Source organism: Artemia sp. Qi Xiang Cuo, chromosome 8, assembly GCF_049724085.1.
Source record: "Artemia sp. Qi Xiang Cuo chromosome 8, ASM4972408v1, whole genome shotgun sequence".
Taxonomy (NCBI): domain Eukaryota; kingdom Metazoa; phylum Arthropoda; class Branchiopoda; order Anostraca; family Artemiidae; genus Artemia; species Artemia sp. Qi Xiang Cuo.
The window spans coordinates 59,245,544-59,317,632 of record NC_142801.1 but is presented as its reverse complement, the minus strand read 5'-3'; the positions used below and the strand labels follow the sequence as shown (position 1 = coordinate 59,317,632).

At 34.5% G+C, this 72,089-nt stretch overlaps 1 protein-coding gene across 1 annotated transcript; it reads right to left on the bottom strand.

Moving 5' to 3' along the window:
- Nucleotides 1-22,120: 22,120 nt before the first annotated feature.
- On the bottom strand, nucleotides 22,121-44,607 carry LOC148949628 (chymotrypsin-2-like). Its single transcript, XM_089092743.1, has 3 exons — nucleotides 44,494-44,607; nucleotides 41,844-41,997; nucleotides 22,121-22,487 (listed from the first exon to the last, which is right to left on the bottom strand). The coding sequence occupies exons 1-3, from the start codon at nucleotides 44,605-44,607 to the stop codon at nucleotides 22,483-22,485; spliced, it is 273 nt and encodes a 90-aa protein (XP_088948869.1). The 3' UTR covers nucleotides 22,121-22,482.
- Nucleotides 44,608-72,089: the final 27,482 nt, after the last annotated feature.

Below are 72,089 nucleotides of genomic sequence, written 5' to 3'. Positions count from 1 at the left end.
GCATTAGCCAGAAAACACACAAGAAATTGTATAGCGAACATGATACAACAAACTAGTTAAGCAGCTTCTTTATCAAAAGAATTCCTTGGGCGCTCTAGGCAAAAAAGGGTTTTTCACTCCGTGAACAATATTTAAACTTTAGTTTGTTGGGGTTGTGGGGCAAAAAAAAAAAGGTACCTAGGTTAGGTTATGTATTTGATTTATACTATGCTTTACCCCCAGCCCCACCCCTCCTATGTGCAAATATATAGCCCAAATTTGTTTCTAAGCTATTGTATTTTCATCATATTTTGATTTACTTCATTAGCATTAACCAAACTTCACCTCTCGCGTGTTTTCTGGCTAATACGTAAGTACTGGTTGTATTTAGGGAGAGTTATTAAGAAGAAATTCAATTATAAAACATTTTTAAATTCTATTCTTTCCATCTCAAGAGCCTTCATACAGGGTTACTAATTGTTAAAGCATTAGAAGTTGTAAAGATATGCCTGAATATTTAAACAAAATTTACTAGGCTATCCCTAATTTGAGCAAAATATCTTTTCCATTAAATTTTCTTCGCCTACCTAACAGCTTCGCAAGACTGTAAAAAGATCCTAAACTGCAATTTAAAATATTAAGCCTACCGAAAATATTACACGGGTGAAGAACCAGAATAATAATTGTAAGGGAAGGGGAATACGTTTGAGGGAAGAAGGTGGCATGACAAGTACAATTCTCAGATAATAAAGAACTTAATTTTTACACACCAAATGAAACAAAATTTAAACGGTAAGAATTCGTGGAAAAAGATCGGTGCTTTCCGATTATGTCGGCCTTTCTAAAAAGTCCAGTTTGGTTAATGCTAATGAAACAAAATAGGATTAATATATAATTGTTTATAAACAAATTTGGGCTATATATTTGCACATTTGGAGGTTTGGGGCTGGGGGTAGATAATAGCATATATTGACTACTTCACCTCCCGTCCCCTAGGTACCTCCCCCCCCCCCAAAAAAAAATACAGCTTAATATCGTATACACAATGAAAAACACTTTATCATTGCCTACTTTATAGTGTTTAACACGTCAAAAACGGGTTTTATCATGGTCTGCTCTTTAGCGGTTAACCCGAAAAGCCCACACAATGGGAAAGTACCAAAAGATCAATTCCTTCAATATATCATGAGTTCACTCATTAGGTATTAAATAATAATACAGTATGTCCAAAACCAAAGTAGCAAAAAAAAATAAACTTACAATTCGGCTTTCTAAAGAATTCTCCTCTAGATATTCAATTTCAGAACTCGAAATACAACTGAAGAATCCAACTTAATATAAAATTCTTCAATAGTTTTCACCACGACCACAAATGATGTAAAGTCTTATAGCATTAGGAATATAGCATTTGAATAGAAATGGTCTAGTCTCATTTCAGAAAGAGAATACTTTTGTAAAAACCTGTTTGAAGAAAAAGAACCGTCTATCATTTTTATGCATAGTAAAACAACAGACAAAAATTAACGAGCAAGAGAGTAAGGCAGTGAAAAAATGTATGGCAAGTAAAGTAATAATCGCTAGGGATGGATAGTTATTAGTGATAGATCACTGGGGGTGGTAACGTGAATGGGTGATTTTCGGGGAACAATATTTTTTTCGGGGAGCCACAGAGATTTCGGGGAAATCCCCAAAAATGCGGGGATATTAGAAGCCCTGAACGCCACGCAACCTTATTTCTGTAAATTTAAACGGGAATATAGGCCTATATACCTAAAATGAAGATTAATAACTAAAAAAATTAAGAACATTTCGCGCATTTTTTGACCTTTAAAACTTTAGCAGAAGTCAGAATTTGCCTCAAACTTACAGGGCTCTTATTTGAAATCCACAAACCTTATTTAAACTTTTTCAGCTTTTGACGATCTCTTGGGAAGCAAATGTCTTATTTACCTGGTCTAATCGGCACTTTCAATGCTATATATAATAGAAATCTCAAAACAAAAATGAAAGGCAACGTAATTCAGCCAGGGGGGGTGACCGCCCCCCTGCCCCCCCCTTATGGGTGCCCATGTATATATATATATATATATATATATATATATATATATATATATATATATATATATATATATATATATATATATATATATACACTACAAAAAAAGAATGGAAGGATTAGGAATTCTGCTTTTTAATGAAAAAACGTCACTGCGCAATTACACAGTTTTTAGTAGTAGCGGGCACAAAATTAAGAAAAGAAGGGGGAAAATAAGCAGGAAAATTCTAAGTACATATGGCGTCAAACAGCTTAAGAGGGTGTACTTTCCTTTAGGGTGTAGCTGTCTTTGGGAATCAACAGATTGTTAATGTTTGAATTTTTACCAACAAAAAGTGCTGCCAAATTTAATCATTTGGTTGTGTGTACTTGTTTTCACATTCAACGAGGCAACACTGTTTAAAATGAGGCATTACCCAAAAGCACCATAAGTCTTAAACACAAAAGGAAAGTCTTTAAAAAATTGAAGTTTTCAGGAATACTGAAAATTGAGGTTTTTTATGAATAGACTCAAGACGGGTTCAGAGATGTATATTTAAGAAAATTTTGTCTTAAGCACAAATACTCAATGAAAAAATTAAAATTTGAATTTTAATGTAATAAAAGTGGTAGTGAGAATGTAACTCAGTATTGAAAATAAGCAGCCTCTCCTAAATAAAGATAACTCGTAAACAATCAAAAATAATTTTTATTTAAAGCGCTCAAATTATGCAAAAGTAAAACGGCCAATAAATTTCAGCAACAACAAACGCAAAAACTGTGGGATTGAAAAATTATGATTGCATTTTCGAATAATGTGTAACAATTTGCTTTAGAAATGTGCTTGTTGAAACACAGACACTTTTTTTGTATGTTAACATAATTCATTTTGCATACAATAACGATGTAAGCTACCAAGAATTCCTTTAAATATTATAGACTTCAAGAAAATACCAGAATCAAATATTACCAAAAAAATTAGGAATAGTTTGAATTAAATTTGTGGTTTCATGAAATACACTTCGTCATGGGCGTTATCTTTCCAGGCTTAATTTCATAATGACTCTTAATCTTAGAGGTGTTTGCCAATGTTTAAGCACTGTATATCAATTATGCAGGTGTATCCTATAATTTAAAATCAATGTAAAATCCCTTGGATATTTAATTTTTCATATTAGCATAAACGCCTACACTGAGGGTATGTTATTATACTTGCATCAGTAATGCATGTACTGTTGAAACCAAATCGGGTTACGTCCATCTTTGAAATTTTCTTAGGTGGAACTGGCAAAGTAATTGATTGAGCGTACTCCGATGGTCCTAATGAAATCAACTAATTATGAATGAAGGAATCAAATTTATTTCCCGTTTTGAAACAGCAGTTAACAAATTGAGCATTCCAGATGAAGGGCTTTCGACGGTACTAAAGTATTAAACGTACTCTTTTATATCTAGTCACGAAACCAGTCTCAAAAAACCCGCCAGACGGGTCTATCTAGACAATAGACAGCTATAGAGTAATGCAATGCAAAGCATGGTTTTCATTGTGATTACGATATTTAAACTGTTGTTTTTTGGGGGTTTAGGGGGGGGGGGAGGTACCTAGGTTAGGTTACGTATTAAATTTATGGCACGCTTTACCCCCACTCCCCTAATGTGCAAATATTATAGCCCAAATTTGTTTCTAAACTATTATATATTCATCCTATTTTATTTCATTAGCATTAACCAAACTTGACTTCTTTAGCAGTATATAAAAGAGTACGTTTAATACATAAGTAACCTTTCGACTATCTTGGAAAATAATTGAGTTAGGTAAATGAAACTTTCAGGTTTGGATTTAGAACCCCGATTCTCATTTATTATGTGATAATTTATTTTTGCAGAAAACTTAAGGCCGGGGGAGGGGTACCTACTTGACCGCATGGACCATGAAATTTTGGGAATTATTTATGATACAGAGAAACGACAAAATAATCTAATTTGAATTCAGGAGGTAGTGAAATTTCTGAAAATATATAGGTACCTGTCAAGAATCCGGTAGTCACGCGAGAAAGACTGCATCGAGAAAGACGTGTAGTTTCATGTAGCATCGAGATGCTACATGAAAAACAGGTTTTCTCTGCCTTTTGAGATGCTGCTCACTCGGTAACAAAGATTTAAAATTTAGTTTTTTGGGGTTGAAGGGGCAAAAAAAAGGTACCTAGGTTAGGTTAGGTTACGTATTTATTATATGTTATGCTTTACCCCCACCTCCCCCTAACGTGCAAAAATATAGCCCAAATTTGTTTCCGAACTATTATATTTCATCCTATTTTGTTTTATTTCATTAGCATAAACGAAACTTCACTTCTCGCGTGACTACCGGATTCTTGACAAGCACCATTATATAATACAAAACGAGAATTTAATGATAAGCATTTTTTGTTTTGCTATTTCAAATCCGAAAGGACCGTTTCCATTATTTTAATTGTAAAATTCTTCAAATTAGTTTTTAATTGAAACAACACACAAAAATCAACAACAATCATAATGTAATCATTGGATAAAACCCCTTCCCCTCCAAAGAGCACTAACCTTTAATGACCTTCAAAAATATTGGGGTTAAAAAAGTAAAACCTTCCGAAACTTCAAATGAGGCATTAGGAAAGTGTTGTGAGCCTCATTCCTTCACTCAATCCTGACTTAAAAGGTTTTATAGATTTCTAAAATTATAAGTTAAAACTATAAGTTAATTTCTAAAACTATAAGTAAATCTTAAAAAAAAACCTGCTATGACTTAAGATCTTAAATGATCTTAAAATCTTAAGCTGAGATCATAGGAACTATGATTTAGAAGCTTAACGCCCAATAAAGTAGGGCATTTTTTGTTCAAGTCTGGATTGGTATAGACCCAGTGGCGTAAACTCGGGAAAATTTAGGAGGAGTCAACGTATTCCCTGAAATCTATGGGATGGGGCAAATTTTGGAATTTTTTCAATCTCTCCAATAAAAATACAAAAAAAAGCACTTTCCAATGAAAATACCCCTTTTTCAAAATCTGGGGAGCAAATACCCCCCAACACCACAAGTCACGCCACTATATATTGCTGTACTCTATGCAATCTTCCAAGCCCTAGAAATAAGGAAAGAGATAGTACCTTTACAACACCTTCCAATATAAAATTTTCGGCCCTGGATTCACTTCTTAAAGTCTCCTTTGCCTAACTCGAGTACTTTCCGAGATAACAAAACGCCCCTCATCTTGAAAATATCCAGGGCTTCTAATATCCCCGCAAAAATTGAAGTCAATCAGATCCTGAGGCCCTTAAAACAAGATTTTCCAACCGAGTCCCCAGGTGGAGCTATATGAGGCCTTTGTATCCCAAAAAAAACAAGAGATCTACTCTCTGATGCAGGTCTACAACAACACGACGTAGTTTTCTAGATTTTTTTTTTTTTTGGGGGGGGGGGAGCGCACTATAACTCCCGGATTATTAGAACAAGCTGAACAACTTTATACAATTAGTCAGGTCAAGAAAGATCTAAGGAGAAATTCAAACTAATCGTGTGAGACATAAAGCCTCAACCCTATTTGACATACTTAATTGTCCTGTTGGCGTTTTAGGGTGGGAACATCCAATTCTTAAGTCAACAGTCCTAGGTTATTAACTTATCCTTTTTGTTCGCGAACGATACTTCAGTAGAACATAGGGCTAACCCTCCTTCTGAGGTGAACCCTTCCACAAAGGTACTTCCAGGATTGTCTTGAGAGATCAAGTAAACAAAAATAGTGGCGGGTGTTTCTGCTGGAGTCTGAACCAGGCAACCAAAAGATGAATGTGAGATGTTGTGTTGTTACAAATTGCATTCTTAATTTTTCAACTGCTGCCTGGCTTCGTTCTGACAGAACAACCTAGTCATATTAAAACTGATACAACTTAGGCGAAGTGCATGAACAGCTACTATAGACGCAAACTTGATGCATGATTTAAAAACTTTGGCCCGAAATGTTTTAAAAGTTGGTTCAGCAGTAGGACATAACATATCAATTACTATTATAATCATGGTCTTATCACATTTAATGTCCATTGGTTAGAACAAAAAAACAGGTGAATGATATGAAGATACTGGACCATAGGGGGGATGCTCCACATTTTGAGCGGAGAGGATCGGACCCGAAACTCCCTCTATACTACCGATATTTCGAAACTGCCTACTTTTTTTTACCAGCTTATATTAAAGATTTATTTTCAGGTACATACTAGTAGAAAGCTATCTTATACTCGTGACAGCACACCAAATATGGGCATAGCCTCCCTAGGGAGAACACGTGGTTAATCAAAGTGGGTCAATGACCTGAATTTCCAAAGGTCGATTTATTTGCTGTTGCTGTTGTTGTTTTGGGCAAGTGCATGCTCGAGGCGAATGTTACGCCGTCCAGGAATCCTGGAAACAGTTAGATCACGTGTTTCCTTCTCAGCCAATCAGCGAGTCGGATACATCCCCTTTCTCAGCCAATCAGAGGCCTGCTTACATATGATTTTCCACGTTACATAAAAAAAATAAAAAATCATTCTTTTAAATATTTTTATTCATTTACCAAATCAACGTTTATAACGCTTTTTAAATATAAAACATCATTATCATCATCAACCTCCTCCATAATTTCCTCCTCAATTTGAGGATGAGGTAATCTATTTATTTCATTGTTGCCATATACAATCAATACATCATTATCATCATCAACTTCCTCCTCCACAATGATAATTTCCTCCTCAATTTGAGGATGAGGTAATCTATTTATTTGATTGTTGTCATCTACAATCAATACATCATTATCATCATCAACCTCCTCCATAATGATAATTTCCTCCTCAATTTGAGGATGAGGTAATCTATTTATTTGATTGTTGTCATCTACAATCAATATATCATTATCATCATCAACCTCCTCCATAATGATAATTTCCTCCTCAATTTGAGGATGAGGTAATCTATTTATTTGATTGTTGTCATCTACAATCAATACATCATTATCATTATCAACCTCCTCAATTTGAGGATGAGGTAATCTATTTATTTGATTATTATCATCCTCATCTACAATCACTATATTCACCAGAGGGGGAGGAATATCCAGCAAACGATCATCATCTTCAATATACCTTCTTCCGGAAGGCCCCCTCCTCACTAGATCATCTGATGTGTATGGTAGTCCTTCAGACGTATAGTGAACTTCCATTACTTCATCAATGCTTATGGTACAAAAAAGAATTTCCTCATCATGAGTGAGGTCCCACTCGCTCCATACATCCTAAAAGATTGAGAACACTATGATCAAAAACTAGAGTTTAAGTGCATTAGTGAAACATATCGAAGACAATAAACTCTATCGCTAATTGTACATGCTTAGTATTATTGTTGTTGTTGTAATTATTCAATAAAACTGTTTTGAAATCGAAAATGTTCTCTTTCTTTTCGGGTCAGGTTAGGTTAGGGGTAACGAATCAGGGTTAGTCAAATGTCAGCAGTCAGAAGATTATTTGGGTGAAACATTTTTATTTTCAAAAATACTATAATATTAATAACATGGTTTCCGCACAATTTTTTTTACATAATGTTCTCTATTATCTCTATTATATCTCACTGTTTCCTTTAAAAGTTCTTGTAGCGTACGTATATCCGTATTCACACAAAAACTCTTTATATTATCTCTTATATACGTGTAAAATTCCATGTAGCGAAGGGGGAAAGACAAATTCCTCTCTGTGTATGAAGGTTCACCAAATTCTAACCAAAATGCAGGACTGTTTTCTTCCTGAAATAAAGATTAAACCATTATTTCCATTAACTTTATTAATGTTTGTTCCTTCAATGACTGATATTCATGATGCTTACAATGTGTTCCCATATTCATCGAAATCCAGGTTACCACGTTCCTTATTAAAATATTGGCCTTAATCATGAAAAGTATTAGCCTATTTTTCTATAAAGTCTAAATCTAGTTAGACAAGTCTAGGCCATCAAGCCAATTAGTTCAGACTAATCAGGTGTAATCAGGTGTGCTATAAAAGAAGAAGCAAATTATGATGAACAGATAGTGGTTATGCATAGAATTCAATGTCTAGCTAAGCATACATGTGAATTGGACGGGAGTTGACAGTCACAAGTCAAGTGACCAATTCTGTGGGGGTGTACTAGCTACCACAGACCCAAATGGGCTGAATTCACATTTTAGAGTTAAAAAGTGCACACAAAAAAAGCAAATATAATAGTCATTTAAAATCTCCCTTCCCCCCAAACTCATAATTTCTCTTTCTAGTCTTTAGACTTTTCAAGCACAATAAACTTGATTACGATATGTAATTTGTAGGGCCGGTGGTGTTTTCCTTCAAAAAACTTTCTCGTAGAGCTAACCGTTGATGTGAAACTATAAAACTAATTCATTTTAAATATTTGCAATTAGAATAAAAAGCAAATTCTGTGGGAGCGTACTAGCTACCACAGACCTAGATGGGCTGAATTCACATTTTAGAGACAAAAAGTACACACAAAAAAAGCAAATATAATAGTCATTTAAAATCTCCCTTCCCCCCCAAACTCAAAATTTCTCTTCCTATTCTTTAGACTTTTCAAGCACAGTAAACATGATTACGATATGTAATTTGTAGGGCCGGTGGTGTTTTCCTTCAAAAAACTTTCTCGTACAGCTAACCGTTGATGTGAAACTATAAAACTAATTCATTTTAAATATTTGCAATTGGAATAAAAAGCGAATTCTGTGGGAACGTACTAGCTACCACAGACCCAAATGGGCTGAATTCACATTTTAGATTCAAAAAGTGCACACAAAAAAAGCAAATATAATAGTCATTTAAAATCTTCCTTTCCCCCAAACTCAAAAATTTCTGGGGGAACGTATTTTCATGGTTTTATTCTAAGTGAACGGTATTGCCTTTCAGGAGTGAGGAGTCGTTCTCATAGGAGTGGGAATAAAAGTCAAACTTAAGCGCAAAGAGCGAGGGTTGAGGTGAGGGGCAGCCCCATTCATATACAGAATAATTTTTTGTTCGTCTTAAGTTTTAGTGTTGCTTCTTACTTCCAACTGAAAACTTATTTTTTAATTTAATATTTTACCTTTTTTTCAAATCATGCCATAAATATCCGTTTAAATAGACCCTCTCTTATCAGTTTAATTCGATTTGAGTACTGATTCGATTCGAACAGCAAACATTCTTTCTAATCTTTAGACTTTTCAAGCACAATAAACTTGATTACGATATGTAATTTGTAGGGCCGGTGGTGTTTTCCTTCAAAAAACTTTATCGTACAGCTAACCGTTGATGTGAAACTATAAAACTAATTCATTTTAAATATTTGCAATTAGAATAAAAAGCAAATTCTGTGGGAGCGTACTAGCTACCACAGACCTAGATGGGCTGAATTCACATTTTAGAGACAAAAAGTGCACACAAAAAAAAACAAATATAATAGCAATTTAAAATCTCCCTTCCCCCCAAACTCAAAATTTCTCTTTCTAGTCTTTAGACTTTTTAAGCACAGTAAACTTGATTACGATATGTAATTTGTAGGGCCGGTGGTGTTTTCCTTCAAAAAACATTCTCGTACAGCTAACCGTTGATGTGAAACTATAAAACTAATTCATTTTAAATATTTGCAATTGGAATAAAAAGCAAATTCTGTGGGAGCGTACTAGCTACCACAGACCCAGATGGGCTGAATTCACAGTTTAGAGACAAAAAGGGCACACAAAAAAAGAAATATAATAGCAATTTAAAATCTCCCTTCCCCCCAAAACTCAAAAATTTCTGGGGGACATATTTTCATTGTATTTCGAATATTTTCTTTGAAAAAACACACTGAAAAGCCATATTAAGAGCTAAATTTATGAGTTTTTCACTGACAATTCCTTTTTTAGCCAAGCCTTCACCTTCCTAATTGAAGGATATGAATTATAATCAAGGGTACATAGTTCATCGTATTTTACATATTTTTGGCTGGAAAACACATCGAAAGATCATATTATTTGAACTTACATCAAACGTTGGAGAGCATACATTTAAAGAACTATCCATTATTTTTATATATTGTTCTATATTTCAGCTTATACTGATTTCTAAAACTTCAAAACCCTGAAATATACTGACCTAACGGTTATTTATTTACGAAAATCGTGTTAGGTGACGATTTTAGAACAATAATTACCTTCTATTTATCACTTAACACTCGCGGGAATTATCACATAACACTCACGGGGAAAGGATTCAAAACAAAACTTCTTACATCATATAGTGTAATTGCATCAAACGAGACATGTTCAATGTAGATTAAAACCAGAAAAGAACAGAAACGCATAAAAATAAGAAAAAAAGGAATTGCAAATTTCCCTTCCCCCCAAACTCAAAATTTCTCTTTCTAGTCTTTAGACTTTTCAAGCACACTAAACTTGATTACGATATGTAACTTGTAGGACCGGTGGTGTTTTCCTTCAAAAAACTTTCTCGTACAGCTAACCGTTGATGTGGAACTATAAAACTAATTCATTTTAAATATTTGCAATTGGAATAAAAAGCAAATTCTGTGGGAGCGTACTAGCTACCACAGACCCAGATGGGCTGAATTCACATTTTAGAGACAAAAAGTGCACACAAAAAAAAAGCAAATATAATAGCAATTTAAAATCTCCCTCCTCCCCAAAACTCAAAAATTTCTGAGGGGACATATTTTCATCGTATTTTGAGTATTTTCTTTGAAAAAAAAAAATGAAAAGCCATATTAAGAGCTATATTTATGAGTTTTTAACTGACAATTACCTTTTTAGCCAAGCCTTAACCTCCCTAATTGAAGGATATGAATTATAATCAAGGGAACACAGTTCATCGTATTTTACACATTTTTGGCTGGAAAACACACCGAAAGATCATATTATTTGAACTTACATCAAACGTTGGAGAGCATACATTTGAAGAACTATCCATTATTTTTATATATTGTTCTATATTTCAGCTTATACTGATTTCTAAAACTTCAAAACCCTGAAATATACTGACTTAACGGTTATTTATTTACGAAAATCGTGCTAGGTGACGATTTTAGAACAATAATTACCTTCTATTTATCACTTAACACTCGCGGGAATTATCACATAACACTCACGAGGAAAGGATTCAAAACAAAACTTCTTACATCATATAGTGTAATTGCGTCAAACGAAGCATGTTCAATGTAGATTAAAACCAGAAAAGAACAGAAACACATAAAAATAAGAAAAAAAGGAATTGTAACTAATAATATGCAGAGCGCTAGTGCTGCCTAAGTAAAGAACGATGTGGGCACAATATGTTGTTTTTGGTTTTTCTTCTTCATTTTTTTCATTTTCACTTCGTATAGAAGGATTCGTCACAGAAACTTTGAAAAGGGTTCATTTGATTGTAAATTAAAGTGGCTAGTGTCCCAATTCACAGGAGGGAGCATGAAAACTATGGTTTTTAACTTTGACATGCAAGACTAGAAAGAAAAGTCTTTAGGAGTGGGGCTGCTCCCCCCCCGCCTCAACCATTGCTCTTGAAATCCCCCACCCCCTTCCCCCAAACTCAAATTTTCCAGGTTAGGTTAGGTCTAGGAATAGCAGGTTAGGTTACCCTCGCTCTTGAAATCCCCTCACCCCCTTCCCCCAAACTCAAATTTTCCAGGTTAGGTTAGGTCTAGGAATAGCAGGTAAGGTTAGGTTACCCTCGCTCTTGAAATCACCCCACCCCCCTTCCCCCAAACTCAAATTTTCCAGAGGATTTTAAAATCCTCCACTGAAAAGCCATATTAAGAGCTATATTTGTGAGGTTAGGTTAGGTTAGGTTAGGTATAGGAATAGCAGGTTAGGTTAGATTATGTTAAGTGGCCGGCCACTTAACCTAATTCAACCTAACCTAACCTGCTATTCCTAGACCTAACCTAACCTCACAAATATAGCGCTTAATATGGCTTTTCAGTGGAGGATTTTAAAATCCTCTGGAAAATTTGAGTTTGGGGGAAGGGGTGGGGGATTTCAAGAGCGAGGGTAACCTAACCTAACTTGCTATTCCTAGACCTAACCTAACCTTGAAAATTTGAGTTTGGGGGAAGCGGGGTGAGGGGATTTCAAGAGCGAGGGTAACCTAACCTAACCTAACTTAACCCTCTATTCCTAAACCTAACCTAACCTGGAAAATTTGAGTTTGGGGGAAGGGGGTGGGGGATTTCAAGAGCGATGGTTGAGGCGGGGAGGCAGCCCCACTCCTAAAGACTTTTCTTTCTAGTCTTGCATATCAAAGTTAAAAACCATAGTTTTTATGCTCCCTCCTGTGAATTGGGACACTAGCCACTTTAATTTCCAATCAAATGAACCCTTTTCAAAGTTTCTGTGACGACTCCTTGTATACGAAGTGCCCCGGCTATGAAGAAAAAAACAAAAACAACATATTGTGCCCACATCGTTCTTTACTTAGGTAGCACTAGCGCTTCGGCATATGATTGGTTGCAATCCTCTTTTTTTCTTATTTTTATGCGTTTCTGTTCTTTTCTGGTTTTAATCTTCATTGAACATGCCTCGTTTGATGCAATTACACTATATGATGTAAGAAGTTTTGTTTTGAATCCTTTCCTCGTGAGTGTTATGTGATAATTCCCGCGAGTGTTAAGTGATAAATAGAAGGTAAGTATTGCTCTAAAATCGTCACCTAGCACGATTTTCGTAAATAAATAACCGTTAGGTCAGTATATTTCAGGGTTTTGAAGTTTTATAAATCAGTATAAGCTGAAATATAGAACAATATATAAAAAAATGGATAGTTCTTCAAATGTATGCTCTCCAACGTTTGATGTAAGTTCAAATAATATGATCTTTCAGTGTGTTTTCCAACCAAAAATATGTAAAATACGATGAACTATGTTCCCTTGATTATAATTCATATCCTTCTATTAGGGGGATTAAGGCTTGGCTAAAAAAGGAATTGTCAGTGAAAACTCATAAATTTAGCTCTTAATATGGCTTTTCAGTGTGTTTTTCCAAAGAAAATATTCAAAATTCAATGAAAATATGTCCCCCCAGAAAGTTTTGAGTTTTGCATATCAAAGTTAAAAACCATAGTTTTCATGCTCCCTCCTGTGAATGGGGACACTAGCCACTTTAATTTCCAATCAAATGAACCCTTTTCAAAGTTTCTGTGATGACTCCTTCTATACAAAGTGCCCCGGCTATGAAGAAAAAAAAACAAAAACAACATATTGTGCCCACATCGTTCTTTACTTAGGCAGCACTAGCGCTCTGCATATTATTAGTTACAATTCCTTTTTTTCTTATTTTTATGCGTTTCTGTTCTTTTCTGGTTTTAATCTACATTGAACATGCCTCGTTTGACGCAATTACACTATATGATGTAAGAAGTTTTGTTTTGAATCCTTTCCTCGTGAGTGTTATGTGATAATTCCCGCGAGTGTTAAGTGATAAATAGAAGGTAATTATTGTTCTAAAATCGTCACCTAGCACGATTTTCGTAAATAAATAACCGTTAGGTCAGTATATTTCAGGGTTTTAAAGTTTTAGAAATCAGTATAAGCTGAAATATAGAACAATATATAAAAATAATGGATAGTTCTTCAAATGTATGCTCTCCAACGTTTGATGTAAGTTCAAATAATATGATCTTTCAGTGTGTTTTCCAACCAAAAATATGTAAAATACGATGAACTATGTTCCCTTGATTATAATTCATATCCTTCAATTAGGGAGGTTAAGGCTTGGCTAAAAAAGGAATTGTCAGTGAAAACTCATAAATAAAAGCTCTTAATATGGCTTTTCAGTGTTTTTCTAAAGAAAATATTCAAAATACAATGAAAATATGTGCCCCCAGAAATTTTTGAGTTTTGGGGGGAAGGGAGATTTTAAATTGCTATTATATTTGCTTTTTTTGTGTGCACTTTTTGTCTCTAAAATAAGAATTCAGCCCATCTGGGTCTGTGGTAGCTAGTACGCTCCCACAGAATTTGCTTTTTATTCCAATTGCAAATATTTAAAATGAATTAGTTTTATAGTTTCACATCAACGGTTAGCTGTACGAGAAAGTTTTTTGAAGGAAAACACCACCGGTCCTACAAGTTACATATCGTAATCAAGTTTACTGTGCTTTAAAAGTCTAAAGACTAGAAAGAGAAATTTTGAGTTTGGGGGTAGGGAGATTTGCAATTCCTTTTTTCTAAATTTTTATGCGTTTCTGTTCTTTTCTGGTTTTAATCTACATTGAACATGCCTCGTCTGACGCAATTACACTATATGATGTAAGAGTTTTGTTTTGAATCCTTTCCTCGTGAGTGTTATGTGATAATTCCCGCGAGTGTTAAGTGATAAATAGAAGGTAATTATTGTTCTAAAATCGTCACCTAGCACGATTTTCGTAAATAAATAACCGTTAGGTCAGTATATTTCAGGGTTTTGAAGTTTTAGAAATCAGTATGAGCTGAAATATAGAACAATATATAAAAATAATGGATAGTTCTTCAAATGTATAATCTCCAACGTTTGATGTAAGTTCAAATAATATGATCTTTCAGTGTGTTTTCCAACCAAAAATATGTAAAATACGATGAACTATGTTCCCTTGATTATAATTCATATCCTTCAATTAGGGAGGTTAAGGCTTGGCTAAAAAAGGAATTGTCAGTGAAAAACTCATAAATATAGCTCTTAATATGGCTTTTCAGTGTGTTTTTTCAAAGAAAATATTCAAAATACAATGAAAATATGTACCCCCAGAAATTTTTGAGTTTTGGGGGGAAGGGAGATTTTAAATTGCTATTATATTTGCTTTTTTTTTGTGTGCACTTTTTGTCTCTAAAATGTGAATTCAGCCCATCTGGGTCTGTGGTAGCTAGTACGCTCCCACAGAATTTGCTTTTTATTCCAATTGCAAATATTTAAAATGAATTAGTTTTATAGTTCCACATCAACGGTTAGCTGTACGAGAAAGTTTTTTGAAGGAAAACACCTACGGCCCTACAAATTACATATCGTAATCAAGTTTACTGTGCTTGAAAAGTCTAAAGACTAGAAAGAGAAATTTTGAGTTTGGGGGGGGGGGGAAGGGAGATTTTAAATTGCTATTATGTTTGCTTTTTTTGTGTGCACTTTTTGTCTCTAAAATGTGAATTCAGCCCATCTAGGGCTGTGGTAGCTAGTACGCTCCCACAGAATTTTCTTTTCATTCCAATTGCAAATATTTAAAATGAATTAGTTTTATAGTTTCACATCAACGGTTAGCTGTACGAGAAAGTTTTTTGAAGGAAAACACCACCGGCCCTACAAATACATATCGTAATCAAGTTTATTGTGCTTGAAAAGTCTAAAGACTAGAAAGAATGTTTGCTGTTCGAATCGAACCAGTACTCAAATCGAATTAAACTGATAAGAGAGGGTCTATTCAAACGGATATTTATGGCATGATTTGAAAAAAAGGTAAAACATCAAATTAAAAAATAAGTTTTCAGTTGGAAGTAAGAAGCAACACTAAAACTTAAGACGAACAAAAAATTATTCTGTATATGATTGGGGCTGCCCCTCACCTCAACCCTCGCTCTTTGCGCTTAAGTTTGACTTTTAGTCCCACTCGTATGAGAACGACTCCTCACTCCTGAAAGGCAAGACCGTTCACTTAGAATAAAATCATGAAAATACGTTCCCCCAGAAATTTTTGAGTTTGGGGGGGAGGGAGATTTTAAATGACTATTATATTTGCCTTTTTTTTGTGTGCACTTTTTGAATCTAAAATGTGAATTCAGCCCATTTGGGTCTGTGGTAGCTAGTACGCTCCCACAGAATTTGCTTTTTATTCCAATTGCAAATATTTAAAATGAACTAGTTTTATAGTTTCACATCAACGGTTAGCTGTACGAGAGTCTTTTGAAGGAAAACACCACCGGTCCTACAAATTACATATCGTAATCAAGTTTACTGTGCTTGAAAAGTCTAAAGACTAGAAAGAGAAATTTTGAGTTTGGGGGGAAGGGAGATTTGCAATTCCTTTTTTTCTTATTTTTATGCGTTTCTGTTCTTTTCTGGTTTTAATCTACATTGAACATGCCTCTTTTGACGCAATTACGCTATATGATGTAAGAAGTTTTGTTTTGAATCCTTTCCTCGTGAGTGTTATGTGATAATTCCCGCGAGTGTTAAGTGATAAATAGAAGGTAATTATTGTTCTAAAATCGTCACCTAGCACGATTTTCGTAAATAAATAACCGTTAGGTCAGTATATTTCAGGGTTTTGAAGTTTTAGAAATCAGTATGAGCTGAAATATAGAACAATATATAAAAATAATGGATAGTTCTTCAAATGTATGCTCTTCAACGTTTGATGTAAGTTCAAATAATATGATCTTTCATTGTGTTTTCCAACCAAAAATATGTAAAATACGATGAGCTATGTTCCCTTGATTATAATTCATATCCTTCAATTAGGGAGGTTAAGGCTTGGCTAAAAAAGGAATTGTCAGTGAAAAACTCATGAATTTAGCTCTTAATATGGCTTTTCAGTGTGTTTTTCCAAAGAAAATATTCAAAATACAATGAAAATATGTCCCCCCAGAAATTTTTGAGTTTTGGGGGGAAGGGAGATTTTAAATTGCTATTATATTTGCATTTTTTTGTGTGCACTTTTTGTCTCTAAAATGTGAATTCAGCCCATCTGGGTCTGTGGTAGCTAGTAAGCTCCCACAGAATTTGCTTTTTATTCCAACTGCAAATATTTAAAATGAATTAGTTTTATAGTTTCGCATCAACGGTTAGCTGTACGAGAAAGTTTTTTGAAGGAAAACACCACCGGCCCTACAAATTACATATCGTAATCAAGTTTACTATGCTTGAAAAGTCTAAAGACTAGAAAGAGAAATTTTAAGTTTGGGGGGGGGGAAGGGAGATTTTAAATTGCTATTATATTTGCTTTTTTTTTGTGTGCACTTTGTCTCTAAAATGTGAATTCAGCCCATCTGGGTCTGTGGTAGCTAGTACGCTCCCACAGAATTTGCTTTTTATTCCAATTGCAAATATTTAAAATGAATTAGTTTTATAGTTTCACATCAACGGTTAGCTGTACGAGAAAGTTTTTTGAAGGAAAACACCAACGACCCTACAAATTACATATCGTAATCAAGTTTACTGTGCTTGAAAAGTCTAAGGACTAGAAAGAGAAATGTTGAGTTTGGGGGGAAGGGATATTTTAAATTGCTATTATATTTGCTTTTTTTTTGTGTGTGCACTTTTTGTCTCTAAAATGTGAATTCAGCCCATCTGGGTCTGTGGTAGCTAGTACGCTCCCACAGAATTTGCTTTTCATTCCAATTGCAAATATTTAAAATGAATTAGTTTTATAGTTTCACATCAACGGTTAGCTGTACGAGAAAGTTTTTTGAAGGAAAACACCACCGGCCCTACAAATACATATCGTAATCAAGTTTATTGTGCTTGAAAAGTCTAAAGATTAGAAAGAATGTTTGCTGTTCGAATCGAATCAGTACTCAAATCGAATTAAACTGATAAGAGAGGGTCTATTCAAACGGATATTTATGGCATGATTTGAAAAAAAGGTAAAACATCAAATTAAAAAATAAGTTTTCAGTTGGAAATAAGAAGCAACATTAAAACTTAAGACGAACAAAAATTATTCTGTATATGAATGGGGCTGCCCCTCACCTCAACCCTCGCTCTTTGCGCTTAAGTTTGACTTTTATTCCCAATCCTATGAGAACGACTCCTCACTCCTGAAAGGCAATACCGTTCACTTAGAATAAAATCATGAAAATACGTTCCCCCAGAAATTTTTGAGTTTGGGGGGAAGGGAGATTTTAAATGACTATTATATTTGCCTTTTTTTTGTGTGCACTTTTTGAATCTAAAATGTGAATTCAGCCCATTTGGGTCTGTGGTAGCTATTACGCTCCCACAGAATTTGCTTTTTATTCCAATTGCAAATATTTAAAATGAATTAGTTTTATAGTTTCACATCAACGGTTAGCTGTACGAGAAATTTTTTTGAGGGAAAACACCACCGGCCCTACAAATTACATGTCGTAATCATGTTTACTGTGCTTGAAAAGTCTAAAGACTAGAAAGAGAAATTTTGAGTTTGGGGGAAGGGAGATTTTAAATGACTATTATATTTGCTTTTTTTGTGTGTACTTTTTGTCTCTAAAATGTGAATTCAGCCCATCTAGGTCTGTGGTAGCTAGTACGCTCCCCCAGAATTTGCTTTTTATTCTAATTGCAAATATTTAAAATGAATTAGTTTTATAGTTTCACATCAACGGTTAGCTGTACGAGAAAGGTTTTTGAAGGAAAACACCACCGGCCCTACAAATTACATATCGTAATCAAGTTTATTGTGCTTGAAAAGTCTAAAGACTAGAAAGAGAAATTTTGAGTTTGGGGGGAAGGGAGATTTTAAATGACTATTATATTTGCTTTTTTTGTGTGCACTTTTTGACTTTAAAATGTGAATTCAGCCCAATTGGGTCTGTGGTAGCTAGTACATCCCCACAGAATTGGTCACTTGACTCTTGACTGTCAACTCCCGTCCAATTCACATATATGCTTAGCTAGACATTGATTTCTATGCATAACCACTATCTGTTCATCATAATTTGCTTCTTCTTTTATAGCACACCTGATTACACCTGATTAGTCTGAACTAATTGGCTTGATGGCCTAGACTTGTCTAACTAGATTTAGACTTTATAGAAAAGTAGGCTAATACTTTTCATGATTAGGGCCAATATTTTACTAACGAACATGGTAACCCGGATTTCGATGAATAAAGGAACACATTGTAAGCATCATGAATATCAGTCATTGAAGGAACAAACATTAATAAAGTTAATGGAAATAATGGTTATATCTTTATTCCAGGAAGAAAACAGTCCTGCATTTTGGTTAGAATTTGGTGAACCTTCATACACAGAGAGGAATTTGTCTTTCCCCCTTCGCTACATGGAATTTTACACGTATATAAGAGATAATATAAAGAGTTTTTGTGTGAATACGGATATACGTACGCTACAAGAACTTTTAAAGGAAACAGTGAGATATAATAGAGATAATAGAGAATAAAAAAATTGTGCGGAAACCATGTTATTAATATTATAGTATTTTTGAAAATAAAAATGTTTCACCCAAATAATCTTCTGACTGCTGACATTTGACTAACCCTGATTCGTTAGTCCTAACCTAATCTGACCCGAAAAGAAAGAGAACATTTTCGATTTCAAAACAGTTTTATTGAATAATTACAACAACAACAATAATACTAAGCATGTACAATTAGCGATAGAGTTTATTGTCTTCGATATGTTTCACTAATGCACTTAAACTCTAGTTTTTGATCATAGTGTTCTCAATCTTTTAGGATGTATGGAGCGAGTGGGACCTCACTCATGATGAGGAAATTCTTTTTTGTACCATAAGCATTGATGAAGTAATGGAAGTTCACTATACGTCTGAAGGATTATCATACACATCAGATGATCTAGTGAGGAGGGGGCCTTCCGGAAGAAGGTATATTGAAGATGATGATCGTTTGCTGGATATTCCTCCCCCTCTGGTGAATATAGTGATTGTAGATGAGGATGATAATAATCAAATAAATAGATTACCTCATCCTCAAATTGAGGAGGTTGATGATGATAATGATGTATTGATTGTAGATGACAACAATGAAATAAATAGATTACCTCATCCTCAAATTGAGGAGGAAATTATCATTATGGAGGAGGTTGATGATGATAATGATGTATTGATTGTAGATGACAACAATGAAATAAATAGATTACCTCATCCTCAAATTGAGGAGGAAATTATCATTATGGAGGAGGTTGATGATGATAATGATGTATTGATTGTAGATGACAACAATCAAATAAATAGATTACCTCATCCTCAAATTGAGGAGGAAATTATCATTGTGAAGGGGGAGGTTGATGATGATAATGATGTATTGATTGTATATGACAACAATCAAATAAATAGATTACCTCATCCTCAAATTGAGGAGGAAATTATAGAGGAGGTTGATGATGATAATGATGTTTTATATTTAAAAAGCGTTATAAACGTTGATTTGGTAAATGAATAAAAATATTTAAAAGAATGATTTTTTTATTTTTTTTTATGTAACGTGGAAAATCATATGTAAGCAGGCCTCTGATTGGCTGAGAAAGGGGATGTATCCGACTCGCTGATTGGCTGAGAAGGAAACACGTGATCTAACTGTTTCCAGGAATCCTGGACGGTGTAACATTCGCCTCGAGCATGCACGTAGCCAAAACAACAACAGTAACAACAAATAAATCAACCTTTGGAAATTCAAGTTATTAACCCACTTTGATTAACCCCGTGTTCTCCCTAGGGAGGCTATGCCTTTATTTGGTGTGCTGTCACGAGTATAAGATAGCTTTCTACTCATACTTCCAAATGAGAGAATCCTCTTTTTGAGATTAGTTAGTTCATTCCAAGCACTCACTAGAACAGAGGAGTATGAAGAGTATGTTACTATTAAACAGACGACATTATACACTTTTTCAGGTTAGGTTTGTGATTACCTAACCTCACTAGCACAGATGAGTATGAAGAGTACGTTACTATTAAACAGACAACATTATACACTTTTTCAGTTTAGGTTTGTGATTACCTAACCTCACTAGCACAGAGGAGTATGAAGAGTACGTTACTATTAAACAGACAACATTATACACTTTTTCATTCCATTTGACGCATTATTAGCGAGGTTTCAGGCCAGGTTTAGTTAATATGGCCCATGGTTAGTCCTGAACTAAGCTTTGCATTTTTGCAGCATGGAGGGGTTCTATCTGGCTAACATCAAGTGGAATTCACCTATTTTTCTTATCCCATCCCAAAGTCCCTAGAGGACGATCCAAAAAACGCAAAATTGTTGAAAATGATGAGTTGTTTCAACAACAACAATCTGGACAATCAAATATCCAGAATTCAACAGAATTTCAACGCCAAAATGTCTTAATTCAATTGAAATTGCTGATTTGACACCAACCCCTATAATAATGAAGTCAAGATGATTAGTCAGAAAGATATTGAAAGACAAAACTAGCAGCTGGAAGCCCCTAGCATAGAATAATAAAAAGCATAGAAACTGAATATTAACTATCTAGTTAATGTTACAACCAAGTTACCAATTTCCTTTATATTCCCAAAAATAATATTTGACATCTTTACTGCTATTTGGTAAAGCAAATGATTTATATCATAAATTTTTGTTTGACTCTATTTTTAGTCATTAAATGGTCTTAAGGAAACCCTAGACGGTCAACCATTTTGATCAAAAGCTTCCATCAATCAACTGATTAAATCATTATTGACCGTCAAGGAATTTGTTTGAAGCTTGAGTCAAGCGTTGATGGTGATTGATAGAAAGTTTGAATGACTCAATCAGTTCCTAGACAGTCAATCTTGCTGTAATCAATTGATTGACGGAAGCTTTTGATCGAAATGATTGACCGTCTAGGGTGTCCTTTATTCCTTTGATGCCAGACTTTTAACAATACCCTGTTTACAATAGTTTCTTTTTAGTAATGCTCAAGAGTACATAGCAGGACATTCCTAGCGTTGGGTTTTCCAGTGTTGAGTTTTTAAGGAAAGTTCTTAAGCTATCAAACTCTAGACTGAAAGTATTACTTTGCCAATTGATTGCTCTAAAATGATATTCGACGTATTGGTCTATTTTATGTATATTATAATTATTATATTAATTTTGTAGCATAGATTAATTATCGTAAACATACGGTACTTCTTTTTCTAACAAAAAAAAAAAAACAATAATAGGATTCCAGGTCCATGATTTTGAGCAAGGTCACCTCCCCAACTGACTCAATCTTTTTATAATGGTTCCTTAAATAATTCCTGAGTCTAGGATCAGGGAAGTAGAAAGTATATGATAAGCTGTAAGAATACAAATTATAAAGTTGTACTTGAACATTCTTTTAAATATTTATTTAGATAAAGAGAAAATAAAATGTTTCAAATTTTTTTCCTGTTTACTTGATTGTTAACTCAGGATACTATTTCTTGGCTGAGGAGCAGAAGCTGTACAAGGAATAGAAGAGCTTTAATGAGCAGTAAATTCGTTTAGCAAGAGATGAGCAAAAAAGATAATTTATTGGAAAAAAGTAAAGGGTTCAATTTCTTTTAAAATGTAAAAATGGGAAGAAAAAAAAAATGCATAAATAACAATTATACGGAGAATGAAACAAACTTAAGGTTGAGAACCCTTGATTTTTATTTTAACTATCGAATTACAAAAAGCCACGTCTGTCGCAACGACTTTTTATGTAAAAATACACGCCATTACACAAAAAGACGGCAACAGTATACAGACTACACAGAATTAAGTTCAAAATTTACTGCTCAGCTCTAATTTTCAACCTAGAAAAGAAAAAGGACATTAATCGATTGGAGATAAGACATTTAAAGAAGTAAATATAAAAATAAATAAACAAAGAACTGGGCTAAAACTTAAAAACAACCCTAAAACAGAGTGAACCAAATTAACATTCGATCCTTCATGAAGGATGGGAGTTAAAATGCCCAAATGGATGCCGGTTTCATTCGAACGTGAAAGATTATTACGAAAAAAAAAGAACAAGCTAGGAGGAACAGAAAGGGACATTTAGCAAATAATTATGGCAAGGCGTCATTCTATGAGTTAAAAGAATAAATAATAGTTTTAAAATAGTATATTTATTCGATAATTAGGGTTAGCGGCTTCCAAAGGGTGTTTAGTTGAATCACAATACAAATGTGCTTCCAAATGGTCAAAAGAACGTACATGCAAGTCTCAGGAATGGATAGTTATTCAGTCAAGATTTTTATGGCACAGCCAATCTGTGAGGTGTGTCTCAATATGTCTCTCCAGAGTGTACCCGATGGTTGCCGGAGACGCACTGCATTCGGTAGCCAGGGATTGTCCATACGTAGTGCGTGGTCAAAGCATCTCCACCGGCGACCTTTTATTACATCTAGCATATGAGGGTAACCCTTGTCACGGATGTCACTCTTTTTATTCCCTCCCCCTTAATAGAATAAAATTTCACTGTGCATAATCCTCTTTGAATAACCTGCTCTATTATTATTACACTGTCTACTTTTCAAGCTTACCCCCCACAAATAACATAGTCGCACAAGTTTTTGCGGAAAGACACATTTGCTTATCAGTGCCTCCTAATGAAAGGCAGCGAAACCTAAGAATGGTTGCTGCTAGATTGGATCAATTTATTTCTTTTGATCGATTGAAAATAATTGCATCAGCAGAACATTAATTATCCATGTAAAATTGTTTAGCCTTTGCAGAAATATGCATTTTTTACGAGGTTTAGGGAAAAACAGTATACAGAATATAGCTGACTGAAGGAAATTTAAGCGAAACAGAGTTGACGATAGTTTTTTTTCTAACGGTTTTTTTTTCGAGAGGAAGAAATGCCATTTCTTCAGTGAACCAAAATGAATGTAATGAATGTACAATGGTTTACATTTTTCACTAATAGGGGGGAAATTGCCACCGGATAACTAACTCATTGTGAAGAGTGTCAGAAGTAACAGTACGGTCTCGAGGAAGTGTGTTCATAATACTGGCTATACCCTCTACAACATATTCGCATGGAGTCTTGCAAATACAGCACAATAATAAGTGAAGACATTTGGGAATGCCATCATACAGGGCTGGCGGCTCACACAATAATTAAATCTTCAGTAATACTCTAATAGGGGAATGCTTAGGATCTGTATTTACGTTAAAAAAAATGATCTAATCAAATATGCCCAGGTCGAGAACTCCGCCCCGTGGCAAATTTTGAAAACAGCCCGAATTTGCAAGATCAGCCAAGTGTATTAAATTTTCCGATCGTCAATTCAACCGAGCTGGTATCAAATATATTTCCCATAAAGGCAGTCCCTTCATCAACTGAGTTTGACCTATTTGTAGCAACAAAAAGCGTGAGTTGACATTGTTCAATAGTTTGTCTAAAAAGCTGCAGTCTCCGGCAAGTTGCAACAACTGCCCCTTTAGCCATTCCTGCAGAACCCCCTCTAAATCAGACACCACATTATCACCGAACGTGTCCCTCGTGACATCAGGGGTTTCAAGCGTAAATCTAAGAGAACTTCATGGTATAAAAGACCCGGTAGGCGTTAGGGATGACGCCTTGCGAGAAGCAACAAAGTAGCTGAGAATCAACTGGATCATCTGCTGACAGTTGTAACTTCATTCTGGTGAAGTCATCAATTTATTTAATCAGTAAATTCCTGATTTTCGACGTTAAGAGCTCTACCTTTTGGAATGAAAGGGAAAGGCTAGAAATAGTTTCATAAATATCAATAATAGTAGTACAGAAGTAGAGATGCATTATTGAGTCGTGACCCCACACCATATATGGGCATAGCCTCCCTAGGGAGACAGATTACGTAATGGTGTCAATGACCTCTTTTTCCAAGGTCGATTTATTTGATGTTTCTATGTGTAATAGCTCCGGGGCGAAGGTTGCACATGCGCATTGAATTCTAACGGGAACAATGTTATTGATGTAGGACTCGAGGGGGAAGTGAATTTCCGAGAATTTGATTGCATAATCGCTAGGGGAAATTATTGATTCACGAAGAGGGAATTAAGAAACATTAAGGCTTCTTTAATCTGTGATTTACATAATCGCTAGGGGAAATTATTGATTCACGAGCGTGGGGAATTATGAAACAATATGGTCATAGAGTCCCTAGGGAGAACACGTGGTTAATGGGGTCAATGACCTCTTTTTCCAACATCGATTTATTTGTTGTTTCTATGTTGTTGTTTGGCCACGTGCGAATGACACGAGGGGTGATTTACATAATCGATGGGGACATAATTTATTCAAGGATTATCGATCGAGTCTATTGTGGGTGTGTCAAGGTCAATCGATCTGTTGTTGTTGTTGTTTGGCCACGTGCGAATGACATGAGGGGTGATTTACATAATCGATGGGGGAATTATTGATTCACGAGAATAGCACCTGTGAACTTGATTTACATAATCGCTAGGGGAAATTGTTGATTCACGAAGAGGGAATTAAGAAACATTAAGGCTTCTTTAATCTTAGGTCTGAGGAAGGGGGGAATTAAGAAACAAACATGGCTTCATTGTTGTTTGGTTAGCTTAACCTGAGAAATAGTACCTGTGAACTTGATTTACATAATCGCTAGGGGAAATTATTGATTCACGAAGGGGAGAATTAAGAAACATTAAGGCTTCTTTAATCTTAGGTCTGAGAGATAAACATTCTTTAGGACAGAGAGAAAAATTAATATTCTATTTTTAAATAGGGCTTCATTGATCTTTAGTGTCAGGAATCATAATTGACATCACATGTTATCTTGGAATTATGCGGGAGTCTAAAGAGATAGAAATTCTATTTTTAAATACGGCTTCACGGAGCTTTAAGTCGGAGAGATAAATTGATATTCCAACGAAACCCTAATAGTTTAGCTAGGAAAATTTATGAGATGAAGAGATTAACGTAGGAAAGGGTTTCCTAGAAATTTGAAATGCGTTAGCGTAGAGATGCCAAACAAAAGGAACACGCTGAAATTACGTTTATGGATTATTTGGTTAAAACCGTTTTATCTATTTTATGGGATTATTTTGGCGAAACAGTTTGAGCCATTTGAAAGAAGATTTTAAGAAAGGTTTTAGAAGAGAATTTGAGGGTGAAACTCTGTGGTCGTTATAATACACAAGTTTCATTTGAACAGTGTTGTGAGGTCCTCTACCCCAACCCCAAAGGGGTCTGATCCCACCACCACAACCCCGAAGGAAGCCCCCCCGGTACTCAAAGGCCCCCCAATCTCCCAAAGAGCTCCAGCCCCCCAAACACCCTCCTCAGACCCTCAAAGGCCTTTCCCTGGTCCTCAAAGGGCCCCCCCGCCCCCCCAAGGGCCCCCCGGCCCCCAAAGGCCCTCCCCCCGGTCCTCAAAGGTCCCCCGGGCTCCCAAAGAGCCACCGGCGCCCCCAAAGATCCACCCAGACCCCCAAAGGCCATCCCCGGGCCCCCCAAAGGCCCATCGAGCTCCCAAAGGACCAACGGGGTCCCAAAGGCCCTACACCGGTCCCCAAATGTCTCCCAGGCCCCCCACTGCCCCCCCGGACCCCCCAAGGCCCTCCCCTGGCTCCCAAAGGGCCAACCGGCTCCCAAAGGACCAATCGGTCCTCAAGTGTCCCCCAGACTCCCAACGGCCCCCCTGTGCCCCAAAGGCCCTCCCCCGGTCCCCAACGGTCCCCCGGGCCAGAGACGCGCCTCCGGGATGCGCTGTGGGCCAGGACAGCGCCGCAGGAGGTGCCGCAGGGATGCACCGCGGGTCAGGAAAGCGTCGCGGGGGATGTGGCACAGGGAAACACCGCAGGACAGTGCCACAGGATGCACCGCAGGGATGCGCCGCAAAAAAAAGTAACCTAACAATTAAAAATTTCGAACTGTTCTCGCCCCCACGCCATCCGCCGACCCCCCCCGGCCATCCCCTGGGCCGCCCAGGGGCCTCGGGCCCCCCCCGGGACCCCCCGCCCTCCCCCGGTCACCCCCACCCCCTCCCTGGGCCCCCCCCCGAGCCCCCGCGCCATTTTTTTTATTAATTTGTTATGGCTGTATTATATCGTTTCTGAACAAGTTACATTCATAATGTCATTCCTAAGCCCATTGTCCAACCTCAAAGAGTCCCCCCCCTAATTCGTTAATACTTTCTTGAATTTTTAAACATGGTATTTTTTAACTTTTTTGTGTATCCTAAAATGACATGAAATATGCTTACGGCTCTACCAATCATACTCTGTGTTTGTTTGTCGACACGACATGTCTTTCCCACAGGTACTCTATGACAGGTTAATGACACTGCCTAGTTTATTGCATTCAATAAATCAGCATTTTTTACGTAGTGAAAGGATAAACACACAATTCATATGAGTAAAAAAGTGATGATGAATTATTCGACGAATGTGTGTGCACATAATAAAATCATTGTTGTATTGAATGCTGACAAGGAGAAATACCTGAACTATGAAACGAGTGCAAGCGGTAACACTATTGGAAATGTATGCATGCGTTGTCATGACAGCGAGTAGTTAGATTTCTTTGGAGTACCCAAGAATTTCAATCGTGTAAACGGTGGATATTCAAGAGTATCATTACCAGAGAAACTAGTGTTCACAGAGAATGCAAACTTAAAAATTAGTTTCGATGATCGGGGACAACTCCTTGATAGGGTTTCTGGTAACACATTAACTGTTGATAAATCCTATCATCATCTTTCCGGTATTAGCATTTTAAAGAGAACAAGAAGGAGAAGACAAGCATACTCCTGCAATAATGTCATTAATAATATCTTGTCAATATGCCAAAACTGCCATCTTTTCAAAAATGATTTGACAGTAGACCGTGAAATAACAGGCAGAATAAAAAGGACATTAGCAGACAATATCATCAATGAACATAAGGATGAATTGACGGAAAGTGACGCGCAAGTTTACTAATAATGTTTAATAATGTATTTAGATTATTTTTATATTAATATTATAAATCTAATTATTTCATTAAAAATATTTTATGCGTTATTTTGTTAAGTTTTCATTATTTTAGGGTATGATAGAAAGTCAAACGTTCAGAATATCTATTAAAAAGGTCAGAGATTAAATAAAAAGAATTTTTAGAGATAAAGAGACTACTAGAAGGCTCAATGTTTCATAGAATATATAATATTTAAAGATCTATTCTTAATTTTAACAATGAAAAAAAGTAAATTCAAATTTAATAAGATAAAAAAATAATCTGCAACTTAATGTAACAATTTAACACCTAAATAACTAAATTTATATTTAAATTCTAATTTGTTCGCGTAAGATATGAAATGTTCTGCGATGAGTGTTATTATTTTCCATGGAGATAAAAAGTATCAAATCAATTATAAAATTTCTTGAATACAATTAAAACCTTTTCTAAAAAATTCAAATTTAAAGTTCTCTTACAAAACTTTACCCTAAAGGGTTAAAAAAATAATCTTACATTATCTTAATCCTGAGACGTTTTTATTATTTGTAATTTTACTAAACCCTCGAAAATAGAATTTAAGAATAAAAAATTCCGTGCCCACACATTATATTTAAAAAATTTTGAGAAACCAAAAAATTAATAAAAAAAAATGTAAGTTAAACCAAAAATTTTAAAGAATTTTTCTGAAATTACAAAGTCAGATCCAATATGTCAGGAAACTCACTGTCTGAGTCAGCAGGTAGGAAAACCATAAACGCTCATCCCTAAAAAGGGAAGTTACCCCTAATGGAAAAAGAATTCATATATGTATGTAAAGTTTCAACCAGCTACTGATATTTTTGCTATAGACAAACAATATTCTTGCGAAAACAAATACACTAGTAAAATAGGTCAATGTTCCATGAGTACCTACGCAATGAGTGTAAAATTTACGATATCTATGAATAGTTTCAAATAGATATGTTGAAGTTTGTTAGAGACAAGCTATTTTCTTGTGAAAACACACAAACTCAGAAAAAATGTTCAATGTTAAGTTAGTACCTATTAACTTGTTATTAAATGAAGATAATTAAGCATAGTTTCAACTAGCTATGGCTAAGTTTGATAAAGAAAAGCTATTTTCTTAGGAAAACACACACAATCAGAAAAAAATGTTCAATGGTCCTGTATTACCTATGAAATTAGGCTTAAATGAAGATATTTATGCAGAGTTTCAACTAGCTATGGATAAGTTTGATAAAAACAATCTATTTTATTGTGAAAACACACAAACTCAGAAAAAATGTTAAATGTTGATTTAGTACCTATACAATTAGACTAAAATGAACATATCTATGAAGAATTTCAAACATCTATGGCTAAGTTTTATAAAGACAAGCTATTTTATTGTGAAAACACAAAAAATAAGAAAAAATTTTCAATGTTCATTTATTAACTAAACAAATATACTATATAAGAAGATACTTCTGCATAGTGTCAAATATCTATGGATAAGTTTACTAAAGACAAGCTATTTTCTTGCGAAAACACACAAAATCAGAAAAATTTTCAATGTTAATTTAGTACATAAGCACTTAGTCTAAAATGAATATATGTATGAAGAATTTCAACAAGCTATGGCTAAGTTTGCTAAAGACAAGCTATTTTCTTGTGAAAACACACAAAATAAGAAAAAATTTTCAATTTTACTTTAGTACCTACGCTTATTTACTAAAATATAAGTTATTTATGCATAGTTTATCCTATATAAGTCATAGATTTATACCGTACATCTGTTTCATTTTGAAAACACACAACCTCAGAAAAAAATGTTCTCTGTAACTAGAGTTCATTAGCTTTGATACTAAATCAGAAATTATTTATTCAGATTTTCGACTAGCTATGACGGTATTTAATAAAGACATGCTATTTTCCTGCTACAAAACACAAAATCAGAAAAAATGATCAATGTTCCTTTAGTACCTACGCAATTAGACTAAAAATGAACATATTTATGCAGAGTTTCAACTAGCTATGGCTAAGTTTGCTAAAGACTAACTATTTTGTTGTGAAAACAAACAAACTCAGAAAAAATTATCAATGTTCCTTTAGTACATACGCAAATAGACTAAAAATTAAGATATTGATGCATAGTTCCAACTAGCTATGGTTATGTTTGATAAAGACATTCTATTTTCTTTCAAAAACCCGCAAACACAGAAATAATGATAAATTTTCCTGTATTAAATACGAACTGGTGATTAAAATTATATATTTATTCTTATTTTAATAGATCTACGTATATTATTGATAAATAACATATATATTAATAGTAACAAAAACACCCTCAGAAAAAAAAATTTTAAAAGTTCCTTTATTAAAGAATAACATATTCAGACCTGAATTAAATTATTAAGTTTTTCAAAAATATAATTATCATTTTTCTAATGACAATCTATTTTATTTTGAAAAAAAACAAAAAACGAAACTTTGTTACATTTTCTTTTTGGAACATTGCACATATTCTAAAAATGACGAAATATATGAAGAATTTCAACAATCTATGGATAATTGTTATTAAGACAAGCTATTTTGTTGTGAAAACACACAAAATCAGAAAAAATTTTCAATGTTCCTTTATTAACTAATCAAGTAAACTAAAACTGTATAGACGTCTGAAGAGTTTAAACTAACTCTGGATAATTTTAATAAAGACAAGCTATTTTCTGTCGAATACACACAAACTCAGAAAAATGTTCAATGTTCCTTTAGTAAATACGCACTTCGTCTAACATGAATATATGTATGCACTGGTTCAACAAGCTATTGCGAAGTTTTATAAAGACAAGCTATTTACTTGTGAAAACACACAAAATCAGAAAAAATAATCAATGTTCCTTTACTACCTACGCCATTAGACTAAAAATGAAGATATTTATGCAGAGTTTCAACTAGCTATGGCTAAGTTTGCTATAGACAAGCTATTTTCTTGTGAAAACACACAACATCAGGAAAAATTATCAATGTTCCTTTAGTACATACGCAATTAGACGACAAATTAAGATATCTATGCAGAGTTTCAACTAGATATGGCTAAGTTTTCTAAAGAAAAGCTCTTTTCTTGTGAAAACAGACAAAATCAGAAAAAATGATCAATGTTCCTGTAGTACCTAAGCACTTAGACTAAAAACGAAGATATTTATGCAGAGTTTCAACTAGCTATGTCTAAGTTTTATAAAGACAATCTATTTTCGTGTTAAAACGCACAAAATCAGAAAAAATTATCAATGGACCTTTAGTACCTACGCAAATAGACTAAAAATGGATATATCTAATCATAGTTTCAAATAACTATGTCTAAGATTTATAAATACAAGCTATTTTCATGAGAAAACACACACAATTAGACAAAAGATCAATGTTAATTTAGCACCTGCTCACTTATACTAAAAATTAATAAATTTATTCAGAGTTTCGAATAGCTATGGCTAAGTTTACTAAAGACAAGCTATTTTCTTGCAAAAAAACACAAAATCATAAAATATGTTCAATGTTCATGTATTAAATCAACAATTAGGATTAAATAAATATATTTGTGCAGAGTTTCAGCTATCTATGGCTAAGTTTGCTAAAGACAAGCTATTTTCTTACAAAAACACACAAAATCAGAAAAAAAATGTTCAATGTTCCTCTAGTACCTATCCAATTAGGCTGAAATGAAGATATTTATGCAGAGTTTCAACTAGCTATGGCTAAGTTTGCTAAAGACAAGCTATTTTCTTGCGAAAACACACAAAATCAGAAAAAATATTGTTAGGTTAGGTTAAGTTAGATTAGGTTAAGTTAGCCTCCGTCCGCATGTAGAGAGGGTATGTTAAATTAGGTTGGATTAAGTTAGGTTAGGTTAAGTTAGGTTAGGTTAGATTAAGTTAGGTTAGGTTAGTTTGGTTAGGTTAGGTTAGGTTAAGTAAGGTTAGGCTAAGTTTGGTTAGGTTAGGTTAGCCTAAGTACGCGCGCGTACGTAGGCTAACCTAGCCTCACCTAACTTAGCCTAATCTAACTTAATCTAACCTATCCTAACCTAACTTAACCTCACCTAACTTAATCTAACCTAACATAACTTAATCTAACCTAACTTAATCCAACCTAATTTAACCTAACCTCTCCACGCGCGGACGGAGGCTAACCTAACCTACTCTAACTTAATCTAACCTATGAACATTTTTTCTCATTGTGTGTGTTTTCGCACGAAAATAGATTGTCTATATAAAAATGAGCCCGAGCTAGTTGATAATCTTAAGATATATAGTAATTTCATAAACATTTAACCTGTTATATATTAGAAATTAAAATTTTTTTTTCTTTGGGTTTTTTATTGTTAAATAAACTTTATTTTCTGTATAAATATTATAAGTATCTAGCTTAAAATATGAAAAGATATATTTATTTCATCAGAATTTTTTTTGGAATCAAGGAAAAATTAACAATTTTTATTAGTTTGTGTGTTTTAGCAAGAAAATAGCTTGTCTTCATTAAACTTAGCCATAGCTATTCTAAACTATGAATAACTATATTCTATTTGATTCTACGTGTGTATTTGCTACATTAAACTTGAACATTTTGTCTGATTGTATGTGTTTTATCATGAAAATAGCTGTTCTTTAGCAAACTGAGAAAGCTTTATTAGAAACTATGAATAGATATCTTCATATTTATTCGAATTTCGTAGGTACTAAGGTACAAGTTATAATATTTCCTGATTTTTTGCGATTTATAAAGAAAATAGATAGTCTTTAGCAAACTTAGACATAGCTAGTTGAAACTCAGAATAAATATCTTCTTTTTTAGTCTAATTGCGTAAGTACTAAAGGAAAATTGAACATTTTTTATTTTTTTTTTTGTTTTCACATGAATATAGCTTGTCTTTAGAAAACTTATCCATATCTAGTTGAAACTCTTCTTAAATATCTTCATTTTTAGTCTAATTGCGTAGGTACTAAAGGAACATTGAACATTTTTTCTGATTTTATGTGTTTTCTCAAGAAAATATCTTGTCTTTAGAAAACTTAGCCATAGCTAGTAGAAACTCTGCATAAATATCTTCATTTTTAGTCTAAGTGCGTAGGTACTAAAGGAACATTGATCATTTTTTCTGATTTTGTGCGTATTCACAACAAAATAGCTTGTCTTTAGAAAAATTAGCCATAGATAGTTGAAATTCTGGATACATATCTAAATTTTATACTAAGTGCGTAGGTACTAAATTACCAGTTACCATTTTTCTGATTTTGTGTGTTTTCTGCTTAATATTTCTTGTCTTTATTAAACTTAGCCAGAGTTAGTTTAAACTCTGAAGAAGTATAGAAATTTTTAGGCACAGTTTGTAGGTACTAAATTATAATTCATTATTTTTTCTGATTTTGTGTGTTTTCACAATAAAATAGCTTGTCTTAATCAATCTTAGACATAGAGGGTTGAAATTCTGAATAGATATGTACATTTTAGTATAAGTGTATATTTAATATATTAAAATTTAAAATTTTTTTTGAGTTTGTGTTATTTCAAAATAAAATAGATTGTCTTTATAAAAATTCTACATAGATTGATGAAACTCTTAATAAATGTATTAATTTCAGAATAATAGCTGAGGTACTAAAAGGACCAATTAACATTTTTTTTTTCTTTTGTGGTTTTTATGCGAAATAAAATTTATTTTGTTTAGAAATATAAGAACTAGAGCCGAGAATCTCTTCAAAAATATATTAATTGCATCCTAAGGGATTAGGAATTAATGTAACATTTATCATTATTTCTTAGTTTGAGTGATTTAGGAAGAAAATAGATAGTCTTTATAGAACATAGACATAGCTAGTTGAAACTATGCATACATATCTTAATTTTTAGTCTAAGTGCGTAGGTACTAAAGGACCATTGATAATTTTTCCTGATTTTGTGTGTTTTCTCAAGAAAATAGCTTGTTTTTAGCAAACTTAGCCATAGCTACTTGAAACTCTGCATAAATATCTTCAGTTTTAGTCGTAGCGCGTAGGAACTAAAGGAACATTGATCATTTTTTCTGATTTTGTGGGTTTTCTCAAGAAAATAGCTTGTCTTTATCAAACTTGACTATAGCTAGTTGAAACTCTGCATAGATATCTTCATTTTTAGTCTAATTGCGTAGGTACTAAGGGAACATTGATAATTTTTTCTGATTTTGTGTGTTTTCACAAGAAAATAGATTGTCTTTAGCAAACTTAGCCCTAGCTAGTTGAAACTCTGCATACATATATTCATTTTTAGTCTACTTGCTTAGGTACTATAGGATCATTGATAATTTTTTCTGATTTTGTGTGTTTTCACAAGTAAATAGCTTGGCTTTAGCAAACTTCTTCATAGATAGTTTAAACTCTGAATAAATATCTAAATTTAAGAATAAGTGCGTAGGTAGTAAAGGAACATTTAACATTTTTCTGATTTTGTGTTTTAGCCAGAATATATCTTTTCTTTAGTAAACTTAGCCATAGATAGTTGAAAATCAGCAGAAGTATCTTCTGTTTTAGTCTAATTGTGTATTTACTAAATGACAATTTAACATTTTTTATGAAATTGTGTGTTTTCACAAGAAAATATCTTGTCTTAATATAACTTAGACATAGATTGTTGAAATTCTGCATATATATCTACATTTTAGTCTAATTTCATAGTTACTAACTGAACATTTAAAATTTTTTAGGATTTTGTGTGTTTTCTCAAGAAAATAGATTGTCTTTATCAAACTTATCAATATCTAGTTGAAAATCTGCATAAATATCTTCATTTAAGCCTAATTGCTGTAGGTACTAAAGGAACATTGAACATTTTTTTTTCTGATTTTATGTGTTTTCATAAGAAAATAGCTTGTCTCTATCAAACTTAGCCATAGCTAGTTGAAACTCTGCATAAATATCTTAATTTAAGCCTAATTTCGTAGGTACTAAATGACCATTTAACATTTTTCTGAGTTTGTGTGTTTTCGCCAAGAAAATAGTTTGTCTTTAACAAACCTAGCCCTAGCTAGTTGAAACTCTGCATAAATATCTTAATTTTTAGTCTAATTGCGTAGGTACTAAAGGAACATTGAACATTTTTTCTGATTTTGTGTGTTTTCGCAAGAAAATAGTTTGTCTTTAACAAACTTAGCCATAGCTAGTTGAAACTCTACATAAATAGAGAAATTCTTTAACCATTAGGGTTAACTTACCTTTTTGGGGATGAGCATTTAGGGTTCTCCTACATGCTGAACCTGAAAGTGTGTTCCCTGACATACTGGATCTGAAAGTGTAATTTCAGAAAAATTCTTTAACATTTTTGTTTTAAGTTACCTTTTTTTGTTTTAATTTTTAGGTTAATCAAAATTTTTTAAATTTAATTTGTGTTCCCGGAATTTTTTATTATTAAATTCTATTTTCGTTGGTGTAGTAATTTTCTAAATAATAAAAACTTATCAGGATTAAGATTATGTAAGATTATTTTTTTAACATTTTAGGTTTAACTTTGTTAAGAGAACTTTAAATTTGAATCTTTGAGAAAAGTTTTGAATTGAATTTATGAAAATTTAGAATTGAATTGATACTTTTTATCTACATGGAAAATAATCACAATCATATCATAACATGTCCCATCTTCTGTAAAAAAATTTAGAATTGAACTATAAATTTCTTTATGTCTGTGTTAAATAGTGACATTAATTTGCAAATTTTTGTTTTCTCTGATTGAATTAGAATTTAATTGTTTTAATTGTTAAAATTAAGATTATATCTTGATATTTTCTATATTCTATGAAACATTGAGCCTGCTAGTAGTATCTTTATCTCTAAAATTTATTTTTATTTAATCTCTGACCTTTTCAATAGATATTCTGAACGTTTGAAGTTCTAGCATACCCTAAAATACTGAACACTTAACAAAATAACTCATATAATATTTTTAATGAAATAATGAGATGTAGAATATTAATATAAAAATACGCTAAATACATTATTACACATTATTAGTAAACTTGCGCTTCACTTTCCGTCAATTCATCTTTATATTCATTGATGATATTGTCTACTAATGTCCTTTTTATTCTGCCTATGATTTCACTGTCTACTGTCACATTCTTTTTACATATATGGCAGTTTTGGCATATTGACAAAATATGATTAATGACATTATTGCAGGAGTATGCCTGTCTTCTCCTTCTTGTTCTCTTTAAAATGCTAATACCTGAAAAATGATAATATGATTTATCAACAGGTAATGTGTTACCAGAAACCCGAGCAAGGAGTTGTCCCAGATTATCGACACTAATTTTTAAGTTTGCATTCTCTTTGAACACTAATTTCTCTGGTAATGATACTCTTGAATATCCACCGTTTACACGATTGAAATTCTTGGGTACTCCAAAGAAATCTAACTTCTCGCTGTCATGACAACGCATGCATACATTTCCAATAGTGTTACCGCTTGCATTCGTTTCATAGTTCAGGTATTTCTCCTTGTCAGCATTCAATAGGACAATGATTTTATCATGTTCACAGATGCTCGTTGAATAATTCATCCTCACTTTTTTACAGATATGAATTTTGTGTTTATCCTTCCACTGCGTAAAAAATGCTGATTTAATGCATGCAATAAACTAGGTAGTGTCAATAACTTGCCATAGAGTACCATTGGGAAAGCCACGGCGTGTCCATAAATAAACAAAGAGTATGATTGGTAGAACCGTAAGCATATTTCATTTCATTTTAAGATACGCAAAAAAGTTAAAAAAATACCATGTTAAAAAATTCAAGAAAGTATTTACGAATTGGGGAGGGGACTCTTTGAGGTTGGAAAATGGGTTTAGGAATGAAATTATGAATGGAACTTGTTCAGAAAAGATATAATACAGCCATAAAACAGTATTAAAAAAAATGAAGCGGGGGCTCTTGGGGGGGCCCAGGGAGGGTGTTTGGGGGACCCTTGGAGGGCCGGTTGCCCCTTTGGGGGCCCGAGGGACCTTTGAGGACCAGGGGAGGGCCTTGGGGGGTCTGAGGAGGGCGTTTGGGGGATAACATTTCGAAATTTTTACTTTTTAGTTTACTTTTTTTTTGCAGTGCATCCCTGCGGTGCATCCTGTGGTACTGTCCTGCGGGTTCTCCCTGTGTCTCATCCCCCGTGACTCTTTTCGGACCCACGGTGCATCTCGGCGGCACATCCGGCGGTTCTTTCCGGGCCCCCAGTACATCCCGGTGGCGCGTCTCTGGCCCGGGGGACCGTTGGGGACCGGGGGTGGGCCTTTGGGGCACAGGGGGGCCTTTGGGAGTCTGGGGGACACTTGAGGACCGATTGGTCCTTTGGGAGCCGGTTGGCCCTTTGGGAGCCGGGGGAGGGCCTTTGGGGGGCCGGGGGGTCAGTTGGGGGCCTGGGAGACATTTGGGGACCGGTGTAGGGGCTTTGGGACCCCGTTGGTCCTTTGGGAGCTCGATGGGCCTTTGGGGGGCCCGGGGATGGCCTTTGGGGGTCTGGGTGGATCTTTGGGGGCGCCGGTGGCTCTTTGGGAGCCCGGTGGACCTTTGAGGACCGGGGGAGGGCCTTTGGGGTCCGGGGGCCCTTTGGGGGTCCGGGGGCCCTTTGAGGACCAGAGGAGGGCCTTTGAGGGTCTGAGGAGGGCGTTTGGGTGGCTGGGGCTCTATGGGAGCTTGGGGGACCTTTGAGTACCGGGGGCTTCCTTCGGGGTTGTGGTGGGGGGATCGGAACCCTTTGGGGTTGGGGTAGAGGACCTCACAACACAGTTCAAATGGAACTTGTGTATTATAACGACCACAGAGTTTCACCCTCAAATTCTCTTCTAAAACCTTTCTTAAAATCTTCTTTCAAATGGCTCAAACTGTTTCGCCAAAATAATCCCATAAAATAGATAAAACGGTTTCACCCAAATAATCCATAAACGTAATTTCAGCGTGTTCCTTTTGTTTGGCATCTATACGCTAACGCATTTCAAATTTCTAGGAAACCCTTTCCTACGTTAATCTCTTCATCTCATAAATTTTCCTAGCTAAACTATTAGGGTTTCGTTGGAATATCAATTTATCTCTCCGACTTAAAGCTCCGTGAAGCCGTATTTAAAAATAGAATTTCTATCTCTTTAGACTCCCGCATAATTCCAAGATAACATGTGATGTCAATTATGATTCCTGACACTAAAGATCAATGAAGCCCTTTTTAAAAATAGAATATTAATTTTTCTCTCTGTCCTAAAGAATGTTTATCACTCAGACCTAAGATTAAAGAAGCCTTAATGTTTCATAATTCCCCCCTTCGTGAATCAATAATTTCCCCTAGCGATTATGTAAATCAAGTTCACAGGTGCTATTTCTCAGGTTAAGCTAACCAAACAACAATGAAGCCATGTTTGTTTCTTAATTCCCCCTTCCTCAGACCTAAGATTAAAGAAGCCTTAATGTTTCTTAATTCTCCCCTTCGTGAATCAATAATTTCCCCTAGCGATTATGTAAATCAAGTTCACAGGTGCTATGCTTGTGAATCAATAATTCCCCCATCGATTATGTAAATCATCACTCATGTCATTCGCACGTGGCCAAACAACAACAGATCGATTGACCTTGACACACCCACATTAGACTCGATCGATAATCCTTGAATAAATTATTTCCCCATCGATTATGTAAATCACCCCTCGTGTCATTCGCACGTGGCCAAACAACAACATAGAAACAACAAATAAATCGATGTTGGAAAAAGAGGTCATTGACCCCATTAACCACGTGTTCTCCCTAGGGACTCTATGACCATATTGTTTCATAATTCCCCACGATCGTGAATCAATAATTTCCCCAATCGATTATGTAAATCACAGATTAAAGAAGCCTTAATGTTTCTTAATTCCCCCCTTCGTGAATCAATAATTCCCCCTAGCGATTATGTAAATCAAGTTCTCGGAAATTCACTTCCCCCTCGAGTCCTACATCAATAACATTGTTCCCGTTAGAATTCAATGCGCAGGTGCAACCTTCGTCCCGGAGTTATTACACATAGAAACATCAAATAAATCGACCTTGGAAAAAGAGGTCATTGACACCATTACGTAATCTTTCTCCCTAGGGAGGCTATGCCCATATATGGTGTGGGGTCACGACTCAATAATGCATCTCTACTTACAAATAGCTCATAACTATCAATAGCTAAGTACGAAATAAGCATGTGAGATCTTATTAAAATAATCATCTTGGTTGAATCTTGATTAAAATAATCATCTTGAAAAAATAACCAGGAACAGTTGAATGCTAAACTGAAGAGTTCAAAAATTGACAATGCCGAAGATGGATAAAAAATATTAGAAAAATAATTTGTGAAGTTGCTGATGGTGTCTTAAGGAAGAAATTTGGGGATGTATATTGGAATATAAGTGAAAAAGCTTTATATTCATGAGATAGAAGGGACTTGTAGAAGAATTATCTGAGTGATAGATTATATGACAACAAGAAGAATGTAAAGAAAGTGGAGAAACCAAATAAAATATAAATTTAGGAGTTGGGAAGGCTCTGAATAAAAATACCAAAGATCTGGAGGATGCAGCTACACAGCATAATAGTAAAATATTGTACTGTCATGTTAATAAACTGAGAGAGAGTAGTGAATCCGGACAGGTCCAAGTGTGAATCCGGACCTGTCCAAGTAAAGATAGGAGCAGGGCCACAATTAGCGATAAGGAAAGAATTAAAGAGGAGTAGGCAGTGAATTTCGAGATTGTGCTCGCAAGAACAGTGTGGATTTAAAAAGGGTAGAGGATGTGTCAACCAAATTTTTACTCTTAGGTAAATAATTAAAAAATACCTGAGCTATGAAACACCTTTAGTCCTCAGTTTTAAAGATTAAAGTTATTAAAGTGATTAGTGCTATATACGACAATAGCACTACTGTAGTTAAGGTAGGAAATGAGGTTAGCAGCTGGTTTCGTATTAAATCAGGAGTTAAGCACGGTTGTGTTCTATCCCGCTTTATATGTATTATTTTGATGACCTGTGTCTTAATGAGAACATGAAAGACAAGGGGAAAAAACGGAATAAAGTGTAGAGGAAAAACTCTCGATGACGTAGATTATGCTGATGATTTAAGCATTCTAGATGAAAGTTTTAGCAATATGAATGAACTTTAGAGGTTTTGTGAAATCAGGGTGCTAGAATATGAATAGCCACGGCTAAGAGTGTCTTTTAACAATTGAAAACAGTTTAGAAGAACAAAAAGATAAGTCTGCGAGCCACTATTAGAATATTGGAAGCTACAGTGATGTCAGTGGTCAAATATGGTTATGCTTATGCTTAACGGATGAAGCTTTGCCAGATGTTTTCCAGAGAAATTGCCTACGGATTGTTCTAAATGCCGGGCAGACTGATCATAATTCAAACAGTGAACTTTTCAAAAAGTAGGGTTCAATCCCACTTCTTGGGCTATAATAACAGCAAGGTTTGGATGGCTACGCCAAGTTCTGTGGATGAAGGATGACAGATTACCAAAGATTGTCCTTTTCGGCCATCTTTCTTGGGCTAAACGGAAAGCAGGTCGTCCGCGGTTGGGTTCAGAAAATACCGCAAAGAAAGATTTAAGGGAAATGGGAACTTCCTGAGAGGGTGTAAAGAGGGGAACTTTGAATAGATTGGGATGGAGGAAGAGTGTGCGTAGCAGCATTGGCCTCACGCTGCTTGGTGCCGCGGTAAGCTGTCAGTAGCAGAAGTTTCAAGCAATATTTAGTCAGACGTTGAACTAAATCAAAATGAACTACGAGAAAATAGACTGTCAAAAAGATTACACATCAGCATCTCAAGAGGCTTACATTATTAAATTAGACCTTTCAGGGCAGGTTGCAGCAGATTTTGATCTAGATAGAAGGCTTTATGTGTACACTATTAGCATTATTACTATTATTACAGGTATAAATTATGGGCTGGTCTCGAGAAGCCATGGGGGTTGTCAGGCCTACTCATGTTAATTTCTACTTGTTTTGACTTTGACTCGATTATTTACTTTAATTTCAGTTTATTTGAGCCGTCCTGGCTAAGTGGACGTGCGCTGGGTTGAGATTTCTTTGTCCAGGGGGTTTGGGTTCGATCCCTGGCGTGGCCAGTTATTTGGTTTGGGACGCGGGTCAGTGGTGTGACTCTCTATGCTTAGCCAGAGTCAACCCAGCTCAAAATGGGTACCTAGAGAAATTTGGGGAAGTTAAGCAGGGTAGGCGAGAGTGCAGGATGTATGGCCCCCAGCCCCCCATTGCACTTCCTGGTTGAAGGGCCATGAAACGGAGATCAGCACCGCCAGTTTGGACATTAAGAGTCTAGTGCCGTCATACTTTCTTAATTTACTTACTTATAGTTCATTTGGGTTCATTTATTTATTTTACGGTGAGTTGTGGTACTTTTACGTTTGGAAGATTATTTGACTTTGCTCTGCTCATTTTTGGTTTATTACAGGTTGCCTCTTTCCTTCTTTTGTTTTTGGAAAATTTGTAATTGGAATTTTTTTTATTAGCCTCAAAAAACGGATGTCCACTAATCCTTCATTTCTGATATCACTCTAGTGTATGACAAAAAAGGAGCCTTATCCTTGAAAGAAATTCCTTTAGTTGGTCTTGAACGTAATTCATATTGTTTCATAAAAAATAGACCGTCCGTTGTCTCTGACCATCCAAAATGTTATATCTGTAATTTTCAAAATACTGAGATTGCATTCTATCTATCAGACAGATCAGCCTCCAACCACCGTCTGCTTGTCAGTGTCTAGAATAATTTATTAGATATGGTTCTAAAGTGTCACTTTTCCCATGTCTTTTATGCCATCCTAAAAGTATTTTTGGTCACTGGGATTTCTTTTTCTTTTCATCTTTCTGTCTGTTGATGTCTCTAATCAAAGTTATATTTGCAGGTTGTTTTGTTTGTTGGAAAAAACACATTGCCTAGCGTGGTTTCCGGTGGATTGTCTTTTGGCGGCTGAATTTACTGTTATCCTCTTTATAAGTTTTTATTTTTAGCTATATTAGGTTCACATAGCATTCCCAGCTCTATAGCCTTAAAGTCGGAGGAGGTAGGGACTATTGAATTTAGGATGCTTTGTATTTTGTTGGACCAATAAATCATTCACCCAAAGAATGATAAGGTGAACATAAATCTAAACTAAACTAATTTAAAATTTACATACATTTTAAACTTTAAAATTTACTTACCTGATATTCCAATGTATCCCCATCCACTGATTATCCCAACGTCTCCCTCATAGTATGAAGGGTATAAATGAATGCATATTGGCATAACGGATGTTTCCCTGTCTAGTTTAATGATAGCCACATCATAAAAAACTCGACCGTCTGAATCTTCGTCCTGTAAGAAAATTTTCAATTTTTTCGAGAAAGGACCATTCAGATTGGAGCATATTGTTCTAGAGAAAATTTTTTTTAGCTATAAATATAACATTTGATTATTCATTTGGGACACACTAGGTTGATGTTTTCACACACTAATGATAATATTAGCAATATTGAAATAAGTTATAAAGAGGGAAATTTTTAGAGAAAAAAGACCAGAAGCCTTCGTAATTCCGGTCTTTAAATTTCACTTGGTACCCTTTACGTGCTTATTGAATACCCCAGATGCAGATTATTCAGACATGAATAAAGCTCGGCCTGTTAAAAGGTAGTTGCCCTCCAATTTTTTGGTCACTTAAAAATGGAACTAAAACTTTTAATTTGTATTTGAATGAGCCCTCTGGATATATCCGATCACCCCTGAAAAAAAAATAAAATAAAATAAAAACGAACAAAAACGCATCCTTGATCTTTCTTCTGGCAAAAAATAAAAATTTCACATTTTTGCAGATAGGAGCTTTAAACCTCTACAGTAGGGTTTCCTAATACTCTGAATCTGATGGTGTGATTTTCATTAAGGTTCTATCACTTTTAGGGGATATTTTTCCTTTTCTTAGAAAATAAGGCAAAGGTTTCAGGCCCGTAACTTTTGATAGATAAGACTAAACCTGATGAAACTTATATATTTGAAATCAGCATAAGAATACAATTTTTCTATATATATCTATTGGTATCAAAATTCTGGTTTTTAGAGTTTTCGGATACTACTGATCTTGGTCGCTCCTTACTTACAGTTCGTTACACCACGAACTGTTTGACAAAATGAAAAAAATGGTAAATATTTTGGTCAGTAATGGGTCATATGAAGAATTGGTGAATGTTGAGCCAAGCCCTTAGCCTCACAGTAACAGATAAATGGAAAGTGTTACAAACAAAATTATTTAATGTCTTTGGGGACAGAAAACCCATTTAAAAGCAGACTTTCTAAAATCAAGTGGCTGAAGATGCACTTGTTTGTGATTCAACAAAGATATTTCTGTTTTGACTCCAACACAGTAGGGTTGAAAAGATGTCACTGCCCTTAGTGCTCTACAGGGGTATAAACATAGTAACCCCAAAATCTATGCATCATATTACGTAAACAAACAAATCTAGTAGACTTCCCCTACTGCGTTGAAAAATTAAGTCTAGAATTACGTCAACTCTGGTTTTTAAGAACTTTGCTCTATTTCCATTAAAACTTCTTAATTTCACTCATGATGCGTTGATACTAAAATTTGTTCTTGATAAGGTTCATCCCGGGAAATAAAAGTTTGCAAGGTTTTAGGGCATTAGTCCTTATGACAAGCAAAAGTTATTGAAGAAATAACAGTGAGATACATGGTTTGTCAGCAGGAAGACGACCACGGGAATAGTTATTGGAATGGAAATAGATGTTAACCTTCTTAACCAGGCAAGCAGCTTCCCTGATAGCCAAACCGGAGAAGACATTGGGGTCCTCAAAAGTAAATTAAGTGAAAATGTTAAATTAGAATACAGCCATGATACTACAGATGTTTTCATACGTCGGAATAACTGAATCCTCCTAATCATGTTCCATCACCTGACAGACCTGCGTTATGTCCTCTAGCTGAAAAAACGTTTGAAGATGATAATGTGGCTCTGTTTCACACTTCTCGAAGGGGTTATGGGCCTCAAAAGTCTGCCTGTCTTTCTCATCCTTTAGATCCTAGGAGTTTGTCACAGGAACTGGAGAAATTACGAAAGCCTGCCAGTCTTTCAATGTCTTTTACTGATTAAGAGGTTTGTTTTATCAGGGCCCTACGAAGATTTCGAAGTCACAAAAAACTGTCAATGTCTGTGAGTGACGCAGAAGTTCAGACGAAAAAAGATGTCCACGAAAGGAGGGGATCGAGGTTTAGAATGAATACTGTTTCTGAAGGAGAGATACCGTCTAATAAGTTTGATGGTGTCTATTACTTTCCTGTCCTGAATCTTGAACTCCTGATTCCTGTCATACGATGACTTAACACCTGAATCCTTCTAGCCTGGCACAAGTCTTGGCAAAGTGTAAGCAAAGGGCACCATCTTGGTCCAAATTTCGCTCTAAAAAGTATTAGATCTTGACAACGAATCAGATTCAAATGGCAATTCTTCCTCACAAGATATATTTTTGTCAAAAAATATTTATAAATCTCAGGTTCCTACAGACTGGAATAAATTTAATGTCAAATACAGAGGCGTCAATTAGTAAGATCAAATAATTTAATCTTTAAAAGTTAAAACTTTCAAAAAATATACCTCTCATAGAGTTTAAATTTTCATGAGCGTTAACGACTGTTTACTAAGTCTGCTGGTAATCAGCCCCTCTACAAATATAGCCTGCTCTACTAGAACAGGAGCAAATCTGATCTCATTATAGAGGCTGTTGCTTAATGAAAGAATTACCATTTAAGAAGGCAATAAAGTGAGAATTAAAGAAATTATTTTAGTCAACTAAAACTCTACTTACATAATTTGAGTTTATAATGATTTCCTCAGTCGTAAATTCTTCACGGTCTATCTTCACGGTGATTTTATATTCTCCCTTTTCTAGTACGCAATGGGCTGCAGTCAGGACATGCATCTTTGTAATAACTGACCCCCCACATAACCTTTCCGTTGTGTCATTTGTTAGTAGGATCTTTGCCTGAAATAAAATTAATAGATCGAATAATCAAAGCTGTTTTTATAACATATTCTGTATAGAAATAAATTGAAAATACTAATTTGTAAATTTTCAAAGTCTTGAAGATACACGACTTTGGAAAAAAGACTAAGAAATAAATCAGGAGTATCGATGTTTTAATTTCTATGGCACAAATTTCATTACCAGACTTAAATATCCCACTAACCACATTTTTTTATATCTTTATCTAGGATTGCTCACATCCTAGCTTTATCGTGACACTTAAATCTAAATATTAACGCATTTATAGGGAACATCTTTTGTAATTTTGATTTAAAGTTGAAAGCTATTGGGCTTCACAGCATATAAAAACACTCGCACGCGCTTGTATATATTTATTTCTTGAATTATGCATTAATATTATTACATCGTTATTTTATAGTCATCAAGTGTCACTCTCGTATTTTATTCTTGTGATTGTCGTTGTCTCATATCTTCTAACCCCATATTTCATTGTTCTTTGCTTTTGTTTTTGGCTCTTTATAATTATCATTGCAGCAAGTATTCTAACTGGATATTTCTTTGCTCTTCATTTTCGTGTATCATGACTTCAGACATGTTTTCAATGCCCTTTGCCTTCGCTGCTCAGACTGGTCTTGTCGCGTTTAATGGTCTAGGTTCTTCATTTTCACCCATTATGGATTTACACTTTTCGGTTCGTCCTCTTGATCTTTTTTCATCTAAATGATCTTTCTTCACTCATTTTCAGCAACTGTTAATTTACAAATTTGGCCTCTAGGTATTATGAAACTGCTTCAATCACTTTTTGTAAATAGATTCATTACGCTTGGTATTTTGTGCTTAGCCATAATTTTGGATGCATACTAAAAATGATGAGAGCCCTCCCCCAAGGGAGAAAATGGTGTAATTTATTATCCTGGGATGTGCTCATGATTGTGAAGTCACTTATAGGATTTTTTTTTTTCAAAATTAAGTCTATAACAGAGTTTTCTGGGTATAGGAGATTCCCCCCATAGGAAACTTCCCCCATACCCCCTAGAAATTTCCCCCCTAGGAGATCTCCCACATAAAAGATTCCCCGTCCCCTGGAAATTTCCAACCGTAGGAGATTCCAACCCTCCTAGCTCCACAAGGTCTGTGCTAATTTACGATAGCGGCCATGGAGATTCAAACAGATTCATAATGTTTGGCACGGACGCATCAGTTCAGCTCCTCGATTTGTCTTCTCACTGGTTCGTCGACGGAACGTTCAAGACCGTGCCCAAGTTGTTCTACTGGCCTTACGTTGTGCTCTGCCTATACGAGGACAGAGTGATTCTATGTGATTACGCACTGCTGTCTAACAAGTCACAGAACACGCATACGAAAGTTCTTACCGAGCTAAAGTCTCATTTGACGAATGGAGGTCCAACATCAGTGTTATCTGATTTCGAGCTGGGCGTGCAGAATTCCACCAGGAAAGACTTTCCAGCCACTGAAATGAATAGAGACGGTGATTAATTTACAGTCTCCGGTCAGATGCTCCCTGCTCTTGCAGTTGTGCCCATTTCGGAAGTACATTCTGCATTCAAGGTTGTCGTAGCAAAACTTACTGACAATGTGTTTGGGCCGATTATCACCTAAATTGAAGATAACTACATGGGTAGAATGCGTGGAAGTAGGAGAGTACCTCGCAACTTTCCGCCCCGTGTCTGGGATATGTTCTACAGAGCGAAAGATGAACTCCCCAAGACCAACAACAATATTGAGGGTTATCATAGAAGATTGCAGTCTTCAGTTTTGGCTCATCCCCCTAGCCTTTGGAAGTTCTTGGACATCCTCAACCGTGAACAGGCACTTAACGGGGCGGTTGTGATTCAAGCAAATGTGGGACACCTCAGTGAACCAATTAAGAAAAAGTATGCGGATCTATATACCAGAACTCTACGACAGATGGGAAACTACAGAAACGTCGAGAGGCTGGAGTACCTGAGGCTTATTCAAAGAAATAGTAGTTTTAAAGTGTGGCGTTTTAGCCGTGTATGTATTACCGTGTATAACCAATTATTAACTTGACAATCAAAAAGTGTACTCCACTCTCTCTTGCATTTTAGGCCGCCGAGAAAGAGAAGAATTTTGCAACAATTTTCAAGCCATGGGTGACATCCGATGCAAATAAGTCTGAGGCAAGGGTAGTCTCCGGTGGTGAGTATTTCCAAGAGGGGAAGGGGAGAATTTTCAGTGGGGGTGGGACTCCTAGGGGGGGGGGGGAAATATCCTAGGGGGAAAATCACCGGGGAGAAATCTCCTACAGGGGGAAATTTACGGGGGGAATCTCATACGGGGGTAAATTTCCAAAGGAGAGAATACCGGGGGAAATATCCGGGGGGGGGGATTTTCCCAGCGGAAAATCACCGGAACCCAAGTATGCTATGACACCTAACATATCTCGATCTTTTTTCCCGTCAGAAAATCTTAAATGGTGATTTTCACAAAATCTTATTTGTTTGTTTAAAGACAATGTAGTGCCAATAGTACCCAGTTACTCGGCACACGGCAAGCTTGTGAATATTTGATTCTGTAAGAGCAAAATAACATAATGACCACGTTATTCTTTAGTTTTAAGTCCTTCTTCTTAATTCAACAAACTTCTTCCTATTCAATCATCAAAGAATCATCCGTCTTATAGTTTTTTTTCTCTTGTGAATTGTTGTGATAATTACTGCTACCTGTTTTCTAACTGCAGATTTCATTCACCATTCGATATGATAATCTCTTTGGCATATTTTTAGCCGAAGATTTAATTGCCGCTTTTTTCGTTTGGGATTTGTTGTGATGCTTGATGTTGAGTCTTCAAGTCTCAGATCTTGTTGTGCTTCATCTTCCTGCATCATTACCACGGACTTTTTCCAACGCCTTTTGCCTAGGCAGTTTGGATTCATTCAAAATCATCCATAATTTTACATGATGTAAAATGTGTGATTTTTTGTATCACACATAGATACAAAAAAACTTCTTTCCTAACCTTTTTCTTATATTTTTTCTTAAATTGCATTGTTACTTTTTTTTTAATTGTAATTGCATTCCAATTCCTGTCCTCTGACTTATCTAAATTATGTATTAACACAATAATCGTTTATTCTTTTGTTTCGAGTCATCAGAACGCTCTACGGGTGCCAGATTGCCAGAGATTGTCCTTTCCGGCTAACCACCCAGGGCTAAACGTAGCAGGTCGTCTTTGGTTGGTTTTGGATGTTGTATGGAAACATTTAGAGGAGATGGGAACTCCCTGGAAGGGTGTAAAGAGGAGGCATGTTATTAGTAGTAGTAGAACAAAGACATTATGACATAAATTAAATCCGACCTTCCTCTTTGTCCTGTTCACATGCTAAAATAACACGTTCTTTTTGTCCTTCTGTTTGTCCTTTTCACATGCTGAAATAACACGTTTCTTATTCCATTGTAATTGTTAAATTATCATCTAAATTAAGCAATATCATTATTATCGTTTTATTCTTTAAATTACATTCATCATGTTTTAAGTCACATTTTTGTTTACGATTTAATCTGTTTTTTGTTTTTTCTTGTTCCTTGCCTTTTTCTTAGCTGTTTGGAGTTATTGGTCACCTTGTTTAATTTTCCGTGAGTCATAGTTACTAAAATCAACTGCTCTTTCCTGTTTATCCTTCACCGACTCAAACATGCTAAACTGAGACGTTCCTTCATTGTTCTGTCTTTTAATTTCAAATTTTGCATTGCAGCATTTTCATTAGCAATTCAATGTAATGTTTGCTGCTTTTTGTTCCTTGGCTTTTTCGTTAGCTGCCAGTAATTTGAATTCTTTGTTAATTTTGCAGGGGTCATATAAAATAAAACGTTACGACCACACCTAGGGGGGGGGGTAGGGATTGATGTAATCTATGTTCTTGCAATGTACTCATAGATATTACGTCACGCATGTGAATTTTTTTCAACAATTCATAAACAGGCTACCTTTGGTTGGAGTCGGGATGTTGTAAGGAAACATTTAGGGAATATGAAAACTTCATAGGATGGTGTAGATACGGAGGCTTTGAACAGATTGGGATGGAGGAGTAGCCCGCGCAGCTGTGTTAGCCTCATGCGGCTTGGGACTAAGTTGAGTTGTTAGTGGTAGTAGTTGGACTAAGAAATTAATACGTAAATCGTTTCCCTCCTTTCTGTTTATCCTTTTCAGTTGCTAAAATAACACGTTCCTTATTCCATTGTAAATTTTGAAATTTTTATCTAAACTAAGCAATTGTCTCACATGATTCACGTTTTAATTCATATTCTTGTTTGTAATTCAATGTGTTTTTTGCTTTTTCTTGTTCCTTGCCTCTTTCTTAGCTATTCGTAGTCTTTTGTCACCTTGTACAATTTTTCTGGTGTTATAGTTACTAAAATAAATTCTCCTTTCCTGTATTTCCTTCACAAACTAATACTTGCAAATCAAAGAAGTTCCTTTATTCCATGTAATTATGTTTTTATTTTCTAGCCACAAATTTAATTGCGCCACATTTTCGTCTGCAATTCAGTGTGATTTTTGCCGTTTTTCGTTCATTTTGTTTCGTTAAGCTTGCAGCTACACGTCTAGTTATTTTTTGGTAAAAGATCCGTAAAATCATAGTGGGTCACTTGGCAACAATGGGAATTCATTAATCGGTCCCTTTACGATAGCACTTTCGATTTTCTGCGGTGTAAAATTATGGTCCCGGATTTTCAGGAGACGGCTCAGACAATTCAAGGGTCCCAGACAACTGATCTTTTATCAGTGGAAATGAATACTGGGGATAATCATTTTAGTGTAATCACTGCTCCTGGCAATGTGTCAGAACAAGTTCATCCAGTAATTGGTACTGTTCAATAGGACAATATTGTTATTAATTTGTATGAATCTCTAGTAATTTGACCAAACCAGATAGTTTGAGACAGACCTGTTCTGCAGGAATATGACCCCCAAGATTTTATTAGGACTGGTATCTTGATATTATTGTAGTATAGTAAGCTACACAGACTGCAATGATTCACATAGCTTTTCTATTATACTCGTTTATTATCCTGTCAAGTCATGTCCCTTAATCAACTACTTTAATTATATGGGAAACAAGCGCAGTTCAAAGAAAAGAAGTAGGAGCAAAAGACTTTCGTGTTCAACATTCGGCTCGTGGATTTTCACTTTCAAATAAAAATATTCTATCTAAGTAAGAAGATTTATCGAAAAAAAAAAGAATTATATAACTCAAAAATTAGTTCTTGCCATCCAAGGTAGACTTTCTTCTTCAAGTTCTGGATCAGTTTGCAATTTAAGGATGACATCTTTGGAATTTAGGTCAATTTTTTGCTGCTTTATTGTCATTTTTTTTTTCCCGCAACCTGAAACAAAGTAAGTGTCACTGTAAATGCTACTTAGAAAAAAATATTGGCGTATTGAATAATAGAAAATGTGAACAAGGTTATTTTTTCTTTTTCGATCGAAACTTCTATTGGTAAATATTCACACAGAAACAGGGTAAAAATTGCTTCTAGGACTTTGGGTATAAGTTCTAAATTTTATTAGTGAGAAAATAATCATCCGTTTCCATTCCCCTATTCTCTAAGACTACAAAGCTTTACATAATAAGAAAATGATACATTAAAGCCACTACGCCAGATTTCCAATCAGACCTCAGTAGAGAAAGGGGTACCAGCCCCACGAGAACACATATGCTGCCATCTACAATTTAGTCTAACGGTACCTAACCGTATAGAAAATGTTATTGACTCGTGACAGGAGTCCATAAATGGGTATAGACTCCCTAGGGGAAATGGATTTCCGAGAAATTGATTTGTTGGTTTTCGTCCAGGAGAATTGTGTCCGGGCGAAGTTTGCACATGCGCTTTCAAGGTCAATTGATTTGTTGATGTTCGTCCAGGAGAATTGTCTCCGGGCGAAGTTTGCACATGCGCTTTCAAGGTCAATTGATTTGTTGGTGTTCGTCCAGGAGAATTGTCTCCGGGCGAAGTTAGTACATGCGCATTTACGGTGGGGAGAATGTTTTGATCTTAGAGATGAAGAAATTAACGCGGGAAAGGGTTTCTTAGGAATTTCAAATGTGACAGCGCAGGGATGCCAAAACAAAAGGAACACGCAGAAATTACGTTTAGGGATTATTGGGGCGAAACCGTTTGGAGACATTTTAGAAGATGATTTGGGCGAAACAGTTCGAAACATTTTAAAAGATGATTTTAGAAGAGGATTTGAGGGTGAACTCTGTGGTCGTTATAATACACAAGTTCCATTTGAACAGTCATGTGAGGTCCCCTACCCCAACCCCAAAGGGCCCCGAACCCCCTACCCCAACCCCAAAGGAGCCCCCGGGCCCCCAAAGGCCCCCGGTACCCCCAAAGGCCTTCGAGCCCCCCAAGCCACCAAAGCCCCCCCCCCCGGGTTCCCCAAAGGCCCCCCGCATCTCCAAAGCCCCACCGAGGCCCTCCATTCCTCCCTCACTTATTGAATTTTTTTAAGTTTTTTCGGACTGAATTTATTAGACTTAGAAATTATCCAACATTTTTCCGTTTTTTTCTTTAACCCATTGGCATAGAGTTTTAGCCTAGAATCTTAGCTTAGTTTTATTTAGAGCTGAAGTTTACTTTAGTTTTAGTTAAGAGTTTAGAGTTTTAGCTTAGAGTTTTTGTTAGAGTTCTAGTTTAGTTTAATTAAGAGTTTTAGCTTAGAGTCTTAGCTTAGAGTTTTAGTTAGAGTTAAAGTTTAGTTTAGTTTTAGTTAAGAGTTTAGAGTTTTACCTTAGAGTCTTAGCTTAGAGTTGAAGTTTACTTTAGTTTTAGTTAAGAGCTTAGAGTCTTAGCTTAGAGTTTTTGTTAGAGTTCTAGTTTAGTTTAGTAATAGTTTAGAGTTTAGTTTTTAGCTTAGAGTCTTAGCTTAGAGTTTTTGTTGAAGTTCTAGTTTAATTTAGTTTTAGTAGAGTTTAGAGTTTTAGCTTAGAGTTTTAGTTAGAGTTGAAGTTTAGTTTAGTAATAGTAAAGAGTTTAGAGTTTTAGCTTACAGTCTTAACTTAGATTTTTAGTTTAAGTTGTAGTTTTAGTTAAGTTTTAGTTAAGAGTTTTAGCCTATAGTCTTATCTTATAGTCTTGGCTTGCAATTGTTTTATAAGTTCTACTTTACTTTAGTTTTAGTTAAGTGTTTTGTGTTTTACACTACACTCTTAGCTTTGAGTTTTTTTTATATTTCGAGCTTACTGCACTTTTTGTTAATAGTTTAGTGTTTTTCATTTAAGTTCCAGCTTAGAGTTTTTGTTAGAGTTCTAGTTTAGTTTAGTTTTAGTTAAGAGTTTAGAGTTTTATCTTAGAGTCTTAGCTTAGAGTTTTTACCTTAGAGTCTTAGCTTAGAGTTTTAGTTAGAGTTGAGGATTAGTTTAGTTATAGTTAAGAGTTTAGAGTTTTACCTTAGAGTATTAGCTTAGTTTAGTTAGAGTTCTAGTTTAGTTTATTTTTAGTTAAGAGTTTAGAGTTTTTAGCTAATAGTCTTAGTTTAGCATTTTTGTTAGAGTTCAAGTTTAGTTTAATTAAGAGTTTTAGCTTAGAGTTTTAGTTAGAGTTAAAGTTTAGTTTAGTTTTAGTTAAGAGTTTAGAGTTTTACCTTAGAGTCTTAGCTTAGAGTTTTAATTAGAGTTGAAGTTTACTTTAGTTTTAGTTAAGAGCTTAGAGTCTTAGCTTAGAGTTTTTGTTAGAGTTCTAGTTTAGTTTAGTAATAGTTTAGAGTTTATTTTTTAGCTTAGAGTCTTAGATTAGAGTTTTTGTTGAAGTTCTAGTTTAATTTAGTTTTAGTAGAGTTTAGAGTTTTAGCTTAGAGTTTTAGTTAGAGTTGAAGTTTAGTTTAGTACTAGTTAAGAGTTTAGAGTTTTAGCCTACAGTCTTAGCTTAGAGTTTTAGTTAAAGTTGTAGTTTTAGTTAAGAGTTTAGAGTTTTAGCCTAGAGTCTTAGCTTAGAGTCTTAGCTTAGAGTTTTTGTTGAAGTTCTAGTTTACTTTAGTTTTAGTTTAGAGTTTAGAGTTTTACCCTAGAGTCTTAGCTTAGAGTTTTTGTTAGAGTTCTAGTTTAGTTTAGTTTTAGTTAAGAGTTTGGAGTTTTACCTTAGAGTCCTAGCTTAGAGTTTTTGTTAGAGTTCTAGTTTAGTTTAGTTATAGTTAAGAGTTTAGAGTTTTAGCCTAGAGTCTTAGCTTAGAGTTTTTGTTAGAGTTCTAGTTTACTTTAGTTTTAGTTTAGAGTTTTGAGTTTACCGTAGAGTCTTAACTTAGAGTTTTAGTGGAAGTTCTAGTTTAGTTTAGTTATGGTTAAGAGTTTAGAGTTTTTAGCTTAGAGTCTTAGCTTAGAGTTTTAGTTAGGGCTGAGGATTAGTTTAGTTATAGTTAAGAGTTTAGAGTTTTACCTTAGAGTATTAGCTTAGAGTCTTAGTTAGAGTTGAAGTTTACTTTAGTTTTAGTTAAGAGTTTAGAGTTTTACCTTAGTTTAGTTATAGTTAGTTTATGGAAGTTTAGTTTAGTTATAGTTAAGAGTTTACAGTTTTACCTTAGAGTATTAGCTTAGAGTTTTTGTAAGAGTTCTAATTTAGTTTCAGTTGAGAGTTTAGAGTTTTACCTTAGAGCCCTAAATTAGAGTTTTAGTTAGAGTTCTAGTTTAGTTTAGTTATAGTTAAGAGTTTGGAGTTTTAGTTAGAGTTGAAGTTTAGTTTAGTAATAGTTAAGAGTTTAGAGTTTTTGCTTAGAGTTTTAGCTAGAGTTGAAGTTTAGTTTAGTTATAGTTAAGAATTTAGAGTTTTAGTTTAAGAGTCATAGCTTAGATTTTGTGTTAGAGTTCTAGTTTAGTTTTAGTTAAGAGTTTTACCTTAGAGTTTTAGCTTAGAGTTTTAGTTTGAGTTGAAGTTTACTTTAGTTTTAGTTAAGAGTTTAGAGTCTTAGCTTAGTTTTAGTTATAGTTCTAGTTTAGTTTAGTTATAGTTAAGAGTTTAGAGTTTTAGCTTAGAGTCGTAGCTTAGAGTGTTTGTTGAAGTTCTAGTTTAGTTTTAGTAAAGAGGTTAGAGTTTTTACCTTAGAGTTTTAGTTAGAGTTCTAGTTTAGTTATAGCTAAGAGTTTGGAGTTTTACCTTAGAGTATTAGCTTAGAGTTTTAGTTAGAGTTGAAGTTTACTTTAGTTTTAGTTAAAGAGTTTTAGCTTAGAGTCTTAGCTTATAGTTTTTGTTAAAGTTCTAGTTTAGTTTAGTAATAGTTAAGAGTTAAGTTTTTAGCTTAGAGTCTTAGCTTAGAGTTTTTGTTGAAGTTCTAGTTTAGTTTAGCTTTAGTTAAGAGTTTAGAGTTTTACCTTAGAGTTTTAGTTAGAGTTGAAGTACAGTTTAATAATAGTTAAGAGTTTAGAGTTGTAGCTTAGAGTTTTAGTTAGAGTTGAAGTACAGTTTAGTAATAGTTAAGAGTTTAGAGTTTTAGATTAGAGTCTTAACTTAGAATTTTTGATAGAGTTCTAGTTTAGTTTAGTTTTAGTTAAGAGTTTTACCTTAGAGTCTTAGCTTAGAGTTTTAGTTAGAGTTGAAGTTTAGTTTAGCTATAGTTAAGAGTTTGGAGTTTTAGCTTTGAGTCTTAGCTACTTTTTTCAAGATATGTCTGAAAATTCCCTGTTCGACACGCATTGCCAGCCCAGTCTTGATGCAACCTATTGCCCAAAATACTTGATAAATTCAATTCAAAGTTCTTTGTTTAACTAAAAACTCCAAGAATTTTAATAAGAGTTGAAGTTTAGTTTAGTTATAGTTAAGAATTTAGAGTTATAGCTTAGAGTTTTAGTTAAAGTTATAGTTTAGTAAAGTTTCAGTTAGGAGTTTAGAGTGTTAGCCTAGAGTCTTAGCTTAGAGTCTTAGCTTAGAGCTTTAATTAAAGTTGGAAGTTAAGTTTAGTTATAGTTAAGAGTTGAGAGTTTTAGGCTACAGTCTTAGCTTAGAGTTTAGTTAGAGTTGGAAGTTAAGGTTAGTTATAGTTAAGAATTTAGAGTTTTAGCTTAGAATCAGAGCTTAGAGTTTTAGTTATAAAGTTGTGGTTTAGTTAACTTTTAGTTAAGAGTTTAGAGTCTTGGCCAAGAGTCTTAGCTTAGAGTATTAGCTTAGAGTTTTGTTGAAGTTATAGTTTAGTTTACTTTAAGTTAAGAGTTTAGAGTTTTTGTTAGAGTTCTAGTTTAAATTATTTATAGTTAAGAGTTTGGAGTTTTACCTTAGAGTCTTAAATTAGAGTTTTAGTTAGAGTTGAAGTTTACTTTAGTTTTAGTTAAGAGTTTAGAGTTTTAGCTTAGAGTCTTAGCTTAGAGTTTTTGTTAGAGTTCTAGTTTAGTTTAGTTTTAGTTAAGAGTATAGAGGTTTTAGCTTAGAGTCATAGCTTAGAGCTATTGTTGAAGTTCTAGTTTAGTTTAGTTTTAATTAAGAGTTTAGAGTTTTAGCTTAGAGTCTTAACTTACAGTTTTAATTAGAGTTGAAGTTGAGTTTAGTAATAGTTAAGAGTTTAAGAGTTTTAGCTTAGAGTTTTTGTTAGAGTTCTAGTTTAGTTTAGTTTTAGTTATGAGTTTAGAGTTTTACCTTAGAGTCTTAGCTTAGAGTTTTAGTTAGAGTTTAGTTTAGTTTTAGTTAAGAATTTAGAGTTTTAGCTTAGAGTCATAGCTTAGATTTTTAGTTAAAGTTGTAGTTTGGTTAAGTTTTATTTAAGAGTTTAGAGTTTTAGCTTAGAGTTTTAGTTAGAGTTCTAGCTTAGTTTAGTTATAGTTAAGAGTTAAGAGTTTTAGTTTAGAGTCTTAGCTTAGAGTTTTTGTTGAAGTTCTAGTTTAGTTTAGTTTTAGTAGAGTTTAGAGTTTTCACCTTAGAGTCTTAGCTTAGAGTTTTAGTAAGAGTTCTAGTTTAGTTTAGTTATAGTTAGGAGTTTGGAGTTTTACCTTAGAGTCTTAACTTAGAGTTTTAGTTAGAGTTGAAGTTTACTTTAGTTTTAGTTAAGAGTTTAGAGTTTTAGCTTAGAGTCTTAGCTTATAGTTTTTGTTAGAGTTCTAGTTTAGTTTAGTAATAGTTAAGAGTTTAGTTTTTAGCTTAGAGTATTAGCTTAGAGTTTTTGTTGAAGTTCTAGTTTAGTTTTAGTTAAGACTTTAGAGTTTTAGCTTAGAGTCTTAGCTTAGAGTTGAAGTTCAGTTTAGTAATAGTTAAGAGTTTAGAGTTTTATCATAGAGTCATAACTTAGAGTTTTTGTTAGAGTTCTAGTTTAGTTTAGTTTTAGTTATGAGTTTAAAGTTTTACCTTAGAGTCTTATCTTAGAGTTTTAGTTAGAGTTGAAGTTTAGTTTACCTATAGTTAAGAGTTTGGAGTTTTAGCTTTGAGTCTTAGCTTAGAGTTTTAGTTAGAGTTGAATTTTAGTTATAGTTAAGAATTTAGTGTTATAGCTTAGAATCATAGCTTAGAGTTTTAGTTAAAGTTATAGTTTAGTTAAGTTTTAGTTAAGAGTTGAGAGTTTTAGCCTAGAGTCTTAGCTTAGAGTTTTAGTTAGAGTTGGAAGTTAAGGTTAGTTATAGTTAAGAGTTGAGAGTTTTAGCCTAGAGTCTTAGCTTAGAGTTTTAGTTAGAGTTGAAGTTTAGTTTAGCTATAGTTAAGAGTTTAGAGTTTTAGCTTTGAGTCTTAGCTTAGAGTTTTAGTTAGAGTTGAAGTTTATTTTAGTTATAGTTAAGAATTTAGAGTTTTAGCTTAGAATCAAAGCTTAGAGTATTAGTTAAAGTTGTAGTTTAGTAAAGTTTTAGTTAAGAGTTTTAGCCTAGAGTCTTAGCTTAGAGTTTTGTTGAAGTTCTAGTTTACTTTAGTTTTAGTTAATAATTTAGAGTTTCTGTTAGAGTTCTAGTTTAGTTTAGTTATAGTTAAGAGTTTGAAGTTTTACCTTAGAGTCTTAGCTTAGAGATTTAGTAAGAGTTGAAGTTTACTTTAGTTTTAGTTAAGAATTTGAAGTTTTAGCTTAGAGTCTTAGCTTAGAGTTTTTGTTAGAGTTCTAGTCTAGTTTAGTTAAGAGTTTAGAGTTTTTAGCTAAGATTCATAGCTTAGAGTTGTTGTTGAAGTTCTGGTTTAGTTTAGTTTTAGTTAAGAGTTTTAGCTTAGAGTCTTAACTTAGAGTTTTAGTTAGAGTTGAAGTTTAGTTTAGTTATAGTTAAGAATTTAGAGTTTTAGCTTAAGAGTCATAGCTTAGAGTTTTAGTTAAAGTTGTAGTTTAGTTAAGTTTTAGTTAAGAGTTTAGAGTTTTAGCCTAGAGTCTTAGCTTAAAGTTTTGTTGAAGTTCTAGTTTACTTTAGTTTTAGTTAAGGCTTTAGAGTTTTTGTTAGAATTCTAGTTTAGTTTAGTTATAGTTAAGAGTTTGGAGTTCTACCTTAGAGTCTTAGCTTAGAGTTTTAGTTAGAGTTGAAGTTTACTTTAGTTTTAGTTAAGAGTTTTAGCTTAGAGTTTTTGTTAGAGTTCTAGTTTAGTTTAGTTTTAGTTAAGAGTTTAGAGTTTTTAGCTTAGAGTCTTAGCTTAGAGTTGTTGTTGAAGTTCTAGTTTAGTTTAGTTTTAATTAAGAGTTTAGAGTTTTAGCTTAGAGTCTTAACTTACAGTTTTAATTAGAGTTGAAGCTGAGTTTAGTAATAGTTAAGAGTTTAGAGTTTTTGTTAGAGTTCTAGTTTAGTTTAGTTTTAGTTATGAGTTTAGAGTTTTAGCTTAGAGTCTTATCTTAGAGTTTTAGTTAGAGTTGAAGTTTAGTTTAACTATAGTTAAGAGTTTAGAGTTTTAGCTTTGAGTCTTAGCTTAGAGTTTTAGTTAGAGTTGAAGTTTAGTTATAGTTAAGAATTTAGAGTTTTAGCTTAGAATCATAGCTTAGAGTTTTAGTTAAAGTTGTAGTTTAGTTAAGTTTTAGTTAAGAGTTTAGAATTTTAGCCTAGAGTCTTAGCTTAGAGTTTTAGTTAAAGTTGGAAGTTAATTTTAGTTATAGTTAAGAGTTTAGAGTTTTAGCTTTGAGTCTCAGCTTGGAGTTTTAGTTATATTTGAATTTAAGTTTAGATATAGTTAAGAGTTTGGAGTTTTAGCTTTGAGTCTTAGCTTAGAGTTTTAGTTAGAGTTGAAGTTTATTTTAGTTATAGTTAAGAATTTAGAGTTTTAGCTTAGAATCAGAGCTTAGAGTTTTAGTTAAAGTTGTAGTTTAGTTAAGTTTTAGTTAAGAGTTTTAGCCTAGAGTCTTAGCTTTAGAGTTTTGTTGAAGTTCTAGTTTACTTTAGTTTTAGTTAATAATTTAGAGTTTCTGTTAGAGTTCTAGTTTAGTTTAGTTATAGTTAAGAGTTTAACCTTAGAGTCTTAGCTTAGAGATTTAGTTAGAGTTGAAGTTTACTTCAACTCTAACTTTAGTATTTCATTAACTCTAGACTTAGAACTCTAGACTAGACATTAACTCTAGACTAGACATTCTAACTCTAGACTTTAGTATTTCATTCAGACTTTAAAGCTGTTTAATTAAGACCTTTCTCTTCATCAATCCAAACTTTTCTCACCCTTTCAGGTTCCACGTGGCAGCCCGCGAAGTTCAGGATGGTGACTGAAAATCCGGGCGAATTCCAGACACCAGGCCTTTAACCATTGAGTGTAAGTTAAGTGCATAAATTTTTTTTTAGCATCATTCCCAAACAGTTATTCACGAATGATAAAAGGAAATCGCAAAGTCGCAGCTATATGACTGTAAAAAAGTAAAACAAATTTCAAATACATATACTGCATTAAATTCATTAAAACAAAAGATTGTCTATATTCACTTCGGTCATCCATCTCCCACCGCTGTTTAAAACGGTCTAAGACAAATCTACGAAAAGTAGTAAGAATACACTCTAACAGATTGACGGGAAGCAAAACGGAGCTTTATCAGCTGTTTTTCGTTCTGCTATCATGTTTGTGTATTGTATTGTGAATTAATTAATTAAATTAAAGGACTTAAAGCGATTAATTAAATTAATCGCTATTATGGTAAAAATTGAGGTAGGAAAACGAAAAATTGAGGTAGCGCTTAGCTAGAAAAGGAAAATAGCGTTTTGCTTCGAAAAATGAACAAGAAAGGATATACGCCAAAGAGATAAAACGCGAGATAAACTACGAGAACGAGCGCAGCTAATCTGTTTCTATCTCATGTCTTTTCATGTAAACATTCCACTCTGATCACGCAGTAGCTCCGCAAAACTGCAAATTTTATTTTAATTTTCTGTCCAAACTTAAATGTTTTAGTTTAACTGGTAGTGATCAGAAGCTCAGCTTACATTATAATAAATCATAATTTATGTCGTAAAAAGAAGAAAACAAAGCAAAGAAGTTTCAGGAGAAAGAAAGTAGTAAAGAAATAAAACAAAATAAGAAAAAATTCAACAAACACTATCACTCTCCAGTCCAATATGAGAAGCAAGTAACCCTGTGTTGCCCGAACACAGGGCTTCTAACCACACATTTCTCTGTTCTTTATTTTCATTTTGATTCTTTCTGATCCTCATTGTCATATGTTTAGTAGCCGCATATTTCGTTTGTTCTTCCCTTTCGTTTTTGTCGTTGTGATTCTCGCTGCCACTTATCTTTTAACTGCATATTTCTATGCTCTTCAATTTCATTTTTGAATTGTTTGCATTGTCGGTTTCGCTAATATTCTAACTACATATCTCTTTGATCTTTATTTTCGTTTATCGTTGCTTCAGGTATTTTTAGTGCCTTTTGCCTTTGCTGCTTGGATTGGTCTTGTCACTTTTGATGGTCTAAGCTGTTTATTATCACCCGTCGTAAATTTACATTTTCTGTAAATTTAGCCTACATTCTCTGGATCTTGTCTCATTTAATGGTCCAGTTTGTTCATATTGAACTTAGGATTTTGTCCTCTCTTTTGCGCTCTCTTTTATGCTTAGCTTAATTTACGCATATGTCCCCTAGACATTATGAAAATTCCTTTTGAAATTTACATCAGCGAATCACGTGAATCACGAAAATTTACATCAGCGAATATCGGCACGTGAATGTACATATTTCTAAATTTTCGTCCTACAAATGCTTCTAATTTTTTTTTTAAAATCCATTTCCCTTGTTTCTTCACTTTTATTCAACATAATCAAGATCGTACCCAGAATTTTTATTCGGAGGGGGTTTTACTGGAAAAAAAATTTCGGGGGGGGGGGGGTTATACGAAAAAAAAAAAAAAAAAAAACGAATACAAAATTTGTTTATGTCCATTTTTGTTACGCTTTAACGAGTCAGACAAACATTTCGGGGGGGGGGGGTTCAAACCCCCCTTCTGGGTACGGCCTTGAACATAATTGCTTAACTATTTAGTCTATCCTGATTATTGTTGATATCAGGTTTTTTTTTATTGGTTTTAGCCTGGAAAATGATCTCTAACCAGAAGCAACACTTACTGGAATTGCTAAGAACATTTCACAATTTCAAAAATCAGTTGTTCATTTTGATGGCAGCCCAGGGCCCCTTCAAACGCGAGGCCCGACCGCTCCAATCGTCCTTTATCCGGCCCAGTTTTAGCTTGTTTTGATGTTTTTTAATAAACTTTTTTACTCAATTCGGTGGCCGCCAGGAGTTTAAGAAGCCCAATAGTGGCTTCTTATAGCTCTCCGGCTACCAGATTGGGAGAATGGTTGTCAACACTTTTTGCCTCCTTGTGCAAACGCAGAGCTAGTCAAAGGGCGATTTGAACGATTGTGCCCAAGCGGGCCTCGTGTTTGAAAGGGCCCCTAGCTGCTACCAAAATGAAAAAATACTTTTGAAATTGTGAAGTATTTTTAACGATTCCAGTAAGTTTTACTTCTGGAGAGAGATTATTTTGCAGGCAAAATCCAATAAAAAACTTTCTGATATCAGCAATGAATCTCAAGGAAAGATTAAATAGGCCTAGTTTAGCAAGAATGTCAATTAAAAGTGAAGACGCAAGGAAATTAGATTTTAGAACAGTTTTAAAGAAATTACAGACCAAAAACTTAGAAATATGTAAATTCATGTATTCTTGTTTGGTGATGTAAATTTTAAAAAGGCATTTTCACCAGTTTAGATATATATATATCTAAGATATATATCTTAGTGAGAACAAGGAAAAATGCAATTTGAAGATAAGTGACAGAGAGAATTACAAGCAACAGCGGAAATCAGAACTATCAAGAATGAAAGAGAAGAACAAAGAATTATAGCATGGTGTTACAGTGGACTGGGGTTAGTTTTGGAATCATCTCAGCCACTTCCCTGGGGGGACGAGATCTTATAGGGACAAAAGGTGGGGAAAGGAATGATCGGTAGATGGGATTTTGAAGGAGGGAGGAGCCAAATTTTTGGCATAATTTTTCTCGGCGGAAAGAAAAGGATTCAAGTTTATATTCTTTGAGGAGTAAGGTAGAGGGGAACCGCCATAAATGATTTGCAGTGATTTCTTCTGAACTCGTTCTATTTTATCAATTTCATCCTGGGTAAGGGCAATATGCCAAACCGGACAAGGCTATTCAACTAAGGGTCGGATGAAAGTGTGAAATATTAGTTTCAGCTTGTCCTTTTTGAAATTTGGCCAGCATATTTTAGTTGTTTTTTTTTTTACCTAGACTATTTCAAATATACAAGAACATTAATGACCAACAAATATGTCAGTTCATTTTTGTAGAATCAGGAAAGTTCATTTGGAAAAACACAGTTTATGGTATTTTCTTTGAAAGTAATTTTTTGGGGGACCTTCATTCAAAAAAACAAAAAAAATCCCCCCTCCCTAGATTTTAAAGATATATTTTGCTCTCACCCCCCTATTTTTACGCGAATTGACGTCATTACTTAGAATCATCAAACAGCTTGACCATCAGATGAGCAAGAAAGATAATAATAGCCTACTCTAAAACAGTTGAGCTTTATTTACTTACTTTTAACAGCTTGGGTTACGAAAAAACACATTTGTCAGATATGTTTAGCCTACAATTCGATTTGAATTGTAGGCTCCCCTCCTAATTCCCCCCCCCCCCAATATACCCTTAGGGTGTATAAGGTTTTTATAAAAAACATTGTTGTAGACAACTTCAAAAAGGGCCAATGTGATTGAAAATTGAAAAGGACCCCTTTAGTGCCCTTTTTAATAGTTGAGTGATTGGAGAGAACTATTTACCACGCCCATTATTTCCCCAAACACTTCCAATCAAAAGTTTTAAATAGCCATTTTGTTCAACGTATTTACAAGGTCCGGAAATTATATTTTTGAGGATAGCAAATGCACCCAGCTCTCAGGGCAAGGGTTGTAAGTTATACCCCGGGACATACAAGGTTTTTTTTTATAGAAAGGGTGGTTGTACGTACTTCAGAGGGGACGCCTTGGATTGGTAACCTGAATTTCTAGTGCCCTTTTTAAGAGTCAAAGTGATGATAAGGCAGTACCCCCCCCCCCCCCTCAAAACACGTAGTTTTTCCCGAAATTCATCAAATGAAAAAAATTACACTCGTTTTATTCAAAATAGTCCAAAGATCATATAACAGGCTTTTAGGGTTAATACAAAACAACACGAGCTTAGGGACAAGGGTTGCAAGTTATGCTGCGGGGCATTTAAGTATTTTTTTTTTTTACGGAAGGTAGGGTTGTCAAACTTTACAATAGGCTCATCTGGTTGAAAATTGGAAGTTCTAGTTCCTTTTAAAGCGTCAAAAGTGATGGAAGGCATATAGCCCCCCCCCCCTCCCGAAAATCCCTCTTTTCACAAAACGCATCTGATTGAAATTACAAGATTGTGATTTTGTTAAAAATAGTCAAAAGAACATATAATAACGTCTCTAGAGGGTGACAGAACCCTCTAGCGTCCTGGAGATAGGGTTGGGTTATGCCATGAGGGCAAATAAGGTTCTTATGCAATGGGTGGTCATATAAACTTCATATGGGGCTCATTTGTTTTGAAATTTGAAGTTATAATGCCCTTTTTAAGAGTCAAAGTGATTTAAGAGCAAACAGTCCCCCTCCAAGCTCATCATTTCCCTTAACACTTCCACCGAAAATGTGGAGATATAAATTTTGTTCATTTTAGCTGAAGGTTTCAGAAATCATGTCTGTGTGGAGCACAACTCCCATCCCCCTATATCTCTCAGGGAAAGGGCTGTAAGTTATGCCCTGGGACATACAAGGTTCTTATAGAAGGGATGGTCGTATATGCTTTGGAGGGGACTCATTGGATTGGTAATCAAAAGTTCTAGTGGTCTTTTTAAAATTCAAAGTGATCAGAGCGCAGCTATCCCCCCCCCAACAAACACACAAACACGACATTTTTTCCGAGATGTATCCAATAGATATTTTGACACAGTCCTTTTATTCAAAACAGCCCAAATATCCTATAACAAGACTTTTGAGGTTGATATAAACCACCAGAGCCTGTGGGCAAGGATTGTAGGTTATACCCCAGGGACATTTAAAGTTGTTATAGAAGGGATCGTTGTATGAACTTTATAGGTGGCTCATTTGGTTGAAATTGGAAGTTCTAGTTCTCTTTGAAGAGCCAATAGTGATAAAGGTCAGGTAGCCCCCCCCCTTTACCCAACTATCTATTTTTCCACCAAATGCATCTGATTGAGATTGTGCGACAGCAGTTTTGTTTAAAATAGTTCAACGAACATATAACAATGTCTCCAGGGTTAGCACAACCCCCCAGAACCCTGGGAAAAGGGCTTGAAGTTATGCCCTTGGGGCATGTAAGGTTTTTATGGAATGGGTAGTCATATTCAATTCAGATGGGTCTCATTTGATTTTAAATTGGAACTTATAGTGCCCTTTTTAAGAGTCAAAGTGATGTGAAGGAAACCCTTTCCCACGCCGATCATTTCCCATAACAAACATCCAAACAAAGTTTTGAGACATAAATTTTTTCAGCATTGTTGAAAAGTTCAGTAATTATGCGTAGCAACATTTGTATTAGCAGAAGTAGCATTAGTAGCAGTATGCAAATAGCACATTGTTTTCAACTGCCCCTTCAACACACAATGAAACTTAATTTAATACCATCAGCCGGTCCTGAAGCATTGCCATCTGGTCCTGCCATCTGGTCATCTTGCCATCCGCAAAGTTTTAGGAATGGGTCTATAACATAAGTGAGGATCAAACTTTGTGTTCCTAAATACAATTCTAGGTAAATTGGTCCAAACTTTGAGTCCAAATTCACATTTAGCCCAAAAGTTGGTTCAACTCCAAGGAACTCCCTGTTCTAAGTTTCAGACCTAACTAAACTGTAACCGAGCACATCTCTGAGCTTTTCAAATTAGAAAAAAACAACGTATTACAATTATATCCAAGTTAGGGCCACAATACAAAAAAACCATCAATATCAAAGTATTGATATTCTTGATACACATACAATGTAGCAGACACTTCTGATATTCTTAATATTTCTGGAACTTTCTTTAAATATATTTTTTTTTTTTAATTCCTTCCTGATGGAACCACAAAAACTAAATTAAATGTTGAAAACAAAGTTTGCCAAGATTATAGCAAGCCAACCCAAACTAACCTAGTCCTAACTATCTGCAAGTCCTAACTATTTAAACCTACACATCACATTTAAGATTAGGCAATTTATTATATAGCCTTAGAAAATATTGGCTTAAAATAACCTTGAACTGCGGTTTGGAATGAGTTAAGGATTTCAATCCATGTTATGCTCAGAGATGAAATATGTAGGATTTTTTTTTGTCTGGCTGCTTATTACTACCTGGTTGAGGATTCACCTTTTCATTTTATACTTAAATGTGTGTGTTGACTAAGCAGACATTATGTCTTCTGAAAGCTCGTTCTAAAGGTTGACAAATTTCTTGCTGGGGAATGGGCTTCTTTCTCTAGTGGAAAAATGTTGCTTGGCAACTGGTAAAAATGGTCATAGTAAAATTGGGTATTCTACCATAATTTTATGGCCCCCTGTTAAATTGTTACTTTACCTATTTTACCAATATTTTACTGACATATTTTATGGCTCCATTCTGTTATCATTATGGAAAACTACCCGAAGGTTAGGAAAAATAGATTTGAGTATGATATGTTATTGTGAATTTTACTGGAAACACAACAGGGCAAAAAAAACTAATATAATTGTTAATTACAATCCTTAATTTTGTTTTGAAGTGTCCATGATCAAATAATAAATTGGTATTTAACTCGCCCTTCTCTTGCAGCATGAAATAAAGCCTAGAACACAAAACAAGTTTTTTTTTGTGCCAATTTGGTAAATTGGTGCTGATTTGAGCTTACAAAAATTGTCTAGCTCTTGGTGCGAATTAGCAAAAACAGCATCAAATTTCATTACAATCATACAAAAAAATTCTAAATCCTTTCCTTCTCTTCAGCATGAAAATCAAAAGATCTGAATAATAGTGATAACCGTTAACATTTGATGATGAAAGAGTTTAAAATAACTAAAAATTTTGATGGAATAAAATTTGAATTTTAATAATAAAACGACTTAACTCTACTAAAAGAATTAAATAATAAGTTGAGCTCAATCATACAACTATTGATAACCTGCAGAGTTCAAAAATGGTGTCCATGTCCACAATATTTAGTTTTGACAATTTCAAGGGTATTTTTTGTAGTGCTTTTGTTCGCCAACTGAGCTGCTAAAATGAGTACCTGAATAAGGTTCTAGGCGTTTACTCTCCACTCCCGGAAAATACCCCCCTGAAAACACCCACCCCAAAGAAAAATACCCATTGAAAAACACCCCCCCCCCTGGAAAATGAGACTTTTCAAATTTGAGGATTTTATTTGAGTTTTTTCTTTATTTCCATGCGGGAAGGAATTTTAGTACTTGTGTATTATGTGCCACTCACTCAAGCTTACGCTGTGTAAAACTCGAGAAGAAACCAGTTTCTTCCTTAGGTTTTTTTTTTCAGCCTAGCGTGAGACAGGACAGAGACAAGTGGCAGAATATAAGGGAAATATATAATTTTGGTTATATATTAGCACATAAGGGAGGGGGGAACTAAAGTATTTGGACAATTTGAAGTCAGAAAACAGTGCTTTCTAGGAATATGGCCACTAAAAAATTACAGACTAGTCTCAATGATTAAATTTTGGTTGACAGTCGTCCAGTTACCGAGTGATAGGTTGCTTAAGTCAGCCATTGAAGATTTACTCTCGCAGGCGAAAAAAGATCATGGTCACCAAAAATAAAATACATTTTAGACTTAGCAGATCTTTCTTTTGTTTGGAATGCAGGTATAGGGCCAAAGGATATAAATACAAATCGGGAGTATGAGATTAAGATAGTAAGAGAGAATCAAAAGATCAAAAATGAGAGAGGACATAAAAAAAAGAAAGAAAAAACATTAATGTTTTATAAAGATGTTAAGGTGGTTTATCAGCAGAAGTTCTACCTGAAGCTGAATTTACCAGCTAGATATTTGACGTTGTGGATGCAGCTCGAGACTAATTGCCTGCCAATTAGAGCAAGACTTAAAAGATATTCTAAAGAAAGATGTTCCAATGAAGACATATCTACTTCCCCACTATGCAGAGTTAAAGAAGATTATTTGGTGCATTGTTTGAGCCGGTAACAGAGCTCTCTACGATAAGGGAAGGGACATTTGGAAAAAACGAGTTGATGCATTACAGGTGTCTTTAATAGTAAGTCGCCTCAATTTATTTGTAGAAAAGCGAGGTATCTAGAAATTTTGTTAACTAAAAAAAAAACTTCAAGCATAAAGTGAAGGTAACGTTTCATTTAAGTGTTTTTCCGAGTGTGTTTTTTTAATGACCGTAGGCCTATTTATGTTATTTTATTATGTTCCTGTCCGTATATTTGGCTTAAAAATTACACTTATCTATTTATCTATCTAATATGAGCTGTGTCCGAAAGATGAAATCCAGCACAAAATCCCATGAAATATCCAACGTTGATTGTCCGAAAGCTAATGTGCTCTATATTCTGCAAACTGAAGGAGAATGATTGGGAAGAAGTAGTGAAATTAATCGTTTTTTTTTCTGGACTAGCTAAATAACAAGAGTAGGCTTATACAATTTGATTATTCAAAGCCTTTTTTTACTCAATTAATTTAGGTATATGAAACTTCCAGAGGTAAATTTGCAGTTGCCAACATAATTTAGATAGGATGAAAGTAAATATATCACTGTCTTTTCTTATGCTTTTCACAGGTTAAAATTCTAGATACTGGAATTTTGAAAAAAATGACTATACTTTCATTTTCAGTATACTTTTCTCTGGTTTTAGTTTAGAAGATACAATCTGTGTTTTTTGAGTAAAATTTTGGTAAAACTATGGACTAGCTACTCTTTGCTATCTTAGAAAGAGGTTATGTTAAGAAAATGGAACTTTCATCAGTAAATTAAGGGCTTAAAAGCAAATTAATTGCATGCTAAAGCCCCTACCACTCAAGTTGTTCATTCATTGATGAATTAGCCTATAGAACCATCTTTCTTTTGTTAGCTTCTTTCAGCTTAGTGTGAGACAAGACAAAGAGAAGTGACAGAATAGGTAGAAAATATATAATTTGGCCTATGTATTTGCACATTAGGGGGGGAGGTAAGAGTAAAGTAGTTGGACAGTGTGAAGTTAGAAAACAATTCCTACTACATATTATGCCCAATAAATGTACCAAACACATTCGCCATGCAGACATGCTATACTTTACCCCCACTCCCTAATGTGAAAATATATATCCCAAATTTGTTTATAAAGCAGGATATTTTTATCTTACTTTGACATATTTCCTAACTACTGAGCATCAGAGAAACATATTAGAAGAACATTAGGTAGAGGAAATATCATACAAGTGACAAAGCATACTCCAGGAATGTAGTCCTATTGCCAAGATACTGGGCTGGAACCTTCCTCGTTTCTAAGTAAAAAAAAATTGCGTACTTGACACCACTCAAATTTTGACAAAATATCATATATCTCAATTTTCATTTTATTTCTCCTGTTTTATTTTTGAAATTGCAATTACTGTTATTTGACTTTCCCTGTACTTTGCTTTAGCTGAAGAGTAATTTTAAAAGGTTTTAATTTAATAATACTAAGATTTTATATATCAGCAGCTCAGCACCCTCTAAATGAGAAGGAGTAGAGAGATGTACTTCATTAAACTTGTAGCACTCAATATTATTCGCCTACAAATAAATTGGGCATAACAACTGATAACCATTATTAAGCTCTTTCTGAATATAATAATCACTTTTCTTGCACATTCAATTTCGAGCCCTAACCTATCACAAGGTGGAAAAAAAAAATTCAAAACAAAATCTCCATTTTACCATCCACCATGTTTCTTCTGTCAGCTTTGATATTTGTTTTCCATTTAGGCTGAACAGCAGTTTTAAGTGGCCTAACAGAATAAGAAGAAAATATGGTAGAACTTGTTTGAATTTATTATATTCAACTCGTTCAGGACAAATAAATGTTAGTTAATTATATAACTTTTACAAAATGTATGTGTGATGAAATAGTAAGTTTGAAATCAATGTTTTAACCATTTTTTATACCCAAAAACTTTTGAAAGTATCAGTTTTAAGGGTCCAAAAAGGGCTGAAAATTTGATTTGCAAGAAAAGTAATTATTATATTCAGAAAAAAGGTATTGAGTGGTATGTTCACTTTATTTGTAGGTCAATAATATGGACTGTTCTATATTTATTAGTACTTAAAATTACCTTTCCATGATAAAGTTTATTCTGTAGATTTGTTCCAGAAAGTGTCATTTCCCTAGCCCAACCCCTCTCCAAGATAGAAAAAAGTTGCTCATTTAGAGTATTTCCAAGGTATCAAAGGTCAGTTCATTTTGGAAGGAAATAGGTGCTTAAGTTTCTTCCAAAGAGATTGGTAAGGCTCTTGATAAATCTCTGAGAATTGAATTGACCTAACTCAGCTACTTTGTAAGATTGTTAAATTATAATTCATTGCCAAATGTAATATTTTTAACAAAACAATTGTATCCCATCTCTCCATCAATCGCTGGTTATAGCACCAAGTTATACAAAATTTTAATAAATTTCCTTATTTATAGTAATTCTGCTTTCATGTAAAGAAAGTGAATCCTGTTTTCATGATACAAAAGCATAAAGAAGAATAAATAATAGGCCTTGTCCAATTACTGGTACTTTTAATTTGTTTTGACAAGGAGTTATTTCCACATCAGTAATGCAATTGTTATTGGTATTCATTCTCAATGGTGAGCTTTCAGCAGACATGGCCAATGTTCCAAGTAGTAGGGATTGATCTACAAAGCGCTAACAAGAATTTTTATATCTCCAATAATGACTGCTCATTGCTGTTATGATTGATAAGACACTAAAAACCTTAATGTCAGCTGCAATAAGGCTTGGATGAAGATCATTAGATAATGAAAGAAAGTTATGTGTTATAGTAGGCTAATTACTTTATTTCCATTAATAAATATGTAGCTAACACTAGGAAAATATGCAGGAGTTTATTTTGGGGGAGTTATCATCCTTTGGTAAGAGTGATTTAAAACGAACTCTGCAGTGATATCTGTTAAGTAAAACAATGGATAAATAAAGTTCTGAAGAGGATTTTAGGAAGGGCTAAACCCAAGGATTTGTGTGTTGATGCTAACATAAGAGTAATCAAATAGGACATGTATCTCTTAATTTTTTGAAAATATTTGATATTGGTGTTCTTTCAATATGTTCAAATTAATACTTTAAACATGCATCAACTTGTGGGATTACAAGTATCATCATCATTAAAATTTTAGACAAATCTAATTGAAACAATGGTTGTGTACTTTGTTTCATACTGGTAATTTTAAAATTTTTAATGTACATCTAGTTGAATATTTTACCCCAAAAGAAATCCCAAGGGATCCATCTAATTTAAATTGCAAATTTTATCAATTTTGAATGTTGTACTTTACCTTAATTTGCACTTAGGAGCAAATTAAGATCCATAATTTACTAACAACTACTTAAGAAAGAGTTCTAACTCAAAAATAATTTGTTCATAACTCTATTACAGTGGATGAGGAGGAGATCATCAGTATTCTACATATGGTTTCATCATGCTTGCAGCAAATTTTAATGCTTCCTGAAATAATGGAAAACCATCTCCAGCAACAGTATACTCTGATTTCTGCACTAGAATGGAGTGGCAGTAGCTATTTTGCAGAGGTAAAAATTTGGATAAATTTTTGAAACTAGAAATTTTGTGTTTAAAAATATGGGGAGGCATGGGGTTGCCCACTTATTGGATCCATTTTTACAAACCACCCCAAACGTAGTGTTATCACGAGATGCAGCAAATCTTAATGCTTCTTGAAATAATGGAAAACCATCTCCAGCAACAGTATGCTCTGATTTCTGCACTGGAATGGAGTTGCATTTTGTAGCTACTTTGCAGAGGTAAAAATTTGGATAAAGTTTTGAAACTACAAAAGTTGTGTTTAAAAATCTGGGGAGGCATGAACTCACTTCCATTGGCACTACTAATATATGCAACCCCAAAGATAGTGCCATCCCTACAAGCATCTCTGTGATAGACACTGAAAAAATGTATAGAAATTGATACCATATAGTTGTTCTTGCCAGTAGCTATTGGCAACAGTAGATTAGTCTATTAATTTTGTCTCCTTTTTACATTCTAATATAAATTGCCTTGTTTTGTACCTGAAAATGATTTTTTTTCAGCGCCCACATGTGTATTGTGACATTCAAATGACTCCAAAGATGTTTACTTTCTTTGATAAACCTGAGTTGTTCAGAAGCCATTTTAGGATCTCCCTTCCTGCATTTGGTGTTCTTCTCCAACTGACTGAGAACTATAAATTACAAGGCTGGTCAGAGGAGGATGAGTGCTGCGTGCTACTTGCCTGGTTAGCTACAGGTGCCTCTTACAGGATGGTTGGACTTGCTTCAGGTATACCAAGACAGAGTGTTTGTGATATTGTGCACAGAAAAATCAATGTATTGCTGTCCCTCTGTAAACATGTTATCAAGGTGCCTACTGGGGCTGAAGTAAATTTGATTGGAGAAAAGTTTGCTGAAAAAGCAAGATCTAGTGTTTTTTTATGTGCTGCTGGTGCCATTGATGGTACACATATAAATTGTCATGTGCAAGCAGACCAAAAGGTTCCCCACATTAACCGCAAAAAACAAACAAGTATCCAATTACAGGCTGTCTGTGATGCAGACAAGACATTCTTGAATGTCTTTGTTGGATATCCAGGATCTGTCCATGATGCAAGGGTACTAAGAAATTCAGATTTGTTTAAGGATTCATTGTACCCTCCCCAGGGACATTTCCTGCTTGGGGACTCTGGTTACCCTTGCCTGGTAAATCCTATATCCTTAATAACACCCTTCAGAGGACCATAAGCAGCGGGTGATTATTTAAAGAAAAATTTTAATACTGCATTGTCAAATGCTCGGGTCTGCATAGAAATTGCCTTTGGTCTGTTAAAAGTTAGATGGAGATCCATTTTTGACAAAGACTTATCAGTAAAAACACACAATGTGAGTAAAGTAGCTATGTGCTGTTGTATCCTACATAATATTTGTGTAACTAACCCAGGTGACTGGTCAAATTTTGATGTAAGTACTAGTACTGAATCAAATCTTCACTCTAGGAGCAGAGTAGACTACGATGACCAAGCAGCTGGTGTGAAACGCAGAAACGAATTATTTGCTCAGTTTTTGACTCAAAGAACAAGGAGAAATTTCACGCCAGTTCTAAGCACTGACCACATCTACGTTGGATATCCATAGAAATTTATTCACATGTGGTAAAATGTTTTTATTATTTTTAATTACGAAATGTATATAGATTAAGAGTTTTTTTTACAGCTTTAATCAAATATAACATTATATGGATAAAAAAAGATTCTGACTCAAAAAATATTAAAAAATGTAAAAAGGTAACTAATGTTTCAATCCTGGTGAACTAATACGTTTACTACTTCACCGTTGGTGTGGTACATAATCTTTTGTGCTAATTGTTGCATAGTTTATAAGATCCCACGGTGGCAAAAAAAATATGTATACACTTGTATAGCAATCAAAAAAATTGTCGAGGACCTGTTTCTCACCGTTTTTGAGGCAGGGAGGGGGGGGGAGAACTTACGTATACAATCTCATTATTTAGTAATAAATTTAGTTATAAATATATGAGAAGGGTTAAAAACTTAACCTAGCTCAAATCTACCCTAAGCTGTCATCATCAAAACCTTCCTAGTTGCCTGGCACATCTTAAGTTACTGGGATAATTATTTTTACATTACTTTTTCCAGGTTTTTTGCTTTTAAGTTTTTATAAATTAATTTTCAGGCAAAATAAGGTATTTTGTTATTGTTATTATGCATCTTTCTAAAGTTAATTTCAATTTACTTGAAAGCTTCAAGTAAATTGAA

Bases quoted from the DNA above. Each gene is read 5' to 3' on its own strand.
- LOC148949628 (XM_089092743.1), bottom strand. From the start codon at position 44,607: ATGCATGTCCTGACTGCAGCCCATTGCGTACTAGAAAAGGGAGAATAT. The intron at 41,998-44,493 runs GTAAGTAGAGTT...ATTTTCTTACAG, and splicing joins TCATTATAAACTCAAATTAT to GACGAAGATTCAGACGGTCG.